Raw genomic sequence first — 72089 nt, 5'->3', positions numbered from 1 at the left:
GTGGCAAAATATTCGGGAAAATTGAAGCCTCGATCAGCCATTACATGGTCTCCTTGTTCAAGAAGGTCAATTAACCCTGAATTTTTTGTTATAACCTTGTCACTAGCACGACCACCCCAGACTTTTGATAAAAATGTAAAAGCTCCTGTTGGACTAATACCAACAAGGAACTTCACAGTATTATGTGATTTGTAGTGGGAGTATGTAACTGCCCGTGTTTGCTAGTTGGCCTCTCAATGAACACTTCAGTACAGTCTATTATACATCTAACTTGTTGGAAACCTGTAGTCTTGAAGAGGGTGGGGAGATTTCTTCTGATATCTTTCCTGGATGGCCACCGGACAAGGCATTGTAACTCTTTAGCCATCACATCGAGCCATTCATGAAAGATGTTTGAGACAGTTCCACAACTCACTCTGAAGCGAAAAGCGAGGTCTTGATGAGTTAAGCCTAGACGAAGCTTCATCAGGACCACAAGAAACTGCTCGGGAAGGGTAAGTATGGTTGATGATGCGTTCCATGTTGTTGTCAGGTAAGTGAGGAGGGTGAAGAACACAGAAGCAGATGGTAGACCAGTGTAAAAATGAGTGTGCTTGTCATCATTTAAAATAAAATCAGACGGACTGCCAAACATATGGTCTTGTAATCGTTTTTCTTGAGATTCCAGTTTCTTCTCCAGTAAAGCCATTTTTCTTTTTAATTCAATGTTTTCATTTTGTAGCTGGTCTATATCTGCCATTGACAGATCTGTACCCACAGCAGTGCATCCTTCTTCAGGGTCAGCATGGGTGACCTCTAAGGAAGGTGAATCCATAGACTCAACCACAGATGGTCTCCTCTGGTATCGCTCCAACTTCTGTGAACCATCAATGGTGTTTTTATGAGCGAAAACTGATGGAACATAATCTGGATGGCATGGGTCCACTGATGGCGCACCTAAAATAAAGACAGAAACAGTTTGTGTTGACAGTATTGCACCTTGCTAAGCATCATACATACATGCTTTGCTTAATCCATAACTTTTCTGGTTTCATGTGCATTTCTATGATATTGATTAAAACGTATTGATTAAAAAAAATATTAGTAGCCTACTAGTACAATGAAATTAGATCAAAGTCAAATTTATTTCACAATGCACATTGTTTTAAAGCAGCTTTACAGATAAAATATATCAGTGGTAATGTAGTAAATTCGTCAGTGAAAATGTAGTAAAAGTCCTTATTTAGTACTTAATTTAAAGCTTCATTAGAAGAGCTTATGCATTATTGTATTTATGTCCCCAGGGAACAAGCCAAAGGTGACTGTTAGTTAAATAATGTAGGTTATTTGTATAGCATTGATGGAAAAACATTGTGGCTTTTATGTTTGATAGATATCAGGTATCATAACGCTAGTTTAAATCATAGCTAAAGCGTATCAACTACAACATTGAGCTATTGTTACTGTGTAAAATTAATGTATACAATGTAACAGCTACGTGTGTAGTAATCAATTTATTTAAACACATAACTATTGCAGGCTTGTTACTGGTCAGCTACAGTAGCTATTATCTGTTGCTTATCATGAGTTTGTTACCTGTAACGAAGTGAGTGCTACAGATCCTTGAATTCTTGCCTGGCTGCCAAGCCTCTCTTCGCACAGCGGTGATCCATGCTCGCCGTCTCCCTTCGTTTTTAGGAAACTGAAACATTTTTATTTTCGATAAGGCATTTGTTCCAGAGGTCAGGTTGCATCCCACAGCACAACAACCTGAGCCCAACTTCAGTCTACTCATCACCTTAATTTTAACTGCGTTTGTAGTCGGCGCCATAATTATTACCAATAAACAAACACAGACCGGAAGTTAACTTCGGGCCAACGCGTAACCCTGGCAACGCGCGTGCGTCCAATGAAACCGTCTATATACACTAGATGTCGCTTGGCTACGGTTTCGTTCCAATGAACTGCAGTAGCCAAGGCGACGTCTATGTATATATCTATACCCGCCCGCGCCCTCAGATCATTTGGACGCGGCTGTGTTCAAGAACCGTGGAGAGAACTGATGTTGATGAGAATTTCTGGAGACTGATTTTTTCAAACCACATTTGTCTCTTTGCATTTTAATACTGTAATTCTGGTTAAAATGATTTCTGCACCCAAACAGGAATCCTGGTCTCTTTCATTAGTATAGTTCTTAAAATGTTCTTTATACAGTATATGTTTATGTGCACGTTTGTGATTTTACACCTCAGTTTGTGAACGGGCCTTTTATTTTGGTTTGGTGGTGTGATGTCATAAGGATGCACCGCTCTGTTGCAATTCGGCTTAAGAAAGTTTGTTTTTATGCAGTTTAATTCAGTGCAAACTGTTTAATTGATAGTTAATCTCTATTGAATGGAACGTTGTAATGGTTTATTTGACGTTTCTAAACGTTCATCCGCGCTAATCATTTATCACATCCGCGCTTGAGTAAGGTTAACAGAAAAGGTGTCTCATTTCACTCTCAATAACGCGAATACATTATAAAGACACAAATTCACGTGATAAAAAGAACTCAGTCAATTCATAAAATGATTAACTGATTCGAATCGCTCGAATCATCGCTCTCTAACGTCACTTGCTGATCAAAACTGATAACTGCTAATGTTAATTGACAACTGCTAATGTTTTCATTAAAGTTTAATCTATTAAATGTGATTTATGAACAATTAAACACCTAAATATGTACTTTCAATGCAATTCAATATATTTTTTCTATCAGGTGATTAAAGTCCATTAACTCTCTCTCTGACTGACTCTTTTACCACTGAAGCCCCAGTTGGCTTGCTATAAACACATGAGAATTCACTGGAGAGAAGCCGTTCATATGTGTTGTGTGTTTCAGATTTACATTAATTCTTGATCACCGTGTGAGAATTATAGTCCCTCTGTAGTCAATCATTTTATCCCTTAAAACTCATATTTGATCACCAAAGTGACATTTTTAAACGTTTTTTTCCTTTAAAAACAATCTTCATGCCTTAAAATAGCTTGAATGTGACTCTACACCCTCGCCTATACAGGGTTCTATGAATATGCAAATGAGCCCCGCCTCTACTCACTCACAGCAGCTCAGGCTGCATTTACACTTGGCCTTAACATGCGACCTGTATCCGGATGTTGTCCACATACACATTGAAAAGACAAGTGTAAACGCGCTTCCGATGGGAATGTTATCCGATCAGCGTGTCCAGGTTCAGAGGTAGTCGAGGACGCATTGTGACCGTGATGATATGATAACTCGTAACTTGTTATGATTAATTATTAATATTTGGGTCAGTTAATTGGATTAACTTGATATAGCTAAATTAATATTACAATCAATTAATCAGTTCGTCCAACGAACTCTTCTGATTATTCATTTATTCTAAGAAAAGTGTATCTTTCATGGCCACCGAAAAATAATTATTTCTTAGCATGTACAGCGCTTAGAGCCTGTGACAAGATCAAGATTGTAAAATAGACTTTGTTGCAAGCAAAGCAAGGCAAGTTTATTTATATAGCACATTTCATACACAATGGCAATTTAAAGTGCTTTACATAGAATAAATTAAAAATAATAAAAAGAAATAAGAATAATTAAAACAGTTTAGAAAAATAAAAAATAAAATACAGTACAGTACAGTCGGACGAACATTGGCACAGTGCTCATTCAGTAAATGCATAGCTAAACAGAAGTGTTTTGAGTCTGGATTTGAAAGTGACTATTGTAGGAGCACGTCTGATCTCTTCTGGAAGCTGGTTCCAGCTGCGGCTGGCATAATAGCTGAAAGCCGACTCGCCATGCTTAGAGTGAACCCTTGGTATTTCTAGCTGATATGATCCTAATGATCTGAGTGATCTGTTGGGTTTATATTCAGTGAGCATATCTGCAATATATTGAGGTCCTAGGCCATTGAATGATTTATATACCAGTAATAATACTTTAAAATCAATCCTAAATTTAACTGGGAGCCAGTGTAAAGACCTGAGGACTGGTGTGATATGTTCATATTTTCTGGTTCTGCTCAGAATCCTGGCGGCAGCGTTCTGTATGAGCTGCAACTGTCTTATGGTCTTTTTGGGAAGGCCAGTGAGGAGTCCATTACAATAATCCACCCTGCTGGTGATGAAAGCATGAACACGTTTCTCTAAGTCTTGTCTGGAAACAAAGCATCTTATTCTTGCAATATTTTTCAGATGATAGTATGCTGATTTACTTATTGTTTTGACATGACTACTGAAACTAAGGTCTGACTCTAGTGTCACACCAAGATTCCTGACTTGTTTTTTAGTTGTTTGACCCCTAGAGTGAAGGTATGCGTTCACCTTGAGAACTTCATCTTTGTTTCCGAACGCAATGACTTCAGTTTTGTCTTTGTTTAACTGAAGAAAGTTTTGACACATCCAACTGTTGACTTTGTCAATGCATTGGCACAGGGAGTCAATGGGGCTGTAATCGTTCGGTGATAGGGCTAAGTAAATCTGTGTGTCGTCTGCATACTGTAGCTGTGGTAAGCAATTTGGTTCTTTCTCATTATTTGGCTCATTGGGAGCATATACAGGTTGAACAGGAGTGGCGCAAGAATTGAGCCTTGAGGGACTCCACATGTCATGGATGTCTTCTTCTGCTAGAGTTCTTACTAGATCAAGAAAATATGATCATATAACACCGATTTTATCATCACTACATTGGCTACCTATAAAGTTCCGTATTAATTATAAGGTATTGCTACTGACTTATAAAGCCCTAAACGGCTTAGCTCCAGTCTATTTAACGGATCTTCTATCACCCTATAATCCATCGCGCTCTTTAAGATCAATAAATTCAAGGCTTTTGGTCATACCTAGGATATCCAGATCAACCAAAGGAGGGAGAGCATTTTCACATTTGGCTCCAAAACTCTGGAATAGCCTTCCTGATACTGTTCGTTGCTCGGACTCGCTCTCCCAGTTTAAAACTAGATTAAAGACGCATCTTTTCAGCCAGGCATTCATATAATATTGTTAATCTCACAGTTTCAAACTACAATCCGGCCTCTAGTTCATAAATGCCAGAGGAGAACTGGCCCCCGACTGAGCCTGGGTTCTCCCAAGGTTTTTTTTTCTCCATTAGGTCACCTGATGGAGTTTTAGGACACCATTAGGTCACTTGATGGAGTTTTTTCGGTTCCTTGCCACTGTTGCCTTTGGCTTGCTCAGTTGGGGATATTTTGGGGATATTTAATTTTATTCTATTAATCAATAAATTCCACTAGAAACAAACTTTGTTGTATTATTTTATTTTAATACTGTGAAGCTGCTTTGATACAATCTGTATTGTGAAAAGCGCTATACAAATACTTGATTTGATTTGATGTCCACTCAAACTTACGGTCTCCTATACTCACATAATAACCTCTCCCATCTAAGTATGACCTGAACCATTTTAGGACTATCCCAGAAAGCCACACCCAGTTTTCCAGCCTGTCAAGAAGTATGTTATGATCGACAGTGTCAAATGCAGCACTGAGGTCGAGTAATATGTCACCGGGTGAAAACCTGGCAAATCCAAAAAGATTCCTCATTGGTTCTAAATCTGGCTCTGTTGAGTGTTGGCCATAACGAGTGCCAGCTGAAGCAAATCAGCTGCGCTTCATTGAAGCATGTGCTCAGGAAAAGGAGCATAAAAAGGGAGTGCTTGAGCAGTGTGTGAGGATGGGTAGGCAGCAGTGTGTGTTCTGACAGCGGCGGTGAAATAGGAAGGCTGAAGGTTTAATGCCGGATCGGAGCTCTACTGTGAGATTCCCCGAGGCATGCTCATTTAGTGAGTTTTCTGAAGAAACCACAAACAGCAACGCAATGAAGTAAGTGAGAGAGGAAACCACTGCAGGATATTGAGTGATTCACCGAGGAAAAGTTAAGTGCACCCTTCCATTGATTCCCTGTTGAGAAAACCACATTTGAAGATTGACCATCACCAGTGTGCAACTAACCTTTGTTTGTGGGCAGTGTGTGTGATCTTGTTGACAGAACGAAGCGTAGTAACTGGAACAGCTGGGAGGATCGCTGATGTGTTCATGCTGATCTTCTGAAAACATTATTCTTTGAGCCATTCACCCTTCAGAGAGAAGAGAAACGAGTCGATTAATCACTGTGGAGATGAAGTGAGTTTGCAGTGTCTGAAAGAGTGAAATGCGCACGTGTGAGGATTTACAAGAGTGATTTATGCACAAGTGTGGTGAGATCAAACGACTGCGTTTCCTCTGAAACTTTGATGGATGAATATTGATTTATGACTGTGAAGATTCCTTCAAATTGATCTGTCTAAAGCTGTGTCCAGGTTCCCACTTGAGTGTACGGTGTGGAGGGAAAGAGCTCAACGCACCCCGAGTACCACACTCCACGAGCACTGTCTCTCACGTCCACGAAAGTCCAGTCTCACGAACTCTTCCAACGACGCCGCTCCGCTACGCACGGAACGAGAGTAAAGGCGGGTAAAATACCACAGTCCTGTCTCACTTGTTATTGCCTGATCCACCGTTACTGTCTGTCCCTCAGAAGAGGTGGGGAAGCTGCTGTTCATTCGATCGGCTGTCCTAAGAACATCTTCACGAGCCGAATACTTACCTGCTCTGTCCGTGGGGAAAGCTGAAGGCGAGAAGAAGCCTCTGTCCATCCTACAAGCACATTCTGATGAGTCGAAAAGACGAGAAGAAGCCATTGTTCCACCCACGAGCCAGTAGAGAAGAGGAATATTTCCCCCCCCCCAGTTCCTCTTCCCAAACCGGGTTCCAGCCACGAACATTCTCAGCACTGTTTTTATTGTTTTAAATGAATAAAAACTGACCTTTAAAAGTCATTCTGTTGTCCGCTTCTTGGTGTCCTCTGGTGTCTGCTCCTCCGGAGTGTGGTAATCGTCCCTCGGCCCTAACATCGGTTACAAATACCAGCACTGATAATTTGCCTGAATCAGTATTTAAGCGAATATTGTTTATTATCTTTATGAGCGCTGTCTCTGTGCTGTGGTGCGGTCGGAAACCAGATTGAAAATTGTCAAAGTATCCATTCGAGCATAAGAATTTGTTCAGCTGATTGAAGACAACTTTTTCAATGATCTTGCCTATGAAAGGAAGATTTGAGATCGGCCTATAGTTGCTTAATATGGTCTTATCCAGATTGCTCTTTTTCAGGAGGGGCTTGACAACTGCAGTTTTCAGGGAGTTTGGAAAAGTCCCAGAGAGAAGTGAGGCATTTACCACTTCTAGAAGATCTGCTTCTAAACTGTTTAACACACTTTTGAAAAATGATGTGGGAAGTGTGTCAAGAGCACAGGTTGATGTTTTAAGGTGCTGTACGGTTTCTTCCAAAATTTTGCCATCAATTTCTTTGAAGTCAGACATAGTAACTACTTTCTCAGGTGGTTTGATCTGTCTGACCCCAGGGCAACTCAAGGATGTGCTGATCACCTTTCTGATATTATTGATTTTCTCAGAGAAGAAAGAAGCAAACTCACTGCACTTGTTGTCTGAGAGCATTTCACTGGGAATCTGGCTTGGGGGGTTTGTCAGTCTCTCTACAGTAGCAAAAAGAGTGCGTGTGTTGTTTAAATTACTGTTTATAATATTTGAGAAGAAAGTCTGTCTAGCTTTGTCTAGTTCCATATTGAAAGCATGAAGGCTGTCTTTGTAGATGTTATTATGGCCTACAAGTTTTGTCTTCCGCCACATGCGCTCTGCTTTTCTGCATTGTCTTTTCATATTTTGCACAGTTGTTGAGTTTCTCCAAGGTGCTTTTTGTCTGCCACTCTTCTTCCTGACTTTAACAGGAGCAGAGAATCAGAGTCAAATACATATTGTGCACAAGTTTTATTAACTAAATCACAAACATAACTAAACTTAACACACATACATACATACATAGGTAAAATGGTGAGTGACAGAATGGAGCCGGAAGCAGGAAATGGAACTATGGAAAAGATCCATTTAATTATCAAAAGAACCATCAGGTTATAATTTTCAGAGCACCTCATTAAATGTATACTTGCATTGTGTTTGCAGTGGAAACAATTCTTGAAGTTCTTGGAAAAGGATGTTGATGGTTTGGTGAGTGTCAAACGTGGAAATTGAAATCATTTTCTTCTCTGTTGGATGAAGAAGATGTGATGAACTTTGTTTGACTCTGTTCTGGTTGAAGGTTTTCTCTCTCTCCATGAGCACATGGCTGACCACATGTAGATTGTGACCTGCCGGCCCTGGGCTGGAAGTGAGGAAGTCGAAGATTGTTGCCCATTCAGTGATGGTAAACTTGCAGTTTTCTTCTGAGTTGGATTTAAGAAAATACAGTCTGACTCTGTTGGGAGAGCGAAGGCATAGCAGGCTGTGGTCACGGCCTGCCGGGGTGAAGGCCAGAAAAAGAAGAGAGGGAGTCACTGTGAATTTGTCTCTAATAAAGCCTGAGAAAGGCCCCACCTCTCCGGGTTTGCTTGACCAATGAGAAGGGTGGAATTTCCAAGCGGGATGTATCAATTTATAGAGACCAAACATGGTATAAGTGAGGTTACATTGACCGTTGGCTCTATCATAAAATACACAGTATCAAAAAAATAATAGAATTAAAAGACACTACACAAGACAGTAAATCATTCACATAATTTTCTGGGATGCATGTTCATTTATAGATCAGTTTGTCTATAAATGAGTGTAGCAAAGTCTGTTTTAAAGTCTGTTTCTGTCTTCCCTATGGTCTCTGTCTTGACCACATGACCACATTTTTAACAGTAATAAAACCAACTTATCTGATCGTAGTCATGGTTACCAAGACCCTTCTTGCCCTTGTTGGGGGAATGGGACCATATATCCAGAGTGAGTTTTAGAGATTATTTGTTACATATAACAAATAATTGTGTCTGATTTGTCTCAGTCGCTACACACTCATTTTCAAACCTGTCTCCTTGTATCTAACAAATGTTGTGAAGAACACAGCAAGCAGTCACAATGTACATCTGGAGAACGTTGCAAACCCCCTCCACCTTCCTTTTAGCCTGCCAAACGCACACTCAACAGATACTTGTGCCTTGCTGAGCCTCTGGTTGAAGTACTTCTGTGCCCTTGTTAGGTTTCCATCGTCATGGTAAGGCTTAATGAGCCAACTCCTCAATGGGTAAGCAGGATCACCCAGTAACAGTAAGGGTGCAGCTGTTCCTGATATGTTTTTTTTTTTCACCTTAAAAATATAAAAAGAAAAAAGACAGGCTACTGTTAGAATAAATCACAACTGTTCAGCTTTTGCTGACTATGCTATATAATTGAATTCCAAAATACTGAGTAAAATGCTTAAGACTTACAGCTGGGAAAAGCTCTCCACGTTCTGCAAGATCAAATATCACAGCGCGTCATGTACGCTGCCTGGCCATCCAATGTTTATGTTATGTCCTCTTCATTTAAATAGCACTTTATAAAAATACAGATTGTTTCAAAGCAGCTTTACAGTGATGCACAGTAATGGTTATAAAGATCATTATAAAATAATGATAAATTATGCATTAATTCTGCTGCAAATCAGCTCTAAAAAGACAATGTTGTCATTCGGCTCAATTCACTTCAGTGTTGATTCAGTTCAGTTTAATAAATGTAAATTGCATCAATTATGGAAAGCGCCATAAAATAATGCTGGTCACTATACTTGACAACATGCAGTTGATAACAAAAATTCTAGAGTAACATTTTATGTCTTATTAATAAATGGTTCCAATCGTACCTGCCTCAATAATCAACAACTGCTTGTAGTGGGATGGAGTGCCAGCCTTTCCTATTGTAGTAGTCTGATGCGCTGTCTCTGGGGGATAAAATTGGGATATGGGTCCCATCTATCGCTCCAGCGCACTGAGGGAAGCCACTTCTCTCTTCAAACCTCATTCAGTCTCTCTCCTGCGGGTATACTTATGTGCTGACGAGTGAGCGATTTCTCAAGCACACATTGCCAGAGTACAGCTTTGCTGACACCGAGAGGAGCAAGTGTGTGGAAGCAGTCACCTTTAGCAAACCATGTGTAATGTTTCTTTACAAAGTTGCCATCTCCTAACCTGGCAAGCTTAATGCAGTCTTTTTAGTTGTTTTCATGATTCCATGTATACGGGGATCATTTTGACATAGTTGCACATGAAACTTCTGTATTTAGTACATTGTTGTCATGTAAATGTGTCCTAAAACTCCTTGAACACTTGTTCCAGCTGTAGACCAACAGTTCTATTTAATAAAAGTGTATTATTATTTAATAAAAACATGCAGGCTGATAAAAGAATAATGTCGGACAAAGAAACCGTGGAAATGAAACTTGCAATGTAATCATGGCAGCCAAACCAGTCGGTGAAGGAACACGTCACCACATGTTTCTATTGTACCAACACCATTTGGTATTTTAGGTACTTACCAACACTGAAAGTGAAACAACACACTGAGGTAACATCATCAGGATATGTGTCACAGTGTCTGTGTGAATAAACTGAGAAGGTTAAACAATATACAATAAATAAAAAGCTGATGACATACATTCCTTCATGTAATGTACAAGTTTTGCATCCAAAAGTTCAAAATAATTTGTTTAGTTGACTAACAGTCAGCTGTGCATGATTCTACAGATTAGCATCTAGCGTGCCTTCTTAACACAAATAAAGGCATGCAACTCATGTTCCTTTAAATCATGTGACAAACTAGAGACGATTAATATTCCTGTAAATTCCACAGCAGGAGAGACATCCTCTTCTTATCAATATATAATGCAACTCACTTCAATCTTTTCACAAATGACTCAAGACATTTGCTGTGACAACTCTACAACAATATGGTCTCGAATGGTGTAAGTATTATAAATGAATGCTCTCTTAGAGGAAAGAGTCTAAATACAACTCTTTGATTGCACTTTTAAAATAAGCAAAACATTATTTTTTTATTATATTGGTAGCACTTTACAATAAGGTTAATTAGTTAACATTAGTTAACATATTAACTATAACTAACATGAACTAACAATGAGCAATACATTTGTTACAGTATTTATTAATCTTTGTTAATGTTAGTTAATAGAAATTCAGCTGTTCATTGTTTGTTCATGTTATTTCACAGTGCATTAACTAATGTTAACAAATACAACCTTTGATTTTAATAACATATTAGTAAATGTTGAAATTAATATTAACTAAGATTAATAAATGCTGAAGAAATATTGTTCATTCTTACACTCTAAAAACTGCAGGGTTAAAAAATAACCCAACCTTAACCACACCGCTGGGTCACTATTGGACAGAACACGCTCTAGGTTGGTTAGACCCAAGTGTTGTGTTTTACTATATTTTTGGGTCATTCATTTGACCCAACCAGTGGGTGGAATTAACCCTCTTGCTGGGTTAAGTCCTACTTATATGCAGGGTTATTTCATGTCTCATTGCCTTAATAAAATTAGTAACAAATATTTGTTATATTACGAATGTAAAATAATTATTGTCTCTGTAATACAGTAAACCAGAGAGGCCACTGTAAATTTGATTTAAATCTTGTTTAAACTTTTTTAATATATGTCTTTAATATTTTTTGTATACAATTATACAATGTATACTTCTAAGGTAATAAAAACATAACGTTCATTAAGTAAGGTCTTTATACACCACTGAAAACATAGTTATGTATATGATATTGCATTTTTGCATCAAATTTTACAGAGGAGGACTCTTTTCCATTAATTTGATACAAGGCATGCTGGATAAACTCCCAGGCGGGGAAACACTGCTTTGTGTATTTAACATCAAAAATAAATAAATAGCTTTGAAACAAAGATGAACAGCCTCCAGCAAAGACTCGGTCTCGATGGCGTGGCCTGGAACAATGGCAAAGGTCTGACATGTCCCCCTTGTCTCATCCTTGAGGCACAGAATATGCAGTAATGCTCCAGTCATCTCATTTTGTGAATATTCAACCATGTTGGTCCCCACCTGTTGATTACACACAATCACTTAGAGTGTTGCAATACAACTAACATGCAAGTTAAGCTTTTTTTGTGGATGTATAAAAAAATATATATATATTGCAAACATTACCAAATATGACTAAATGTGGCAAACAAACAAAATGTCTATTTAAATTCAGTATTTGCAAACTGAATTATAGTAATAAATGAGTACTTTGGACTAATATTGTCAACATTTAGGCAATAAAAGTCAAAATATTACTGTAATGTTGATAGTGTCTTTAACATTAAAACTAACAAACCAACAAAGTTGCTCGTTAATCTCCTGACTGGCAGCACTGATGATCGCCACGCTTAGATAATGTTACACAATAAATAAAGATAAATAAAGATGACATGCATGGTAGGATATCATGTAAGTCTACATTTTTAAAGTTTTAAATATTTAAATATTTAAATATTGACGATCATTCTTAATAATTTTCTACTCAAAACTGGCGCCTGTCCATTGACAATAATCCAGGCGGAAATTCCTTTACACTACTAACCAGATCACAATGTGACGGCGCGTAGCTTACTTTGATGTTATTCCTCAGTAAAAAAAATTCTGAACGATCCTGGTTCCGACAGACATTACAGAAGACACATGCAGGAGGTATGCTGGAACTTACCCCAGTCGCTTCTTCTGACGAGTATTTCTACAATATGCCAGCAGACTTTCCACACACAACTCACTAGCTACATTAGCCTCGAGACTAATTTCCCGCAGATTTTACGTGCGAGCCCTGTGAGGGACTAAAAACATACTGCGCTTGTATGGATTTCATTCAAAACGCTTTCCTCACTTTTAAATACACAACGTCCACAATGAATACGATAATTATGTGATGAATTTACAATTTAAACTGCTTATTTCAAAAAGGCTGCTGATATGTATCGGTACTTTTACTCCACTATTTTCCTTCTGTTTGTGGTCGTTACTTGTTACATGCTTATTTTAATTTTATTTTTATCCATCAACGTGAATGGATCGAGTAATCGCCCAGCAAACATTGGTCCGACGGCAACGTTGTGTACCTGGCTAAAAATAGTTGCGGTAGGACGGCAAAAATCGGTAAAAATATGTAACACAGAACTTTGACAAAAATGCATCCAGAAACATTTGTACATGTCTACATTTCTCTGGGGTTGCATGTACAATTGTTGCTTTGACTTTTAGCTAGGCTTACGTGTAGTTCAATATACTGTTGTGAAAGGACGTCCAGTAGGTGACGCCCTTTACACGTGCATTTATAGTCCATCATGACCCTCAATGGAATCCTTATGAAATATGAAAAAGCAATTGTGCTTATGCCTTGGTTAATACAACTGCAATAATTAATTTAAGTTATTTTTTAAAGAGTATTTTTTTGCAAAAGGGGGGTCTTATATAATAATATATATATATATGTGTGTGTATATATATATACAGTCATGGTCAAAATTGATGGCACCCCTGATAAATATGATCAAAAATGGCTGTAAAAAATAAATCTGCATTTTTTGGAGAAAAACATTTATTTTATAATGTGATTTCCCCCCACTTTCAATTCTTTTACTTCAATGAAAGGTGAGATTTTTGTGAATTTTTTGAATGAAAGATCAGAAGGATAAACAATGCAGATTTATTTTTTACAGCCATTTTTTTTATCATATTTATCAGGGGTGCCATCAATTTTGACCATGACTGTATGTGTGTGTATATACACTGCTCAAAAAAATAAAGGGAACACTTTTTAATCAGAGAATAGCATCAAGTCAGTTAAACTCCTGGGATATTGATCTGGGCCCGGTTTCCCGATAACGCTCACTCTTAGCCTGCTAAGAAGACTCGAAAGATATATCTTACCAAATTTGTTTATTTTCCTAAGTGTGTTCCCCGAACTATACGTTAGAAAGCTGCTTAAGATATACCTTCTTACGTGCGACGTTACCCGGCGCTGTCCGTGGCCATGGTGCTGAATTGTTTGAAATCGATGGCTCGAGGATCAATTATTCTCTCGTGCAGGGGCTGTTTATGTGAAAAAGCGGTCATCTTTATAAAAGAAGCACTTCAGAAATAGTTGAAATTGCAATTTATTATGATTACTGGATATTATAAAAAATAATCCAAACTATAAATAGCCTATAATAGCCTATCCTACATATTTTAAAATTGTAACATAGCCTATTGCTGCCACAATAACCTTTTCAAAAATTTACATGCCGCCTTTTCTTTCCCATTTTTGTTCGCTGAGGTGGAGCTGCGATGAAATATTGTTCTTGTGTAAATACTTTCCAGCATTTCAGTAATAAAAGTTTACATCTTGCGTACGGTGCTCGGCAGTGATCAAAAAGGATTTAAACCGTGAATTTTGAATCTCTTGAGATGTGGATTCAGACGGCAATTAAATTACCACACGACCTGTTTGTCACAAAAACAGAAGGTACTAATTTGGCCAGGGATTTTTACGCGGATTGGGTGAGAAAAACACTGATATTATGGATTCGGACGGCAATAAAATCACCGACTTACCCCTGTAAATGTTTAAAATACCGGACGAGCCCATGAGAAACAATATTAGCGTCCGAGTAGGACTTAACTGACAATAGCCTATGCTTTCACTGGCCTTTAAAAGAGCGTTTTAATTCAATTCATAATATTGTATAATAATATAATTAAAAATCTAACAACAATCAGTGTAATGACAATTTTATTCTTTGCATGAAAACACTTGAATTAGCCTAATTTAATACTGTCTGGGTGTATTAAAACTTCAGAATTATATTCATTTAGACCTGCAACAACGCTAAGAGAGAGCTACGAATGGTCCAGACCAACCTTACGAAAGTGTGACTTACAGAAGATATACTTAGCGTACGAACGTTTCGGGAACCGTCCCATAAGGTTAAGAGAGAGGTTAAGGAATAGGTTAAGAACTACTTAGAGATAAGAACGCTTTGGGAAACCGGGCCCTGGTCAGTTAAGTAACAGAGGGGGTTGGTAATCAGTTTCCGCTGCTTTAGTGTTAATGACATTAACAGCAGGTGCACTAGATGGGCAACAGTGAGACAACCCCCAAAACAGGAATGGTTTTACAGGTGGAGGCCACTGACATTTTTTCCCTACTCATCTTTTCAGACTGTTTTTCACCAGTTTTGCATTTGGCTAGGGTCAGTGTCACTACCGGTAGCATGAGGCGATACCTGGACCCTACAGAGGTTGCGCAGGCAGTCCAGCTCCTTCAGGATGGCTCATCAATACGTGCCATTGCCAGAAGGTTTGCTGTGTCTCCCAGCACAGTCTCAAGAGCATGGAGGAGATTCCAGGAAGACAGACAGCTACTCTAGGAGAGCTGGACAGGGCCGTAGAAGGTCCTTAACCCATCAGCAGGACCGGTATCTGCTCCTTTGTGCGAGGATGAACATGATGAGCACTGCCAGAGCCCTACAAAATGACCTCCAGCAGGCCACTGGTGTGAATGTCTCTGACCAAACAATCAGAAACAGACTTCATGAGGGTGGTCTGAGGGCCCGACGTCCTCTAGTGGGCCCTGTGCTCACTGCCCAGCACCAGGGAGCTCGATTGGCATTTCCCATTGAACACCAGAATTGGCAGGTCCGCCACTGGTGCCCTGTGGTTTTCACAAATGAGAGCAGGTTCACCCTGAGCACGTGACAGACAGGAAAGGGTCTGGAGAAGCCGTGGAGAATGTTATGCTGCCTGTAACATCGTTCAGCATGACCGGTTTGGTGGTGGGTCAGTGAGGGTCTGGGGAGGCATATCCATGGAGGGACGCACAGACCTCTGCAGGCTAGACAATGGCACCCTGACTGCCATTAGGTATTGGGATGAAATCCTTGGATCCATTGTCAGACCCTATGCTGGTGCAGTGGGTCCTGGGTTCCTCCTGGTGCACAACAATGCCCGGCCTCATGTGGCGAGAGCATGCAGGCAGTTCCTGGAGGATGAAGGAATGATACCAGTGAAGGGCCACCACGCTCAACTGACCTCCATCCAATAGAACACCTCTGGGACATTGTGTTTCGGTCCATCTGACATCACCTGGTTGCACCTTAGACTGTCCAGGAGCTCAGTGATGCACTGGTCCAGATCTGGGAGGAAATACCGCAGGACACCATCCGTTGTCTCAGTAGGAGCATGTCCCGACGTTGTCAGGCATGCATACAAGCACGTGGGGGCCATACAAACTACTGAGTACCATTTTGAGTTGCTGCAATGAAATTTCAGCAAAATTGACAAGCCTGCTGCATCATTTTTTCACTTAGATTTCCAGGGTGTCTTTGAATTCAATCATCTGTAGGTTGAACATTTTCATTTCCATCAAACGATGTGGCATCCTTTCGTTCATAACACATTACCCAGTCCATATTAGTATAGATATCCAGCATGATATTTTTCCCCATTGAGATCTGATGTGTTTTCAAAGTGTTCCTTTAATTTTTTTGAGCAGTGTATATATATACACACACACACACACACACACACACACACATACATACATACATATATATATATATATATATATATATATATATATATATATATATATATATATATATATGTATATGTGTGTGTGTGTGTGTGTGTGTGTTCTTACTGACTGTTTTACCACAAAGCATAAATTCTTAGAGGACTCTGGCTTTTCGAACTTGGAAAATAACATAGCTGGCAATGAAGAATTATTCACCGAGTTGGCCTCCATCTTAAGCCACAAAGGGGTTGTAAGCGTCTGACTATCCAGGGATCCCTGCTGCCAGAACATTAATGCCCTAACATTGGCAGCCCAGTAATAGTGTTTAAAAACAGGCAAGTCCAACCCTCCCTCTGATCTAGACTTCTGAAAATGTGCCTTTGAAATTCTGGCATTTTTGCCATTCCAAATATAAGACAGGATAATTGAGTCCAAGTCTTTAAAAAAGGCTGCGGTGAGATAAATGGGGAGATTTTGACATAAGTATAAAAATTTGGAAAGGGAGATCATTTTAATTGAGTTTATGCGTCCAATCATTGATAAGGGAAGAATTTTCCAACATTCAATATTTTGTTTTAATTTTGAAAAAAATGTCGAAATTTTATTTAAATATTAGTTTTGGATCCTTAGGTATAGTCAAACCAAGGTAGGTGAAATGATCATTAACTATTTTGAATGGAATACTTTGTAAGAAACCTGGTGAATAAGTACTGGAAAGAGGCACAAACTCACTCTTTGACCAGTTGATGGTGTACCCTGATATTTTACCAAAAGACTCGATCAACTCGAGAAGAGGGGGAACTGATTTTTCAGCATTGTATAAATACAATATTACGTCGTCAGCATATAAACTGATAAGCGTTAAAACACCTCCAACCTGAAGCCCCTTCACCTGTGGGTGCTCTCTTATTGTTACAGCAAGAGGCTCCAGTGCAATAGCAAAGAGCGCCGGAGACAATGGACAGCCTTGCTGAACCGAGCGTTGCAAAAAAAAAAGGGGCTGACCGATCACCATTCGTCAAAACAGAACAGCACGGTTTAGCATATATCAGTTTCACCCAAGAGATAAAAGTTTCCCCGAATCCAAACCTGCGTAGTGACTCAAACATATAAGGCCACTCGACCTGATCAAAAGCTTTATGTGCGTCAAGGGACAAAATAGAAGCTCCTTTAGTACCACTAAAATCAGAGTAAATAGTATTGAGCAGCCGCCTGACATTAGAAAAAGAGAGTCTGCCGGGAATAAACCCTGTCTGGTCTAGATGGATGATAGAAGCCAAATATTTGTTCAATCTAGTAGCCAAGATTTTAGTTATTACTTTGCGATCAAAATTTTGAAGCGCAATTGGCCTAAAGCTTGCAGGGTCGGTTTCGTCTCTGCCCTTTTTTAAAATTAGAGAAATGTTTGCTTCATAAAGAGTTTTTGGCAGTTTTCCATTATTTTTACAATTATGCATCATTCTGAGCATAAGTGGTGCAAGAATATCACAAAATCTCTTATAGAATTCTGCGCAGTAACCATCGGGCCCAGCAGCCTTGCCTGATGGAAATGACTTTATGGCATTGATGACTTCCTGCAGTGTAAAGTCTGAATCAAGACATTTCTTAGCAGCATCACTCAATTTGGGCAATGATATAGAGTCAAAGATTAGATCATTCAGATTAGATTGTGAAACATTGTGTTTGGAAGAGAAAAGCTCAGAATAGAATTCCTTGAAACGATGGTTTATGTCAGCAGGATTGGTTAAAAGAATGCCTGTTTTAGACTTAACACCACGAATTGCTCTTGAAGCCTGGGCACCTTTAAGCTGTTGTGATAATAGTTTACCGGGTTTATCCCCAAGCTCAAAGTGTTTCTGCCTTAATTTCAAAAGTAAGTTCTTAACTTGGCCACTCATAATATCATTGTATTCATATTTAAGCTTCAATATCTCTTTATAGTGATCCGGTGATTTAGAATTTTGGTAAATTCTTTCCAAACTAGGAAGAGTGTTGTTAATTTCAAGCAGTCTCATCTCTCTCTCCTTTTTAATGGCTGAGGTGTAGGAGATTATATCACCACGCAAGATGACTTTTAATGTTTCCCATAGGGTCAAGTCAGACACTTCACCATTATCATTTAATTCTATAAAATCTTTCAATTTAGAGGTTATATTCTTAACAAAGTTGTCATCACTTAGAAGGTTTGGGTTAAAACGCCAAGAATAAGTTTGTTTTGGGAGGGAAATATTTAATGATATTGCTAAGGGGCTGTGGTCAGAGATCAAAATATTATGGTATTTGGAATTGGTGATTTGAGAAATAAGGTTAGAGCTAGTCAAAAAATAATCAATCCTACTGTAGGATTTGTGAACATTTGAGTAGAATGAATACTCTTTGTTGACTTCATTTTCCATCAGGATTTGCACCTGCCCACACTGCCAAAATAACCAAAACCTGGTTCAATGACCATGGTATCACTGTGTAATTACTGTGTGATTTCATGTAATATTCTAATTTTCTGGGATTTTGATTTCGTGGGTTTCATAAGCTGTAAGCCATAATCACCAAAATTATAACAAACAAAGGCTTGAAATATCTCACTTTGCATGTAATGAGTCTATATAATATATTAGTTTCACCTGTTAAGTTGAATTCTTGAAATAAATCAACTTTTTGATGATATTCTAATTTTATGACCAGCACCTGTATATTAAGCAGGGTTAATGAGAACGAGTTTATAGTACCAGAGACCAATACATATCTACCAAGAGGGTCATTGTTAACAGAAGTTACCTGAAATGGGATATTTTTTCGAAACAATATTGCCACACCACGGGCATGCGAGGTAAATGGTAATTGATATATTTGAGATACCCAATTACATTTCAACCTATGTTGCATAGCTGTTTTGATATGGGTCTCTTGTAAAAAAATTATATCCGCAGAAAGAGATTTCAGGTGTTTAAAAACTTTCCCCCTTTTGACTGCACTACCAAGCCCTTTCACGTTCCATGAAATCAGTTGTAAATCTCTGCCTCCTACATGCATTTTACCTTGTACTTGAGTCATTTTGAAAAAATGCGAAAAAATACAATTGCTGTTGCTATACCGAATACAAGTGAGTAAAACATGTGCATTTGAGCCGAACAAGAACAACAACACAGTACCACAATCACCCCCCCTCCCTCACTTCCGCGTCCCCCAAACCTGACGTGTATCTTCCCCTCTTGGCCAAAACAGGAGCTGCTGGACAAATAGTAGGCCCGACCCAAGTAGCGCCCTCCACCACAACGTAAATATAAGTCTGAAAATTGAAAGCTAGAAACACATTTGTTAACAAAGTAAAATACGCCTTTAAAGGAAATTGTCCTGCGCCCTGGTGTATCAATAATTGTCATGTGTCTGGACAGTCACTTATTGACACGCAGTTCGGAAAAGTGGTCAACAGTGTGGCGCATTTAGCACGGAAGAACAAACACGCTCACCTTGAATAGAAAGTAAAAATGACCATCACATTATTTAACCATCTGCTGAAGCGCTACGTTCCTTCAATGAAAACCTTCAGAGTATTCTCCTCATCCCAGTACACATGAAGCCTGGCCGGGTAGCGCAGGTGATGTTTAACTACTCCTACGTCTCGGAAGGCATGGCGCTGGCTCATCACTTCGTTGGTATAATCAGGGAAGATCAAAACTTTGTTTCCCTTGTACTCCATTGATAGCGTCCTGCTGAGGCGTAGAATCTGCTCCTTCACCTGAAAATGATGAATGCGAGCCATGATGGTGCGCGGCTTGCCACCCGCCGCTGATTTGGGTTGCAGAGAGCGATGCGCACGATCAACTTTCACTGGATGCGGAAAGTGCTGTTTACCCAGCAGTTCAGGTATAAGTTTGGAAACAAAATCAGTTGGTTTTCCTTCTTCTGAATCTTCTTTTATATCAACAATCTTGATGTTGTGTCTGCATGTGGGTTCTGTCTGTAGACGTAATATCTGAAGTGGTAGCCGGAGTTTTAGCAGAGGGCTCGTTGGAACGGCTATCGCTAGCCCCGCTAGCATTAGCACTGCTGATGTACCCATCGATGGTCTTGGGCTTCCCAGGAGGGTTTCTTTGTCGCGACATTTTCAAATTAGCAAAGTTCAACGGATGAGATAGGCGAGCGAGCCAAAAATATCAACTCTTGAACAGTTTTATCGTGATGTTCAGTAATTTTGCATAAGTTGCGGTGGAGAGCACAAACTCTGCACGTCTACATCCTACGCGTGCGCACTAGCGCCCCCCATTACTTCCTCTTTAAGCAGGAAGTCACACTCAGACCAGGAAATACATTTGCAAGACTTGCTCAGCTCACAACTTTACAATGGTGCTATTCAAATTAATCCTGCTTTCTTTCCAAGTACAGTTTTTACTTTTGGGAGTAAGAAGCAATGAACATGAAATCAGACAATTTTTTATTAATGTACTGGAATGTATTGACCAAATGCAAAGAGAAGCAGATTCTTTTGTGCATGATAGGCTGCATAGAGAACTCAGTGATCACATTCAAACCCTGTGTGGATTTCTGTCAGTCTCAAGATTTGTTGAGGATTCAAGAAATAGAGCAGCAGTAAATACATTGGAGTCCTTATATGGTTGTCTGAATTTAGTGCAGACTGCTTATGAATCCAGACAAAGAGTCAGGTCTGAGGACAGATATGTCCTGTTGCCCCCACCTGTCATTACTGGACATCAGGGCAGACCTCGATACAGCATTTCAGGAGAGCAAATTTCTCATTTGGTATCCCTGGGAATGAACTGGCTAAGCATTTCAATGTGCTTAGGCGTAAGCTCTCAGACTCTGTACAGGCACAGACAGCAGCTGGGTGTTCAGCCACTGGTGTATGCAACACTATCAAGTGACAACCTGAACAACAACCTGAGTTGTTGGTGAAATTCTTCAGTCGACAACAAACGCAGGAGAACGGTATGTGCATGGAAGCAGTGGCGTGCACAGACCTCCTCCAGGGCAGGGGCGGAAGGACCAAAAAGGGCACTTTTTAAAAAAAACTTTTATTTTTAAAATAAATCACCTGTATTTAAAGCAGTATCCGTCTGTTTGTTGTGTTTTATATTTGAATGACTTCCTCACAATTATTTGGAATATCTCACTCGATGGAGAGCAGCAGTAGGTCAGAGAGCCTCTCTCGGAAATCATGATTATATAACTAAATATAATTTACTTTACCAAACAAAACAGAGAATCAAGTCGGTAATTATGAGGAATTCATGTTTAGTTATGTTGATGTTATAAATTGTAGGCCTATGTACTGTATGTATTCAATAAAGTGTTAGCAATCATGAAATCAGTAACTGTCACGGATTGGCCAGGTTCATCCACCACAATCACCCAGCGATCACAGTCACCTGAATACTAACTAGTCACACCTGCACCCCATCAATCACCACTGCTTCATAAGCACACCTCACGCACTCCTCATTGTCCGGGCTCGTTAATCGAAGCGGACACTAGTGCTTCTCTCTGCGAGTTTCACTACTAAACTTACCTGTGTTTACTTACCAGTTCTCTACGAAGTTTCCAGTCTGTTCCAGTCTGTCCAGATCTCATCTCGAGTGGTGTACTAGCCGTAAGCCCGACTGTGTCATCCCGTGGTGCGTGAGTGTGTGCTGTCACCTGCCATCGTCCTCAGCCAAAGTTCATCTCCACTCTGAAGTCTCATCCTGCCGTTCCTGCAAAGATACTACTATCAGTCATCACGAATTCCTGCTATCTACTCATCTTTCCAAGACAACTTCTGCCCCAAGAGAGCTTCCCAGCTACCACCTCATCGGCCATGGGACTGCGCCATAGACCTGTTCCCTGATGCTTCTTTGCCCAGAGGTAAGATCTACCCGTTGTCACTACCAGAGACCAAGGCCATGGAGGAGTACATCCAGGAAGCTCTCGATCAAGGGTACATCCGGCATTCGACATCTCCCGCAGCATCCAGCTTCTTTTTCGTGGCTAAAAAGGATGGAGGGCTGCGGCCATGTATCGATTACCGGACACTTAACCAAGGCACCGTCAAGTTCAAGTATCCCCTTCCTCTCGTCCCTGCGGCCCTCGAACAACTCCGTACCGCTACCATCTTCACGAAGTTGGACCTCCGCAGCGCTTACAACCTGGTGAGAATACGAGAAGGGGATGAATGGAAGACCGCCTTTGTGACCCCTACTGGCCACTATGAATATCTGGTTATGCCCTATGGTCTGGTCAACGCCCCTTCCGTGTTTCAAAACTTCATCCATGAGGTCCTCCGGGAGTTCCTGCATCGCTTCGTGGTCGTCTATATAGATGACATCCTCATCTACTCCCGGAGCGAAGCCGAACATCGTCACCACGTTGCGGAGGTCCTTCATACACTCAGAGCTCATCATCTCTTCCTGAAGGCCGAGAAATGTTCCTTCCATCTCCCATCAGTCCAGTTCCTAGGATACCTCATTGACCGTCAGGGGGTCCGCATGGACGAGAGGAAAGTCACTGCAGTTACCACCTGGCCAGAACCCACCACTATCAAAGAGCTCCAGAGATTCCTTGGATTTGCCAACTTTTACAGACGTTTCATACGAGGTTACAGCATCATCACCACTCCACTCATCCACCTTGCTCAAAGGAAAACCCAAAAGTCTCCTCTGGACTCCTGAAGCGGCCGCAGCCTTCCAATCCCTCAAGTCTGCCTTCACTCAAGCACCTCTCCTGACTCACCCTGATCCTGAGCTTCCTTTCGTCGTGGAGGTGGATGCCTCAACCTCCGGAGTTGGAGCCGTCCTTTCTCAACTTCATGGGACACCGAAATTACTCCATCCATGTGCCTACTTTTCTCGGAAGCTCAGCCCGGCGGAGAGGAATTACGACATCGGCAACCGTGAACTCCTAGCCATTAAGCTCGCCCTGGAGGAGTGGCGACATTGGCTGGAGGGTGCCATCCACCCATTCCAAGTCATTACAGACCATAAGAATCTCCAGTACCTCCGTGATGCAAAACGTCTCTGTCCCCGTCAGGCCCGATGGTCACTATTCTTCTCGAGATTCCACTTCACCATTACCTACCGTCCTGGTCCTAAGAATGTTCGTGCCGATGCTTTGTCCAGACTACATGATGCTCCAGAGACTCCCGAGACAACCACCAACATTCTTCCCAAAGATATCATCATCAGTCCCATTGAATGGTCTGCTCCTCCAGCCGTCGCCACTCCTGATCCTCGTCCTCCGCCGGGCTGTCCGCCTGATCGCCGATTCATCCCCAGGACACAACGGGTAGATCTCATCCACACCACACATACCTCACTGGGCACTGGACATCCCGGGGCCAACAACACTCTCTCGCTGCTATCCGAACGCTTCTGGTGGCCGGGTATGGCAAGGGATGTGAAGAGGTATGTCCAAGCCTGTAAGGAGTGTGCCATGTCCAAGAGTCCCAGACATCTTCCTGCAGGAAAGCTCCATCCCTTGCCAATTCCTAACCGCCCCTGGTCACACCTAGGAGTTGACTTCATGACCGACTTACCATCATCGGATGGAAACACCTGCATCTTCGTCATCGTCGATCGATTCTCCAAGTTCTGTAGATTATTACCACTAAGAGGTCTTCCCACTGCCCTGGAAACCGCTGAACTCCTCTTCAACCATGTCTTTCGCTATTATGGGATCCCAGAAGACATTGTGTCCGACAGGGGACCCCAGTTCATTTCCCGAGTATGGAGATCGTTTTTTAAGCTCCTAGGTGTGACCGTCAGCCTCTCCTCTGGCTACCACCCTCAGACCAACGGCCAGACGGAGAGGAAGATCCAGGAAGTGGGGCGGTTCCTCAGGACCTTCTGCAGCGGCCACCAGAACTCCTGGAACCAGTTCCTGGGATGGGCAGAGTATGCCCAAAATTCACTGCGGCAAACCACGACAGGCCTCACACCATTCCAGTGTGTTCTCGGATTCCAGCCTCCTCTGTTTCCCTGGGATGGTGAACCATCTGAGGTCCCCGCAGTGGATTACTGGTTCCGGGAGAGCGAGAGAGTCTGGGACGAAGCTCACCATCACCTGCAGAGGGCAGTTCGCAGATCCAAGACAGTCGCTGATCGGAGGAGGATTTCGGGTCTAGTCTACGTTCCAGGAGACAAGGTTTGGCTCTCCACTCGCGATATTCGTCTGCGACTGCCCTCCAGAAAGCTGAGTCCCAGGTTTGTTGGCCCCTTCACCATCTTGGAACAGGTCAATCCCGTCACGTACAAACTCCAGTTGCCACCTCAGTATCGAATCCATCCCACATTTCACGTCTCACTACTCAAACCCTTTCACGAACCTCTTGTTCCCTCCACAGAACCTGGCCATGAAGAGGAACCTCCTCCCCCCTTGATGATGGAAGAAGGGTCCATCTACTCCGTTCGTGAAATCCTGCAGTCCCGACGTCGTGGTGGTCAGTTGGAATATCTGGTCGATTGGGAAGGATACGGACCAGAGGAGAGATCATGGGTCCCAAGAGTCGACATCCTTGATCCCACGCTCATGGAAGAGTTCCATTCCAGTCATCCGCAGTACCCTGGACCTCGTGGACGAGGAAGACCACCACGGCGTCGGAGATCTCGGCCCTCAGGAGCGGGCCCTGGGGAGGGGGGTAGTGTCACGGATTGGCCAGGTTCATCCACCACAATCACCCAGCGATCACAGTCACCTGAATACTAACTAGTCACACCTGCACCCCATCAATCACCACTGCTTCGTAAGCACACCTCACGCACTCCTCATTGTCCGGGCTCGTTAATCGAAGCGGACACTAGTGCTTCTCTCTGCGAGTTTCACTACTAAACTTACCTGTGTTTACTTACCAGTTCTCTACGAAGTTTCCAGTCTGTTCCAGTCTGTCCAGATCTCATCTCGAGTGGTGTACTAGCCGTAAGCCCGACTGTGTCATCCCGTGGTGCGTGAGTGTGTGCTGTCACCTGCCATCGTCCTCAGCCAAAGTTCATCTCCACTCTGAAGTCTCATCCTGCCGTTCCTGCAAAGATACTACTATCAGTCATCACGAATTACATTCCAGAACTCTCAACCTCTGAACTCTGATACTCACCTATATCCAGCTCGTTGATCCTTCTTGACATTCAGTTGTTCAAATAAACATTACAGCTTCACTTACCTTGTTGTCCGTCTGCTTCCGTAACAGTAACGCTTTACAATAAGGTTTAGTTAAATTTGTTAACATGAACTAATAATGAACTACACTTCTACAGCATTTATTAATCTTAGTTAATATTAATTTCAGCATTTACTAAAACATTATTAAAATCAAAAGTTGTATTTGTTAACATTAGTTAATGCACTGACTGTGACATAACATGAACAAACAATTAAAAGTTGTATTATTATTAACTAAGATTAACAAATAGGCCTACAGTAGCCTAACAAATGTTTAGTTCAGTTTATTTTCAGACAACTTAATTTCAACACAGTTGAGCTAACAAACAAAAGCATATTTACAGCAGTCTGAAACAGGTGTAGGCTGAAGCTTTTGCTTATAATGCCTACCTTTTTAAAACATCTGATATTTTAATAAAAAATAAACATAATTATTGTCTTACATCATTATAATGTTGACAAACAAATATAAACAGAATACAAAAACATTAGTATTTCCTATGCAATACCGTTGCACAATCCAAATACAACAAAAACAGCTTGTTCATTTATCATTCTTTAAATGGTTTTCGTATAGTTTCAGTGCATTATTCTTAAATAGTTTCTTTAACTTATTAAGTGTCCCACATATTTTTAGTTCCTCATGACAGCTAGCCTATTCCATAGATTTACATCTCTTTCTGTGAACAACCCTTGAACGCTTCCTGGCAATTGCTGATTTTTTACTTTGTACATAATCTGTAATGTTTTTAGTTCTACTAATTCTTTAAACTTTAGAGCCTTTAGTTCAATAAAAAGGGAGATTGTTGGCTCCCTATGTTTTGCTCATGATTAGTTAATGTTAGTTAATATGAATAATAAACAAATGAACCTTATTGTAAAGTGTACTATGAAATCAAAGATATAAATTCCTTACAATTTAGAGCTGGACATGGACTTAAAATTTCCTTTCACTAGATGTATTTCCCCAAGCTAATAACACTTGCTATGGCCTTGGACAAAAACGAATGACATTGTCAGACTCAGAATGCGGCTGAAATTGAGTTATACTTTTATGATTGTTAACACTAGAACTGCCATGGCGGTCATTTTGACCGTTTTGAATTTTATATCTGCAATAACTTTGTTGAAAAAATAAATAAAATCCTGCTGGTACCTGACTTTTCCTAAAAGTGTCTGTATTTTCATTTAAAATGTTTTTCATATAAATTACACATAATGTACTTAATGTACATAAATGTATAATGTACGCTTTGTACTTCACTCACGTTCCAATATCGACGGAAAAAATCATCCTCTTCACATGCGCAAAATGGTACAAATTGCACTATATACTGACTATATAAACAGAGCAGTGGAATTTTTATATGTTAGGTTGACTATTTTATTGTTATATTTTATTATGGCTATAATGAACAGGCTGCAATGTCAAGATTGCAATGCTGAAATATGATGCGTGTTTTGATGTGGCAGGAATGAAGCGGAGAGAGAATCCATATGCAAGCATACTTTAATAGAACAAACAGAACACGGAACTCAGGACAGGAAACAGCAACAACGGCCGACAAACAACAACTGAAGCACAGAGGTATATATACACAGGCAAACAAGCTAAACAAGATAACAAGGGGGTGTGGTTAATCAGAAACACCTGGGGAGACTAATAAACAAGAACAACTACAAAGGACTACAAAACATGGCACAGGACAGGAAATAACAACAGTCCACACAAGACAAGGGAAACACAGGACAGGAATCATGACATAGCCCCCCACTTAAGGAGCAGATTCCAGACGCTTCTCAGGAAATAGTTCAGGAGGGTGGTGGAGCGGTGGCGGACCCGGGGGGCGGGATGGAGGGCCAGGCCCGTGTAGCGGAAGAGGGCCTGGAGACTGCAGTGGTAGAGGAGGCCAGGGTGGAGCAGGCAGTGCAGACGACCAGGGCAGAGCAGGCAGTGCAGGCGACCAGGGCGGAGCAGGCAGTGCAGACGACCAGAGCGGAGCAGGCAGTGGAGACGACCAGGGCGGAGAAGACCCTTCAGACGAAGACAACCATTCAGGCGGCCAGGGCGGAGACGACCCTTCAGGCGGCCAGGGTGGAGACGACCCTTCAGGCGGCCATGGCGGAGACGACCCTTCGGGTGGCCATGGCGGAGACGACCGTTCGGGTGGCCATGGCGGAGCTGGCTGAAGAGGCGACCATGGCAGCGCGGCCTCCACGGTCCAATCGCGGGACCTACTGCCCGCCCCCCCCCCCGTGAACAGTCTCTGGATCGGCAGAAGTGACGTGAACAGTCTCTGGATCGGCAGAAGTGACGTGAACAATCTCTGCAGACGTGACGTGAAGAGACCCAGGCTTTGCTGGCATGACCCAAAGAGACTCAAACTTTGCTGGCATGACGCAAAGAGACTCAGGCTTTGCAGGCATGACACGAAGAGACTCAGGCTTTGCAGATGTGGCGGCAGGCATCCTGGGGATAAGAATCAGGTAGGGATGGCTGACACGAAACAGTCGTTCCGAAGCTTTGCGAGATCCCGAAGCGCAGATGTTTCGAAACACTGATCCGAAGCGTGATTCAAAACACCCATGTCACGTGACTTTGGCCATTCGAAGCCTCGAAGTGTTTCACTAAGTGTTTCATCAGGTGTGGTCCGCCGAATCAGCGTTTGATTGGCACGGTCGGGAACAGACCACACAATCGCACATGTGTATACGTGAACGCATATTGACTTCGTGGGTTTTTGTGAGAGGAGTTTGATTTTGAGATAGCGGATTTTTTATTATATAGTGTGATTTGATTAGTTATAGGCTATGTAGGCTTACATTTAAATTTACACAACACATTGACTGATAGGCTAGAGACAGACAGAGTATACATAGTGACACATTAATAGATACATACATATAAATATATATATAGACAGCTTAATCTAGACAGATGATACATAGATAGATAGATTAGATATATATATAGAGTATAGATAGATACATATATAGACACATAGATAGATTATATCTAGTACATATGTAGGTACATATCTAGATACAATTATAGATTATATAGATACATAGATAGATTATATCTAGATACATATCTAGATACCTAGATAGATAGATTTATATAGATTGATCAAATGGAGGCTCCCCAGAAGAGATGCCGTACATCTGTGGTGTGGGAGCATTTCCGTTTAGAAACCCCAAATAAAGTGAGATGTGTGTATTGTGATCGGCAGCTAGCCTACTGCAACAATACATCATCCATGATGCGCCATTTGAGGAGCACTCATCCTGCCATTTTGTAGGGTGCAGAGAATGGCATTCCCCCTGTACCTAGGCCTGCTACTGACACTGCTGGGCCATCTAAGTAAGGTATGCATTGTTTGAAATATAATTATAATTGAAATATAATTACAAACTGTTGGGACACTTTTTAGAAAGTCCATAGGCCTGTGTCAACCTAAGCCCCACAACCTAACGTCCCAATCACAACTGCTAATCATGTTAAAACAGCTTCATTGTGAATATAATATAATATGATTTATACTTCATATATGCAATCAGTTTAGGATTTGTTACTAACAGCTGTTTTCATTTTCATTCCGAGCCACAAATGTCAACATCAGGCCCATCATCATCATCATCAACATCAATACAGGGCAGTTTATGGGAACTTTTTGACAATTGTATCCGTGAAACCCAGATGATACACAATGCTACAGCTGATGCCACAGTGGAAGTGAAAAAATACTTCAACGATGCATTTTTGCCCAGAACTCATAATCCCTTAACTTACTGGAAAGAGAGAGCAGTATTCTGTCCTCATTTATATGTCCTTGCTAAAATATATCTTTGCATGCCAGCAACAAGTGTCCCTTGTGAGAGGTTTTTTTTTTCAAAGGCTGGAGAAATTATCTGTAAAAAAAAAAGTAGTAGGCTAAGTCCTTACACAGCAGAGAAATTAATATGTTAGAATAAATGGTAAAAAAGTGAAACATTGTGGCTTGATTTCTTTTATTAATATTCATTTTTCATGACCAAAATAGCATGCACAGGGAGGAGCCTATAGGTTACAAGCTTCACATATTAAAAAAATACAATAATACAAAAACAACACATTTTTAATGTCTCGTTGTCAAGGTTGTTTCAGATCAACACCTGCAAGTGACCACTAGGTGTCACCGTTGAGACGGGTGTCAGATTGTTTCGAAGCCTCGACACAATATGGCACATTTGCTTCAACTGTTTCATTGTTTCACGAAGCCTCGATCTGCCCATCACTAGAATCAGGCGTGGCCGCCTACTTGGCTGGAGATTCCCTTCTAATGCTGCTGGATTCATCTTTGGTCGGTCATTCTGTTATGTTGTGGCAGGAATGAAGCGGAGAGAGAATCCATATGCAAGCATACTTTAACCCTTTAAGACCTAAGGGTATTTTTACAATTAATTTTCCATCTGGTTTTATTTACTAAAAAGCTTGTAAAACATCAACCCTGTTGTGCACAGACAATTGACACACCTCTTTTTTTTCAAGACAAATAGCACTATCAGCATATTTGTGTTGCATTGATGTCACCTGAATGTAAAATAAGTTATGGGACCATAAAGACAAATGAAAAAATAAAACGAAAATTTAATTACTCAAATATTTATTGAAATCACACACAAATAAATAAAAGCTATGCATATTTCCTCTGGAAAACAGTTTGTTCATGTCTTTGGATTCCTGGAACTCAGGAATAAACATGAGAACTTATACAGAACCAAAACTATTTACATTTTTCCAAAAAAAGTCCAGGCGTTTTTGGCCTGATATTTACTGGTGCCAAGCCTCAAAACAGTTCCTATCAGCAATCACACAGAGGGCCACATCACAGGCTTTGCATTTCCAGGGGGTGGCCTGTTTGACCTGCCTTGTCTGCCTGCAGTTCACACATTGCCTTCTACCATAGGAGGCCTTCTTGCTGGTTTCAGTTTGGTCTGATGTTGGCACAGGTACATGGTCACTTTGTTGCTGGGTGGGGGGAACAGCAACGGTAACACCACAGAGTTGGGCTGTCAGCTCCTCCAGAAAAGCCCTGTGGGTCATGGGCTGTTGCTGCTTCTCTGCACAAATATCCTTGTGAAGTAAGTAGCTGTTGGTCGCAGCAATGTCCAAAAAATGGTAAAACAATGTCCTGTACCATCTCATCGTTTTTTGGTAAACTGAGTAGTATTGGATGAGTTGATCAGAAAGATCAACACCTCCCATATTCTTGTTGTACTCAGTGACAGGGGTTGGGCATGGAATAGATTTGGTGTTCCAGCCTCCATCCTGAGTTCTTGCCCTTCTCTGAACTGTGTTGCCAGAGAAGGCCGGGTGAACTGTGGAGCAGACAGAGACTTCCCGAGTGTCCATCCACTTTACAAAAACCAGAGGGCCGTCACGGATCCACCTGATGGTGCCCCTAGGATCCTTTTTGGTCATGGCATTTGTGGTTGTGCGGGGGCATCCTCGTCTGTTGTCCCTGTAGGTGCCACATGCTCCAAAGTTCATGCTGTAGAGATCCATGAATAGCTTTGGACTTGTGTAGAAGTTGTCTACATACACATTGTAGCCACTCCCTAGGGATGATTTGTTCATGAGGGACATAACCGAGTCGTATGCCAGTCCTACACCAGAAGCAAACACAGACTTCCCCGTGTATACAGCAAAGTCTAAAGTGTACCCAATGCTGCTGTCTGCCAGCACAAAAAGTTTGAAGCCCCACTTAGTTGGCTTCGCCTTCATATATTGCGTCATGCCAGTGTGAGCCTTTGTTGCCACCATCCTCTCGTCCACTGAAAGGTTCTGCCGTGGGTGATAAAATGCTCTGCACGCATGTTTGATGTCATCTAAAAGGGGCTTCAGACGAAACAGCCGGTCATAAGCTGGTGTCCCTCTCTTCCGGTCGTTGTGGACATCTTCATCAGGGTCGCTCATGTGGATGTTCCAGGAAATGACCTGATACCTGTCACGTGTCATCACTGAGTGGGGAAACTGTTGGCTGAAAAGGGTATTTGTCCTCCAGTAGTCTCGGATATTTGTCAGTCTCACTAGTGCAAAAAAGAAAGTCAGTCCTAAATATTTGAAAAATTCTTCAACAGTGAAGTTTGTCCAGGAATATTTTTTGCCACTGGCAATGTTTTTTGCAGCGTTTGTGTTTGTGTTATTACACAAAGTGGTTGCTGCACTGTCACTGACAAAAAGTTTGAAAAGGTCCAATGGTGTGTATATGGATGTGGGGCTGAGCTGATGTCCTGGCTTTCTTGTTGGGACGAACCTTTTGGGCACTGGAGGGATGTCTGGCTGACTCTCACTGTTCCATGATGGAGTTGGGGCTGCTGGCTGTGGTCTAGATCTCGACCTAGTGGATTCAGGACTCTGTCGACCCCTCAAGCTGCCGGATCTGGATCTTGACCGCGCTCTCCCTCGTGACCGTGACTGCAGCCGTCCATGACCTATTCCTGACAGCTGCTGGGGTGCTGCAGCAGAAGTGGAAGGGCCCTCCACAGCGGAAGAATGGGAGCTTTCCTGTCTGGCTTGGGTGGCTGGGCTGGTGTCTTCTTCATTATCACGACTGTAAAACAAATAAATAAAGCAAAATATTAGATCATACATATCAGATCAATGAGTGTTTTTGTATTTTATTTCTCACATAAGATAACAATGGCTGAGATTGCTACTGTACCCCCAACCCACCACAGCTAAAAGGTGAGTAGTGTTGAAAGCCCTACCCCCACTACAACATCCTTGAGACATTCTCTCCACAGCTAAAAGGTGTGACCTAAAACATCCTTTGTGTGTTGTAAACACACTAAACTCCTTTGTGTGTTGTAAACACCTAGGTAAGCTCACTAAACCTCAGACAAAAAAATGTCTGAGACAAAGTGTAATCCACAACTCTTACTACTCTGTAACCAACAGAAAAACAAAATACTACGTTTACAGAATTTATTTTTACATATTTAGAAATGCTACTGTGCACATTTCTATTTTATCATATTACTTTTTTTATTTTTATACTTTTACAGCAAATAAATAAATGGCACTTACTCTTCAGCGGGGTCTAGACCATCCTGGTAATCTAGTTCCTCATCTGTCAAAAAGCTCTCTTCTCCTGAATATTCATCATCCTGCATGGCATCAAAAAAGGTCTGCGCTTGATTTGCTCATTTTCCTCAAACTCTCTCCTCAAAACTACTCAAAACTGCCACGCATCTCTCTCTCTCCACTCAAAACTGCCGCGCATCTCTCTCAGAGAAAGATGCGCGGCAGTTTTGAGTGGAGAGAGAGAGAGTCTCTCAAAACTGCTGCGCTTCTCTCTCTCTCCACAATAACAGAGCTGTGGTTCTTGCGTAATGACGCACACCAACGTGGATGACGGAACAGCCTGTCATTGGTCAAACCCTCACCCAAAGCATCATGGGATATCCAAAATGGCAGCTAGCATCGAGCTAGCGGCAAAAATTACGGAAAATTTATAAATTATGGACATCAAGTGGATAAATCTTGGATGTAAGCGTTTGGATTTATTGCTGAACAACTCCGAAAAGAGGCACATGTTCCAGGCCGGATAGAAAACCTTCTGTAAAGGCTACAAAGACACCAAATACACCCCCGTGATGGCTAGCTCGTTAGCTTTCTGCTGGAAAAAACGGTAAGAAAATCGCTAAAACTTTCATTAAATAATATAAATATTTATCGGAGGTGCCGTGTGACGTCGTGGACGATGCCGTCGGGCTCTGAGGGTTAATAGAACAAACAGAACACGGAACTCAGGACAGGAAACAGCAACAACGGCCGACAAACAACAACTGAAGCACAGAGGTATATATACACAGGCAAACAAGCTAAACAAGATAACAAGGGGGTGTGGTTAATCAGAAACACCTGGGGAGACTAATAAACAAGAACAACTACAAAGGACTACAAAACATGGCACAGGACAGGAAATAACAACAGTCCACACAAGACAAGGGAAACACAGGACAGGAATCATGACAGATATGATGGTGTGTATTATGCTCAGCGGTTACCTAATGTAGACCAAATTCAGAAGGACTGTCAATAAACACCAGTGCACTGAAGTGCTATTGTGACTGAGACATCATTTATTGTACAGGTAATACATGATGTATTACCATCATACCTCATCACAGACATGCCTGTTTTGCACACGACACTCAAACACAGAACCAGGAAACAGGAAACACGTGAGTTCAGGGAAACTGAAACTGAAGTGTAGTTGAGCTGTTGTGTGTTTGTATCTCTGTATTTTTGCAGTAAAAATGGCCGAAGCCAGAATTACTCAGGATGAGTTCCTGTGTTCAGTGAGTCTGGACCTCCTGAAGGATCCAGTGACCATTCCCTGTGGACACAGTTACTGTAAGATCTGTATTACAGGTCGCTGGGATCAGGAGGATCAGATGAGAGTCTACAGCTGTCCTCAGTGCAGACAGACCTTCAGTCCAAGACCTGCTTTAGCTAAAAACACCATTCTGGCTGAAGTGCTGGAGAAACTGAAGACTAAACTTTCTGCTGACTGTTACGCTGGAGCTGGAGATGTGCAGTGTGACGTCTGTAATGGAAGAAAACGCAAAGCCGTCAAGTCCTGTCTGGGGTGTCTGGAGTCTTACTGTCAGAATCACCTTGAACAACATGAGAGTTTCTTTAAAAGAAAGAGACACAATCTGACAGATGCCACTGGACGACTGCAGGAGATGATCTGCCAGAAACACGACAAGCTCCTCGAGGTTTTCTGCCGCACTGATCAGAAGTGTATATGCGTGCTGTGTATGATGGATGAACATAAAAACCACGACACTGTATCAGCTGCAGCTCAGAGAACAGAGAAACAGGTATGCACTTAAAGAGTCCCATAATACTCATTTACAGGTTCATAATGTTGTTTACGGGGTTTACTAGAATACGTTTACAGCATTTAATGTTTGTTTGAACACATTTTTTAGAACACAGTTTTAGATTCTTTAAAACCTGCCTTCTGAAAATCGCTGTCTGTCTGATTGGTCAGCTGGTCCAGTCTGTTGTGATTGGTGTACTGCTTAACGTTTGTGTCTGAAATGTAACGCACCTTAAAATAAAGAAAACATAAACGGCGATGGGGAGGTCGAGGGATGCCGGAAGAACTGTCACTGTGACGGTTCAATGACTGCTGCCTAAATACGCTCTCAACGATGATTGACAGGACTGAATGATTAGGCTCCTCATGAACCTACGTTTGCAACATCATTTATAACATCTGATTAGCATCGATCTGTATTGTTCAGAAAACAGTTGATATAGAAGAAAACTCAAGACTACAATGGAGGCGTTTCAGGAAGTTCAGACACTGATATAGTGAATAACTCCTGCTGGAGGGACTTTGTAACTTTGCAGAGCCTTTTCATGCTCAAACAGCAACATTACACAATAAAGAAAGAAGAAAAAAGCATAATATGACCCCTTTTATACCAGTAGTTCAGTAGTAAAAAAAAAAATATATTTTCATTGTTTACTCATGTTATTAACCCTCTGGGGACCAAAAACGCGCCCGCGCGTTTTGCTCGTTTTTTTTGTTTTTAGCAATGAAAATAAACACTAAATGCTCTGTTAATTTTGATCTTTCATTTTCGTGTAATACATCAATCGATCCTGTTCAGTTTCTATTTTTTTTCTGTATACTCACAATAAAAATAAAGTGTTTTGCTTTTTGACAAATAAAGAAAAATTAACATGATGCGATTTCTGCCTTCTCTCTGTCAGTAAACTCCCATTTGAAACGCGTTCGAAAATGATCTATAACTCCGCGAAAATTCAGTCAAACAGGCAAACAGACCCACGGGCATAAAGCTTGAGATCACATCTTTTAAATGAAGTAATTTATATAAAAAACAAATATTCTCAGCTTCTGTAATCTGTATAAAAAGAGAGCGACTCCAGTCGAGCTCATTACGAGCTAATTCACAAGTAATGTGACCACTCCCCGGAGAGCGCGTGCTATTCAAACGCAAATTCTGAGAACTATTGAAGATCTGTGAAACGCCCACATCAGCTGTAAACAAAGCGCGTCGCGATCGAGTGAGGCATAATATAGCCTACCTTATGGAGAAAAGATTCCTCAGAACAGTGCTGATATGAGGAGCAATATCTCCTGATATGAGGAGCAGATCCCGCTGAGGAGTGAGGTAGGCTGTTTTCTTTTCTCAAGTGTGGAATAACGTTAGTGTAGGCCTATGCAAACCACAAAAAGATGAATCGCATTTTTATAATATGACAATCGATTTCTTCTGTGTTGAATGAAGAAATGGTGATGAACTTGCATGGTTATTTTGACTCTGTTCGCATGGCTGGAGTGCAGATTGTGGCCCTGGGCCGGAGAGGCCACGCAGAGCAACCAGGAGAAGGGAGTCGGAAGAGTTGATGGTTGGATTTGCGATGGACTTCTTCTGCATTGAATGAAGAAATTGTGCCAAACTCCTTGATTCTTTTGTAGTTGAGAGAGTCCTCTCTCTCCTGAATGAGCACATCACTGGTTGTGAGTCAAGGCCTGCTGTCCTGGGGCATGGTGAGGCCACGCAGGACAGCTACGTGAATGTACCGAGAAGGCCAAGACAGGGAAGGGCTTGTGTAAAGGCAATTTAAAGCTTGAGAAAGGTCCCGCAATTGAGGCCTTTTCTGCTCTCTTGTTTCTTTTGAGGGGATATTTCGTTACTAAGAGTGGGCTTTAAAGCTTATTTTGTTAAATGTAACAAATATGTGTCTGATTGTCTCAGTCGTTACATCTGGGTGAACTATCGTATTAAAACTAGGCACTGATGAAGTAATGCTGGCACTTATGATTGAATCTATAATAACTTTATAATAACCTTAGGGGGGCAGTCGAGGACTAATGTTTAGAGAGTCAGACGATAACCTGAAGTTTGGGGGTTTGATTCCAGTACCGGCAGGAAATGACTGAGGCCCCAATCGCTTCCACAGAGAATGGTGTCCACAGCTTGTAGTGTGTGTGTGTTCACAACTCGCTGCTCCTAATGTGTATGCACTAACTTGGATGGTTTAAATGCAAAGGACAAATTCATGTATGGGTTACCAAACTCGGCCTTCACAAGTCATGTCATTTCACTTCACTTTACTTTACTTTTTTCACCTCACTTACCATGTGTAAAAGTTTATACGATGAAATACCGTTCCAAATTATTTTACATCCTATCAGGACATATAAATAATCCCGCGGTATCTAAAGAGCCTAACCTTTAGTCGTACTTTTAAGAGTTAGGTGATCAGTCTCTACAAATTCGTATTTTATTATAAAGATAATAAGGATTATAAATATAATAAATGTCCCCTTCGTAGTATAAGTCTACCTGTTTAGGTACTCTTCAACCGTGTTTGCTATACAACAATAACCCTGTTATAAGTTGTTTCTTTAGCCAGGCGTGTCAATCAATCAAACAGTGCATACTGATTATTCACATATCAGAATTCATGCTCACCCTCTGTAGTTTTCCCCCGGTTCGGATCGTCCTGATCCAGGAAAGAAAAGGTGAAGCGTACTCAAAAATTCCAAGTTCCAGTCAGATGATTTTGAATAAATGTTTAACAATATTTATTAAAAGAAACAAAAATGAAAAGAATACTTGTTACAGAATATAATAGAGTACTTAGACTAACAGAGTAATATTAGCTATGCTTAAACAGCTTCTTGCATTCAGGAACTGCTGGGGTCCTGAATTGGAGATTGCAAGGATGAGCCCTTATCCGTCTCCAGTTCCTTTCTTTTATAATCCAGATTCGAATACCTTTCGTCATATTTACTGTAAGGCAAATCACATGTGCAGATGCTGATCCCAGCAAATGTCTTAACACTCTTATCCGTAGTTGCTTGACTGTCCAGTCGACGGAAATCCCCCCAGAAGATACAATAGCTTCTCTGTATGTGTGGACAAAGACCCATGTCACTGCTCTCTCATGTGACTTTGAGAGTAGCAGCGATGGACAGAAAAACTTTTCATACAAAACAATTATCATTGAACAGTCATGTGTTCTAAAAGACCAAGAATTGCATCTGCCGCAGTATTGGGTACAGGCTTCTTATTATGGCCCTTTCTGCGTTGTCGGCGAGTTTGAGGTATGGGTGAAGTGAATGAAATGCCGCTCTCAGGTGGATCCTCGTGACTTGACATCACACATGTAAGATCTTTAACCCCTCAGTCTCACCACTTCACAGATATTGGATTCATATCTGTTTACCTGATGATTAATGTGATGTTTCTCCTGTCACTGGTTTGTCCTTTAGCACCAGCTGAAGGAGACACAGAGGTCGTTCCAGCAGAGGATCCAGCAGAGAGAGAAAGATCTTCAGCAGCTGAGAGAGGCTGTCACGTCTCATAAGGTGAGTGTGGAGAAGAAGAGAAGTTTGAGAAGTCTCAGTCAGGACTCACTGAAGCTCACTGTGTGATTGTGATGTGTGTGTAACAGCGCTCTGCACAGACAGCAGTGGAGGACAGTGAGAGGATCTTCACTGAGCTCATCCGCTCCATTAAGAGAAGCCGCTCTGAGGCGACACAGCGGATCAGAGATCAGGAAAAGACTGCAGTGAGTCGAGCTGAAGGACGACTGGAGCGACTGGAGCAGGAGATCAATGATCTGAGGAGGAGAGACGCTGAGCTGGAGCAGCTTTCACACACACAGGATCACATCCATTTCCTGCAGGTAACAGAGATCTAGAAGTACAGGATCATAGTGGACTTGAGCAAGAGACTCACAGAGAAACATTTCATGAGAGCAGAATGAGCCGTTGACTGAAGTGTTGATCTGTGTGTTCGGTTATTATATCATCATCAGTCAGACTCAATCTCAATCTCTTAGGAAACAACAATGTGAAATACATCTTGATGGTGCCAGCTTCACCCAGCTAGATTTCCCATCATCTCTTTACTTTCTTTTTACATTCTTTGACTTGTACTTTACCAAAATCAGATACTCCTTTTATAATCATTTTCATAATTTTTTGCTGGTAACAGATCATTGAATTTGGCAGTGAAGTCCTCAAACAGGAAGTGAGGCTGTATATTAGCTGTATATATTGGCTGTTTATTATATCTGATGCTGTGAAAGTGCCTTTGAACTGCTTTTCCTGATCAAATCTACTCAACCCTCCAATGTGACTCCATTGATGCACTTGATCTGTTAGATTAATGTTATTGCCAGTTGTTTGATCATCCAAGAGTTTTCCAAAAAAGTTCACATATAGTCTAAGTGTCAAAAACAAGAACTTGTAGCTGTAACATGATATAATGAATATGAGAAGAATGAAGCTGATGATGTGAAAGTGCTTTGAGGAGATTTACTAAAGATCAACAAGAGCTGCACAAATCTGACTGTAGGTTTCCACTGAATGAAGCCCTAGCGTGACACTTTGTCCACTCCCTTCGTCCGAATCCACATCAATAAATTCACAGGACCACTCGTGAAAAAATGTATCCGTTTACTCAGTTAGCAACAAAAACATCAGCACAGGATTATTACAGAAAATGAAAAGATTAACTAACGACAAAAGAAAAGGAGATAGAAAAAAGGTCAAAAAACTGTGTGGCTCCACTCTCTGATTGCCTGACTGTTCACTCAGAAAACTTTTCAATTCTTGCGTGAGTATTCCAAACAATTAAAGGTACATGCAGTTAAAGGTAAAAATGCGATAACAGTCCTCTATTCCCAAAATTTCACTAATGTAATATAAATGCACTTTAAATTATCCACACACGTTTTAGATAATTACAAAATTAACTCCTTGCATTACTGTAAATATTAAATGCATCAACCTGTAAATACTGTAAATATTCCCTTAAATTTCCTCCACATAAATGAATCATGTAAATTACTATTTAACGCATAAATTAAAATTATTTATTAGTTAACTGCATTTAGGCTCCTACACTGACAGTAGTGCAGGTCATTGATGAAGTGTGGAAGTGATGAGCTTTGATTTCTGTTTTCTGTAGAGTTTCCAGTCTCTCTCAGCTCCTCCTGAATCTACAGACGTAAATGACAATCCCTTCAGTTCTCTCTCCGCTTTTGATGGCATGAGAGAATCTGTCCTTCAGCTGAGAGACAAACTGGAGGATTTCCTCAAAGAGGAGCTGAAGAAGATCTCTGACAGAGGTAAAGTCCTGGAGATTCTGCTCTCAGACAGATCATGTAGAAGATCATATTAGAAATGTCTTAGGAACGAATGCAGGGATCAATTTCTATTGACATGATAACCACACTCTTCATGTCTTGTGATTTCCACAGTCACTTTCACCAGCATTGTTCCCAGGACCAGGACCGACTTCCTACAATGTAAGTCAATAATGCCTGTCTCACACTACAGGAGTTTTAAAATCCTAACCGATTGTAAAATCTTGTTGCAGCACACACTTTTCAGATTTTGCTCACGCTACAAGATTTGAACATCGTGGCACAGCTCACACACTACACAATGTTATTAAGATTATCATGCCAGAGGAAGTGCCTCACGTGATCTCACGCAGCAGATCAGAAAAGCAGAGCCGAAAAATATCGTCATATTCGTTAAAAGGTTGCAGTGTCCAAGGAAAGCAAAATCTTTCAAAAATCATCCTTTTAACATTTAAGGATGTTTCCATGAATGGCGTCAGTGCTGGTCAATTTAATGAATCAATGCCTTTGATCTCTATGAAGTGACTCATCAGCTTCAGTGTTGCCCATGCGGCGCATTGCTGCTCAGCTGAGCCTTGTAAAGTGGAACTCAAAGTTCAAATTAAATATTAAAATAATTTACTCCTTGTTTCATTACATCTATCTTTGAATGAATACGCGCTTTTTTTTTTTTTTTTTTTCATTTTCGTTGAATGAACGGTTTAATGACTCACTCAAAGACAGTCCCTTGCCAACACCTACTGTAGTGATGTAACAATGTAACTGGACTGAGTGTCAGCCTGTCTAAAATATGCAGAGATGAGCAATGTCGATACTGATGAAATCAGCAGAAAGCCTCTCGTAAAGTGAGATTCGAGGATCGGAACTAACTGTTATATTGGCAAATGGCAACTGCAGGGTGGCACAGCGCAAAACCACTTTCGGTCAGTCATCTTTCTCTGTAAAAGGGATACATTTTTGGAATGTCCTACCAACAGAAATAAAAACACAAACCAATCTGAAACCATTTAATGAAAAGGTGAAACACTGGTTGAAACAAAACCAAATCTGTGATCACTGATTATGTCACTGTGCAGACGCACTTATAAATGGACATGTACATACGGATAGAGAAATAGACGCACACACACACACACACACACACACAGATATATGTATATAATGTTGTGTTTTTGTTATTTTTTATTGTTGTTTCTGTTGTTTGTTTCTGTTCTCTTGGTAATGGTGGTGTATGTAGCCTAACCAGGGACAGGGGTTGCAAATTAGCTTCAGCTAGAAACCCTATATGCAACACATCTGTTCAAGTTATTGTAACATGTTACAATGTGTCTCTTTTGCATTGTCCCTGACAAATAAACAAATATAACAATAGCCCAACAAGCTTATTGTCAGGTTTCTATTCTGTTATTATGTGGACCCTTATTTTGACATTATCTTCTGTTTCACTTTGTTTTGTTTAGTTTCGGTTTCTTTGCGTAACATTTCCTTTATAGCAATAAATAAATAAATAAATGGCGATAATACTGCATATCGTGCTGTTAAGTCACTCAAAACTACCTGAAGGGAAATTACCTTCCTCACATTACCAGATAATCTGCGCCGAACATCGTAACTGATCGAGGTCCTCAACAAGAATTTTTCTCCGATTTGCGGGAGGGGTGTTCCAACAACAACAAAAATGGTCTGCAACATTCTAACAACATTCTACACAACATGAACATTACAGTTATTATTTCAGTTATTTAAAATATGAAAATGCAAGATGGTCTGCACTTTAAAAATACATTTATTAGGTTCAAGCAGGAGATTAAAAAAAGTACAAACGTTTCAGTTATTTGCCTTTGTCAGTTAAAATATAAATGTTTATTAACTTAATGTCTTTACTGGCTTTTATAAACATGGACATGGATGTAAAACAGGACAGAATTAAAATGAGGATTCAATATATTCTTCAAAAACAGGATATCTAAATAAAAGAATCATAATTCCTGATTCTGATGTGTTTTCTCTCCATCAGATTCCCATCAGCTCACTCTGGATCTGAACACAGTGAATAAACGCCTCCGTCTGTCTGAGGAGAACAGAGTGATTACTAACACTTACCCAAAGCATCAGCCGTATCCTGATCATCCAGACAGATTTGATGATGTATATCAGGTGTTGTGTAGAGAGAGTGTGTGTGGACGCTGTTACTGGGAGATTGAGTGGAGTGGACGTGTGTTAATATCAGTGTCATATAAGAGCATCAGCAGGAAGGGATTGGGTAAAGAGTGTTGGTTTGGATCTAATGATCAGTCCTGGAGTTTGATCTGCTCTTCCTCTAGTTACTCATTCAAACACAATAACATAAAGACTGATCTCCCTGTAGAGTCAATCAGCAGTAGAATAGGAGTGTATGTGGATCACAGTGCAGGAACTCTGTCCTTCTACAGGGTCTCTGACACACTGAGCCTCATACACACAGTCCAGACCACATTCACTCATCCGCTCTATCCTGGGTTTAGGCTTGATCCTGGATTGTTATCTCTTTGTAATACATCATCAGTGAAACTGTTGATGAATCAGAACAGACTGTAGAGATTCTACCCATAATGCTTTGAGCTGCATGATAAATCAGTAACAGTGAGATGTTATAGAGTCTCTTATTTTCTCTTTTTATTACATTAATACTTAAAGGTCCCCTATTATGCAAAATTCACTTTTGCATGCTGTTTGGACATAAATGTGTGTTGGCAGTGTGTGTACACAACCAGCCAATAGTGATAAAAATCCACTCACTCCTTTTTTATTAATCCCCATAAATCATCAGCAGTGTCTCCCAACGACCTGTTTTCAGAATGCTGTTTTAGTGACGTCACTAATACAGGCCCCGCCCACGAGTGTTGACGGACACTGCCTTAGACCCGCCCTGATCGAGGTCACAGCCATAGATGGGAATGTCTCCCAAGCGGTGTAGGTGTTGTGTGGCTGGATGTATTAATCCACATAGCTCTCTCTATTTACTCCCGAAATCTGAGGCAGCCGCTGAAGACGAGGTGGAATTATTTAGTTTTTAAAGAAAATACACCCTAAACTCTACCGAAATTCATTTATGTACTTGCACACTTCTTATAACTTACTGTGTTTACTCAGCTCTTACGGTGATTTTCTGAAGTAAAACTGACACTTCATCTTTTGTGTGATGTACAATAAACTTAATTAAACCCATCAGTTTGATCATCATTCGGACCTGGTCTGAAACAGCAGACTTGTAGGCTATTAATAATGGATACATACAAGCAGATGACAAATACGATATAATAACCGTAATTAAACTACTAAACTATACCTGTTTCATCTCTATACAGCACTCTGACTCTGTAGGCATTATTGTCCGACTCGAAATTAACACAATTACTGAGAGTTCCTGATATTATCATCATTCCATGAGATGAAATTGTCCTGAGAGACTGAGCGCGAGCTCATGAAGCTCCGCCCCCTGTGCCGTCCAGCAGCAGCTTATTTGCATTTAAAGGGATACACACTAAAACTGCGCGTTTTTCTGAGCCCCAAAAAATGACAATTTAAACATGCTGTAAAAAATGATCTGTTAGGTATTTTGAGCTGAAAATTAACATACACACTCTGGGGACATCAGAGACTTATTTTACATCTTGTGAAAAGGGGCATAATACGGGACCTTTAAGCTGAACTTCTGTCAGTGAAATAACATGTCAGAATAAATGTGTGTAATGAATCCTCATATAGACAGTAAGATCAGTGTGTGTTTGTGAGTCATGATGAGTGATGGTGTGTGTCTGTGCTTTTCTCAAACTTTATTTGTGTTGATATCAAACATATCAAACATACGTTTCAACTGAAATGATCGCACACAGGATTAATTTAAAGTTATTCAATCAAAGAAATTGCCATGTTAAATTGCTAAATGTCAGGTTGTTAAAGTCTGCTAAATTGGAACAACTAATTTAGTACTTACTGCACTTTAATTACATGGAAGTAGTGCTGAGGTCCAACCATAGATATACTGAAATGTGCAAAATTCCCCCGCCTCACGCATGCGCGAGTCAAACTTGTTCAGACTTGTTTGATGTATGCGCAAAAAGTTTTCATTCGGCAGTGTCCAGTACACAGAGTTTTCCTGGCATTGTTTAATTTCTAAAGGTCTTTTTCCTTGTGTGGTATTGCTGTGCGTTCATAACTATCTAAGTAAAAAATATTTAATGTCATTGTAGATGTGTGTCAGAGCGTGATTCAGTTTATTTGACCTCAGAAATATTATTGTGTCAATATAGCTACATACAATCAGCGCAATGCTCACGTAGCCTATTTGACCAATCATCCTGTTATATTTTGTCAACGATGTTTATTCATTTGTGAAAGGGAGTTGCTTGTCTTTTCGGCATATTAGTAATGTTACAAAGAGCGCACTGGAGTGCTAGAGCAGCACACACACTTTTGTAATCAGTAGGGGTGTCCCCGACTATGGATTTTCATAGTCGAATCAGAATCGTCAAGTCTTGCCTATAGTCGACTAATAGTCGAATCATGTGTATGGGGGCGGGGCTTTAACATTTCAAAGCTGCGATGTAAAGAAAATCACACAAAGATATAGAAGAAAATGTATAAATACATTTGGCATCAATAAAACTAAGAAATAACATAAATAACTCCAGAAAGGCCACACTGCAGACAGGATTTACATTTCACATGCAAATCAAATTAAATCGGCTAAATTACCGGCTGTGCGAGCAGGCTCTAAGTACAGCACAACATCGATGCACCGAAAAAATAAAAAATTAATTTACTAAGTTAAATTAGAACAGAATATACCTTTCTAATAAATAAAAATACAAAACGAAATAAATCAGAATCAAGTCACAAGATGAGGAGCAAATGTGTGCAAAATGCCTAAAGTGCAGGGGAACATATATTCAAAACACAAGCCACAAATAGTTAGATTAGATAACCCTGACAGATCAATAAATAAAATAAAAATAAAGAAATTATTAAAATAACGATAGTAGCCAGAATTTTCAACTTTGTATTTTTAACTGCAGAAACAACAGTAAATTCTAAACTGGAGTGGCAGTCTTTTTAGCTAAAAATGTTCACAGCATCCAAAAATCAAATTAGAACCGTCTGAAAAGTTTTGAAATCACTTGTACCTGATCGAGAGAACAAATCCAGTCTTTCACTCTGTCTGTGTCCGTTGGAGTCTTTTGTGCGCGCGGATAAAATACATTCTAAAACGCGTTTTTCAGGTTCAAAAACGCGAGGTGCAGCAGGCGGTAAAACGCGAGGCGCAGAAGGCGCATAAACAGCGCGCAGAACGCTCGCTGCCATTGGAAACCAATTGAAAATATAGGCGCCTCTCACTGCAAAAAAACAAACAAAAAAACGCGTCAGGTGTGATCGGCCCCTAAAAGTGCATTTTAAGCGTTTTAAAAGCTTTTTTCACGTTAAGCATTTTAGAATGTCCTGTGGAAAACCAACTTGTTAACGTTGGCCGGCAGAAGTGCGATCATGGTTTTCCTGATGCTAAATCCAGCCTTGGAGAATATCCTTTCTGATGGTGTACATCCACACTTTAGATTTTCTTATCCCAGACATTGTTAAAGATTTAAATCCTTGCCGCCAAGACGCTCCTCTGTCGGTCACGGATTGAAAGTGAAACTTAAATCTGTCACGTGGTATTTTGATTTATTCACGCACGTTAAAAAATATTTATTAAAAGCTTCTCTCTTTGCACATTTTTATATACAGCATTATCACAATAGGCTGAATATTAACGTATTGACACAAAACCGGTAGTTCTATGTGAAATCAGACATTGAGCGCCCTCATATAGCCAAAGTGGCATGATCCTCGTTTCATAACACCTCTGCGAAGATTCGACCGTGAGATCGGTAGTCGAATCAGGCTCCTCCAATCGAAGCATCGAATCTTCGACTATTCGGGGTCACCCCTAGTAATCAGACACCTCTTGTTAGCAGCAGTAACAGAAGCCCGGTCTGTTTAAAAGACTGATATTATACAGAGATCATACAATCCTTATTAATAGTGATATTAGAACACATTTAGGCATATTAGGAAATATAAAGTGATAAATGTATACATTTTATATCAATAAGTCTTATGTGATATGTCAAAAAATATGTTAATGCATTTGAAGTATACTTAGCATAAAATAAATGTTTTTTTTTACTAGTGTATTGTCTTTATTATTTTACTTATTTCTGGGAAAAGCCTTTACATAGCCATTTATACAATGAATAAGGAATTTGTATGATGTGTTGTAATATTCACCAATAATTATTGTGAGTGACAGTGGAAAGGGCAGCAATAGTGGCGCTTTATTAAGGATCCCAATTTAGTCAGTTTAGTTCTGACGTAACGTCGAACGGGACTGACTGAAAGGGAACATATATGTTCTGTATGTATGTAGCCCTCATTCCCTAAAGGAGGTGTAGACAAAATAAATATTAATAAATCAGCCTGTTTGTCCCATGAACACTCAGTGTTAATTGATTATTAATTCTAAGAAATGTTCATTTCCCGGGGAGGGAAACGTCTTTCTTACTGTACAGTACTTCGAAGAGCCTGAAAGAGTTTATTCCCTTTGCGATGCAGAATCTTATTCTTGCAACATTTTAAATTGTAAGGTGGATTACAACTCCCAGAATTTTTGCTTTATTTCTGGGCAGCACAAAAGAGAGTGGTATGGTTTTGGCAGATGAATAGCTCATCTCCGCCTGCATGGATGCAAATTGAAAAATATGCAAGAGAAATACCTCTAGACAAGGCTTTATTCATGCCCCTGACTTGTGTTAAGAAGGAGGTCAATAACCCATTTATTAGACACACTTGTAAATTGGGGTTTGAGATAAACTGTAAATGTAAATGGCTACTACCAGTTTACAATAATACTCCATTTCATTGCAGCCCAGCTCTTCCTGAGGCACTAAGAGATGGGGTAACGCAATATTGGTACAAAAAGGGCATTCACGTGTTTGGAGATCTATATGAGGAGGACATACTCATGACATTTGAACAACTGAGAGCAAAGTTCTCTCTTCCTGTAAAACATTTTTTTTAATATTTCCAGGTGAGACATTATATAACTACATTACAAGGAGGTCATTTGAGGCCCCTCTCCTCACTCGTATTAGACAATATTATAAGAGAGAAAAAAGGGTCTAAACGTTTTGTGTCTTATATGTATACCAACTTAAGTGACTTATATGGGGAAGATGTATCATCTTCTAGACTTAAATGGGAAAAAGATCTAGAATGTACTTTTGAACGAGATACTTGGGAATTTGTATGTAAAAATACTTTAACATTTTCATATAACAGACATAGATTAATAGTTTAATATTATACATTGGGTATATTATACACCTGAAAGATTACACAAGATAAGTGAGTCACATTCAGAATGTTGTCCTAGATGTAAAACAGAGGTTGGTACATTATTGCATATGTTTTGGACCTGTTCGGAATTTGAAAACTATTGGAGAAAAATAATGCAAATTATCAACAAGATTATTAAGGTTAAGCATATGACCCGAGATTTATGTTACTGGGGGATGAATCGGCCCTCCAACTTGATCAAAGGAAGAATTTACGTTTTGTTTAGATGGCTCTTATAGCAGCAAATAAATGTATAGCTACACAATGGAAATCAGAAGAACCACCCAGTCATGTTGTGTGGCTTAGAGAACTTTCGTCCTAAGTACCTGTTGAAAAGATAATGTTTAATATTAAAAAAAATGGTAACACTTTAGAATACTGTATCTTACTTACTGCATAACTAATAAGGAATTTTTGAATAACTAATAGGTAATTCTTCATTAACTACTTCTTCACTACTGTTAACTACTAAGGAAGATGTGTTAACTAATCAGTATGTAATAGAATTTTATGATTGTGTTAAGTATCAGTTAGTTAATCAATAACTAATGAATTATGTCATATATCCTGAAGAACTATTAATTATCTACTAATTAAGGTTCAAGAAAAATAACTTTGAAGTAACTACTAATGAACAGTCATATACAGTAGCCTAGTTACCGGTACTACAATAATCCAGGTTTTTTTCAGTGGAGTGGTGGATGAAGTACACAAATCAAGAACTTGAGTAAAAGTACAGATACCCCAATAAAATATGACTTCAGTAAAATTATAATTAGGCCTATTCATTTTCAAATTAACCTTAAAAGAACAAATGTAATTAATTTTTAAAGTACTTAAAAATTAAAAAGCACTGATCAATGTTTTTTTGTTTTTTAGACAGTTTTAGTCATTCAGCACTAATAAGAAAGATAAGTGCAGACATTTACCTATAGGCTATATATTGATCAGCAAATAAGCAAACTTTTTATTTCATTAGCAAGACTACATTTTACAGAGATTTGGTGATCAAGAGCGTGGGGCGGGCATTTGCATCCTCTTTTGGAGAGTTCATTTCTTCGGCGAAATGCAGGTTTGTGTACATTTAATCTATAAAATCAATATGTCACGAGGTGACAAGTGCCAGCTTTAGTCTCCGTGCAAGGCGGAACTACTGTCCGCCGAGATTGCCTCCCGCCGGACCCAAAACAACTGAACACCGGCTTAGTTCCGGACAAGCGCAAAACCCCCGTGAACGCGGTAATCAGCCAAAGTCACCGCCAGCTGTGCACGATGAGACACGTCATCATCAGGGTGAGATATAAGGAGAGAGTACGGTCTGAAGGAGGGAGTTGTTTTTGGGACTGAAAATCTTGGAGGAAGCGCGAGCGGTGGAGAAGAGGAAGTGGGGCTGGCAATGGACGCGAGACTGTGAGTGTGGGAGGATGAGCACGCTGATTTAACTGGAGGAAGGAAATCGTTGTACAGCAAGATCGCTGGTGAGAGACTGTGAGTAGTCCAATTGATCTCCATCTGCTCTCTCTTGTTTATGGGACTTCTTGATGAGAATGCCAGGTCAGGAAATGGGTGACAGCCATATGTATTTCCCATGGAGTGTTGAATTGCAGTGATGAAGTATTATAATGCACTTATGCACTTATAATGCGTTTTGATGTGTGAAGTGTGAACTTAACCCCGCTGGATGTCCATCACTCGCCTGTGTGTTCTATCATGTTCTAAGACGTGAGAAGAAGTTAATACTGTTGTACTCCACAGAGACTTGAGTGTATTATCTGTCAGCCCATTGGGAAGAGAGACATGTAAGTGAATGCTTAACTGACTACTTTGCAGTAAAATCCTCCAGCCGTAAGTTCTCTGTCTGTCATTACTGAAGAAGAGGATTACGTGCTTGTATACTCACCTGTCTGTGTTGCACTAACGTCTCTCTGTCATAAGCTCTGCGTCTGCCAGCCCTTTAAGAGGAGTGCATACCCGAATGTTCGTCTGACTGCTTTGCAGTGAAGTTCCTCCAGCCGTAAGTTCTCTGTCTGTCATTACTGAAGAAGAGGATTACGTGCTTGTATACTCACCTGTCTGTGTTGCACTAACGTCTCTCTGTCATAAGCTCTGTGTCTGCCAGCCCTTTAAGAGGAGTGCATACCCGAATGTTCGTCTGACTGCTTTGCAGTGAAGTTCCTCCAGCCGTAAGTTCTCTGTCTGTCATTACTGAAGAAGAGGATTACGTGCTTGTATACTCACCTGTCTGTGTTGCACTAACGTCTCTCTGTCATAAGCTCTGTGTCTGCCAGCCCTTTAAGAGGAGTGCATACCCGAATGTTCGTCTGACTGCTTTGCAGTGAAATTCCTCCAGCCATAAGTTCTCTGTCCGCCACCTGTAGAAGAAGAGGATTACGTGCCCGTATACTCACCTGTCTGCTTCGCAGTGAAGCTCCTCAGCCGTAAGTTCTGTTTGTCACCTGTAGAAGAAGAGGATTGCGTGCCTGCATACTCGCCTGTCTGCTTCGCAGTGAAGCTCCTCAGCCGTAAGTTCTGTTTGTCACCTGTAGAAGAAGAGGATTACGTGCCCGTATACTCACCTGTCTGCTTCGCAGTGAAGCTCCTCAGCCGTAAGTTCTCTGTCCGCCACCTGTAGAAGAAGAGGATTATGTGCCTGTATATTCACCTGTCTGCTTTGCAGTGAAGCTCCTCAGCCGTAAGTTCTGTCCGCCACCTGTAGAAGAAGAGGATTACGTGCACGTATACTCACCTGTCTGCTTCGCAGTGAAGCTCCTCAGCCGTAAGTTCTGTTTGTCACCTGTAGAAGAAGAGGATTACGTTCTTGTATACTCACCTGTCTGCTTTGCAGTGAAGCTCCCCAGCCGTAAGTTCTCTGTCCGCCACCTGTAGAAGAAGAGGATTACGTGCCTGTATACTCACCTGTCTGCTTTGCAGTGAAGCTCCCCAGCCGTAAGTTCTCTGTCTGCTTCCCGTTGTGAAGAAGAGTACGTACCCGAAACACACACCTGAGCCGTCCGGCAGCAGCCTCCTCCCAGTCGTGAGCCTCGACTCGTCCCTTCCACTGGAAGACAGTGAAGCCACTCACCAGAGCACTTCCCTTTACGGAATCCTGTGAGCCTTTGGGGGATTCATAGGACGGAAAGACCCTGCCCAGAAAAGCTCACCCATCTGAACTCTCTGATACACTTTTATACTTAATAAAATATTGATTCTTTGAAGTCCTGTTTGTCTGTCGTCCTGTTTGCCTGTCCTCTGTCCGACTCCCCAAGGGTGGTAACGGGTCTCGAGGGGTGGGTGCAGTCCGATTGGCCCGCCCTGACCTGTGACAAATACTGTGCTGTAAATCATTTTATTTTTTGCAAGCAACATACAAGGACGTGATGTCATTTAGCCTACCTAGCTAACGAGTTGGTCTTTTTTGCGTGATGGAAACGCCTGATCCCTTGCATAAAACAAATAATTTTATTTCTAAAGATACTAAATCTATTTACATCAGATGTTAAAATATGTTCTTAGAGCTGTGCACTGTTTGTTTATGGGCAGGTTATGGAATCAGTCACAGCATCTTTCGGCGGCGGTCTGAAGTTAGCAGTTTCCCCGCCGAACACGAGCCCAGCTCCCGCAAGAGATCCAGCACTACTACAGTGGAAATGGGAGAACAGAGACCGGTTGATTACACTTGGAATAGTTTTTATCTGAGTTCCAAGAGTTTTCAGATACGCAAAATGAACACACGGATCGATTAACCGTGACAAAAACAAAATAAAATAAGCTGTATTAATAAATGTCCTCATCTGAAATAAAGGAAGATATCATGTACCCTAAACGAGTCATTGTCGTGTATTTTACAAAGGTTAAGATGATTATGTTAATAGTGTTTTTTTTTAACAGTAAGTTTGATTTGAGTGGGAAGTATGTGGTAATTCTTTATTAATTACTAATAAGTCCCCTATATTTTCACATTTAGAATCCTGTTTCAGGTTCTAAGTAATTCCTGAAGAATTATCTAATAATTATTTATTAATTACTAATAAGTTCCCTATATTTTCACATTTAGAATCCTGTTTCAGGTTATAAGTAGGCTAATTCCTGGATAATTATTTGGTAATTCTTTATTAATTACTAATGGGTTTCCTATATTTTCACTTTAGAATACTGTTTCAGGTTCTAAGTAATTCATGAAGAATTATCTAACAATTATTTATTAATTACTAATAAGTTCCCTATATGTTCAGTTTCCCTCAGTTGTTGCCTCAAATATATGAATTTACTCTATGGCATTCTATGCTGAGGAATACAGACACACACAGTGCTGTATATACAATATAAAAACTAATCTGAGGTTCGTTAAGGCAAGGCACTTGAGTGGGGTTCCTTTCTGAAGTTGATTTCTTACAGAACACACTCACAAGACCACATAGGCCAAAACCTCTTTAACATTTATATGCATTTGTTAAAATTGTATTTTCTTCTATTAATAACATTAGTAAATAAGGAAGGTCACAGCTCAATGTAGTTTTGTATGACTGTTCATTAGTTACTTCTTAGTTATTTTTCTTGAACCTTAATTAGTAGATAATTAATAGTAGTTCTTCAGGAGATATGACATAATTCACTAGTTATTGATTAACTAACTGATACTTAACACAATCATAAAATTCTATTGCATACTGATTAGTTAACACAACTTCCTTAGTAGTTAACAGTAGTGAAGAAGTAGTTAATGAAAAATTACCTATTAGTTCTTCAATAATTCCTTATTAGTTATGCAGTAAGTAAGATACAGTATTCTAAAGTGTTACCAAAAAAATCATTGATGTTCGAAAAGATATGGGGCAGTTTTATTGAATATATTAATAATTTAGGTGTCACATTGATTGAAAATGCTGATACATGTGATAATGTAACCCTTCTCTACTTTAACTTATGAAAACCTCTCTCTTACATACCAGCTGAGTGCCTTGTAATACTGTCCATTTGAGTGTCCTGTCTATTTGGGGGTGGGATGGGGGTGGGAGGGTGTTTAGAAAAGATTGTTCACTTGTATACTGTGAATTGTTCATGTGAAAAATAATAAATATATTGATTAAAAAAATAATAATAAAAAGACATTTTTGTAATATGTGCATTTGCTTGTTGATGTTTATTTATTTATTTTGTTTACGTTTGTTTTGTTGATGTTTATTTGGTTATTTATAATTGTACTGCTTATATTATTTAATTATCTCTCTTAAATTCTGGATAAATTAAATTTTTTTTGTAATTTAAGTACTTATCTCTATTAATGAGAGTGGAATATTTAATCTAATAGTGTATATCAAAACAAAAAGCTGATTTTAAAGGCACTTAATAAAATAAAGCGTATTATTATGAAAGTAAACAGGATTAGATCAGAATAATTGTGCTCATACCTTTACTGATGAAGGGTTTACAGTATGAACAGATGATTTGGGTCTATGTGTTTTACATTGATTAAAGTTTCTGAAATAAGGCCACAAAACACATACTAAATATGTGTCAATAAGACTTTTGACTAATGGATGTCGTTGCCTAGAGTTTTTCTTCAAAATGATGTGAAAATCATCCTGCCTAATCATTCACATAAAACGATACATTGATTTAAGTTTTGTGAAACACTTTTAGTTTGGAAAGCCAATATGTGGATGGGGCGTAAACGATCATGCATATTTAGTAGTTCACACCTGATGAGACAATGCCCCTGCATACTTAATGAGCCATTCATTCAGGTGTGTCACCTATAGCTAACTTAAATATACAAGCTTCATAAAAATGATCATTGTAGAAGAAAATTTCAGATGGCATTTAGAGGCTTTATATATACAGGTGCTGGTCATAAAATTAGAATATCATCAAAAAGTTGATTTATTTCAAGAATTCAACTTAACAGGTGAAATTAATATATTATATAGACTCATTACATGCAAACTGAGATATTTCAAGCCTTTATTTGTTATAATTTTGATGATTATGGCTTACAGCTTATGAAACCACAAAATCAAAATCCCAGAAAATTAGAATATTACATGAAATTACACAGTAATTACACAATAATATCATGGTTATTGTACCAGGTTTTGGTTCTTTTGGCAGTGTGGGCAGGTGCAAATCCTGCTCCAAAATGAAGTCAGCATGAAGTGCTCTGAAAATGTCCTGGTAGACGGCTGCGTTGACTCTGGATGTGATAAAGCACAGTGGACCAAAGTCCTCTTTTCTGATGAGAGCAAATTTTGCATCTCATTTGGAAACCAAGGTCCCAGAGTCTGGAGGAAGAATGGGGAGGCACACAATCCAAGATGCTTGAAGTCCAGTGTGAAGTTTCCACAGTCAGTGATGGTTTGGGGTGCCATGTCATCTGCTGGTGTTGGTCCACTGTGTTTTCTGAGGTCCAAGGTCAACACAGCCGTCTACCAGGAAGTTTTAGAGCACTTCATGCTTCTTGCTGCTGACCAACTTTATGGAGATGCAGATTTCATTTTCCAACAGGACTTGGCACCTTCACACAGTGCCAAAGCTACCAGTACCTGGTTTAAGGACCATGGTATCCCTGTTCTAAATTGGCCAGCAAACTCGCCTGACCTTAACCGTATAGCAAATCTATGGGGTATTGTGAAGAGGAAGATGCAATACGCCAGACCCAACAATGCAGAAGAGCTGAAGGCCACTATCAGAGCAACCTGGGCTCTCATAACACCTGAGCAGTGCCACAGACTGATCGACTCCATGCCACGCCGCATTTCTGCAGTAATTCAGGCAAAAGGAGCCCCAACTAAGTATTGAATGCTGTACATGCTCATACTTTTCATGTTCATACTTTTCAGTTGGCCAGCATTTCTAAAACTCCTTTTTTTTGTATTGGTCTTAAGTAATATTCTAATTTTCTGAGATTTTGATTTCATGGTTTCATAAGCTGCAAAATTATAACAAATAAAGGCTTGAAATATCTCAGTTTGCATGTAATGAGTCTATATAATATATTAGTTTCACCTGTTAAGTTGAATTCTTGAAATAAATCAACTTTTTGAAGATATTCTAATTTTATGACCAGCACCTGTATATATATATATATATATATATATATATATATATATATATATATATATATATATATATATATACACACACTACCAAATTGGTTCACAGTTGGAAGCATCGCAATTTTTTTTATTTTTCCACAAATTGTGCTTTCAAATTGTATAATATCCAAGGTAAACATGTCTAGTAATTGTGCATTTAATTCTCTATTGTACAGTAAAAACTTTATAATCTATTCAAAACTAGTCAACGTCTTTCAAAACTAAAGTATACATTTTATCATACGTATTTCAAAGTAAAAGATTCATTAGTTAGTTGATGACTTTATTTTTGACAAAACACATACAGTATATCGTCGCTGCCCGATGAAACTCACGTATGTCCAAAACGGTTACTTTTCAGGAAGTGAAAAAAACACCGTAATTTCAAAAGCAGTTGAACGTAGGGTTGTCATACTTGGTATGGCATCTTTAAATGTAACCATATTCTTGCCAGTGTAATGATATAATCCACATTTGACCAAAATCGAGTTTAAATGGACATACGCATATTTTACAGTAACGGTGGTTGATACGCGTTCTTCCGATCATTAATTAGAATGGCCAAGTCGCGTTTCATATTGACAGATGAATAGGCTACGCTCAATTTATTAAATAGCCTACGTCTCAGTTTATTAAATACGCTCAGTTTATTAAATGTCTCTTGCATACTATGAAGGGACAATGAATCAATACACTCATTGCGGACGGCGCGTCCATATAGGCGAACTAGGCAATTGCCTAGAGCGGCACTTTTGTAAGGGCAGCAAAATGTGTGCCAACCGGGAATGAACAATTCACAAAAGGCTAGGCTATATGATCATATAATCATACATAATCAGAGAGTAGCCTTTTTCTTTTCGTTTTGAATTAGGCCTATTTCGTTTAAAGACTTTTCAAGCTTTGTGTATTTGATGTCTTTCTCATGTCTGTGTGAGGCATACACTGAGTTTCGTTAAGTTAGGATGAGATGCTCCAGTTAACGTGCAATGCAAGTCTCCATGATTATATTTTCTGCTATATATTTGCTTCTTATTTATTAAATCCACTCCAGGCAATTGGTTGATGAAAAATTGATTAAAATTAAGATACAATTTATACAAAACGAAATTCACTTTAAAGAAAGGTTTTCTACAAAACAAAACTTAATGAAGTGGTCAGAATCATGTCTGACCCGTCTCAAATTGTGCATCCTATTACTCGTGCTGTTCACTTTTCATACTTTCAACAGTAGCCTATAGTAGACCTACAGACTCTATTTGTACAAATTGCTGCACATTCATTTAATTCTGAATTTTGCACACACAAATTGAAAGGCTTCAAATCAAGTTCACGGATAATTGTGCGTGCATTTATTAATAATTATGATACTAAAATCATAACAAAGTAGGCTATGCTATGTACAAAAAAAATACAGCTATTTCTGTTTTTTTTTCTTTTAAACAAAAAAAAACAAGCTGCACCCTTTTTTTTTACATCTGCCCTTTTTCATCTTTCATTCCGAAATAGAATAATGAATGAACGAAAAAGTACACGGACCCAACATGTAGGCTATTGGCCTTTTTACCCGTTATCAATCTAAATTAATCTCATTTTTAATTTAAATTAATTTCGTTTTTCTTTATTTCATTTTCGTTTTTTCTTTATTTAAATGTAATTTTTCTTTATTTAAATTTCTATTTTCTTTATTTAAATTTAATTTTTTCTTTTTATAAATTTAGTTTTTTTCTTTATTTAAATTTTGTTATTCTTTATTTAAAATTCGTTATTCTTTATTTAAATCTACCCTTTACTGTGTCAGTAATTTATTAGTCAGAAAAATATTAGACTACTACCTTAAAAGTATTGCTTAAGTTAACAGACCCGTGCGTTAACATCTCCACAATAAACAGTGACAATTACTTCGTCTAGACCATTTACCGGTAAATAACAGTTGTGAATATACTGCGAGTGCGAATATATAATAAACTTGAACAGTTGTCAAAAACAAACGTTTACTGATACTTTACCTCACAGGTAAAGCTTGTGCTAAGCTTCAAGAGACGCTTTAGACCAGAGAGATGCCTCCACAGGGCGGGAGATACGCAGCGTGATTGACAGCTTTGACACCAAATGGATATACGTGAAAATCAGATGACATGATTTCACAACTTTTCATTGGTCATTTAGATATGTGAAGCATACTGTATACGGAAATGAACCTGGACATTCTATCTGTCGAAAAATCTCAAAATCGGCAAAATGGACATACGCGGTTTTCATCGGACAGCGACAATATATTCCTCATCTCAGTATAGCAATAGAGTTTGCTAAAAGCTGTTCATTCAATACAGCAGTATTTGAAAATCGATAATATTTTGTAAAATTACATTTATATTTGCATTTATGTCAAAACCTAGACACTTTTAAACATCAAAATGACATTTATTAATATGTATTCGTGTCAAAATGACATATAAACAGATTTTCCTATTCAATTTTGCATGAAAACGCTTCCAAGACGCTTGCGTGTCGCGTGAAAAATAGGCGTCGGTTCTATTTCTAGCATGCACGCGTTTTCCGCGTGGCTCACGCAGGCAGTGTGCAAGCTCTAAACTGTTAACATGGGAGCCGAAATAAAAACACGCCACGCAGCTGAGACGCTTTACACTGCACACGTGTGCGGTGCATTACGTCTGCGACAAGGTTTTTTTCGGTCCTCCACGCGGTGCCAACTCACACCAGGAGCATTTCAGAAGCGGAGTGACTGGATGCGCGAGACCACGTGATTTGCCTGTCCGACGTAGTTTTTCTTGATTTTTGGGTTTCTACCATACAGTCTATGGTTTCTACCAAGGATATTGGTGTGTAATACGTTAGGGAGTTTGCACAGGGTGTTTATTTTGAATTTGACAATGTTTTTTTTTACTTTTATTTTGTATTTCCGGTGCGACTTGGACGCGCGTCCATCAGAAATAGACTAGGCGCCTATATTTAGCGAAGCGGCGCGGAGAGCCGCTTCTGGGAAGCTTCTGAAACGCGCCGCGTCGCGGCCGGTGTAAACACAAGCATTGAGAATGGGCGCGATCAGCTCCGGTAGCCGTGTCGCAGCCGTAATGCGCCGCAGACGTGTGCGGTTTAAATGAGGGATAACGGCACGCATCCAGTGTGTCACCAGCACGCATCCAGTGTGTCACCGGCCTTATCCAGCTGATGTGGGCGTTTCACAGGTTTGTATGGATCGCCTCACATTTGCGTTTAAATAGCGCGCGGTCTCCGTGGGCGGAGTCACATTAAAACTTAATTAGCTGAGATGAGAACGACTGACATCTCTCTCTTTACATACATATTACATAAACTGTGAATATTTGTTTTTTATAAAAATTACTTCATTTAAAAGAAGAGAATTCAAGCTTCATGCCTGTGTGTCTGTATGCCTGTTTGACTGAGTATTCGCTGAGTTATAGTTCATTTTCGGACGCGTTTCAGAATTGACTTCACTGACGGAGAGTAGGCAGAACTCGCATCATGTTTATTTTTCTTTATTTGGCGAAAAGCACAACACTTTGTTTTTATTATGAGTATACACAAAAAAAGTACACACTAAACAGGATCGATTGATGTATAACACAAGCATATAAGATAAAATTTTTATTTATTTTTTTATTTTTTTTGCACTGATAAGGATAGCCGGCGCGATAGCCGACCCCAGGGGGTTAAGGATCAAATTGATGATATGCTTTCACGAGACATTATTCAGCCATCTCATTCTCCTTGGGCATCTCTTATTGTACTGGTTCCTAAAAAAGATGGAGGCCAGCGGTTTTGTGTCGATTATCGACGATTAAATGCTGTGAGTGAAAGTGATGCATTCCCTCTCCCTACTGTGGGGGAAATCCTGGAGTCACTTGCTGGAGCCAAGGTGTTCAGTATTCTGGATCTTAACAGCGGGTACTGGCAAGTGGCAATGGACCCAGACAGTATGGCTAAGACTGCCTTTGTGTCCCCTTTTGGGTTGTATGAATTCAAGGTTTTACCTTTTGGTTTGAAGAATGCCCCAGCCACATTTCAACGGCTCATGAATAGGGTGTTGGCTGAATGTTTAGGACAGTGTTGTTTGGTTTATCTAGATGACATAGTCATTTATTCATCAAATTTCAGTCAGCATATACAAGATCTCCAGAGGGTTTTGGGGTGTTTACAAAAGGCAGGATTAACTCTGAAACTTCAGAAATGTCATTTCTGTTTAACAGAAATTAAGTTTCTTGGCCATGTGGTGACCACCGAAGGGGTGAAAGCAGATCCTGCTAAAACAGAGGCGATCCCGAACTTCCCTGTACCAAAAAATCTAAAAGAACTTCAGGGGTTCTTGGGGATGAGTGGATGGTATCATAGGTATGTCCCTAATTTTTCAGCTATTGCCAAACCCTTAAACGCCTTGAAACGAAAAGGAGTCCGTTTCCAGTGGTCAGCTGACTGTCAGGCTGCTTTTGAGAATTTAAAAATGCACCTTTCTTCTTCGCCAATACTGGGACACCCTAACCATGCTTGCACATTTATACAGTTTATACAGATGCTAGTTCAACAGGTTTGGGTGCTGTTCTTGGTCAACGACCATCTACATTTGGTACGACTGAAGAAGTACTAGCATATGCAAGCTGTACACTTACTGGTGCAGAAAGGAATTATTCCACCACAGAGAGGGAGTGTTTGGCTGTAGTTTGGGCGGTCGAGAGGTGGCGGCATTATTTGGAGGGCAAGTCTTTTATTGTTGTGACTGATCATGCGTCTCTCATGTTTAACACTACCAAGGCAAACTCTCGCCTGATTCGTTGGGCTTTGAAATTACAAGAGTTTGAATTTACTCTTGAATACCGCAAAGGAAAACTTAACAGTGCTCCTGATGCTTTGTCCCATATCAGTAACCCTGACTCTACTCCAATAGTCGCTGCTTATGCTAAGCAAACCCCAGATAGTCTGGTCTTGCAGTTTCCTCTCTCTGACGAGGATATCTGGACAGCACAGCAGCAAGATGTAGAGGTCCAAAGAGTATATCAGAGTATAGTTGATAATATGCAGAGTCCTGATGAGTCTGGTTCTGGATTTGTTATCTTAGAGGACAAGGTTTATCGGAAGGTGACTCATCCTGCCAAGGGAACCTATTTTCAAGTGTATGTCCCACAGATCCTTCGCCAGACTATGTTGGAAGCATATCATTCCAACCCGTTAAGCGGGCATTTTGGTCGTTATAAGACACAAAAAAGGTTAATGGAAGTTGCTTTTTGGCCAAATATGTGGGGGGATGTTTCAAAGTTTGTTAAAAATTGTGTCGTAAACCAGCGGGCCTGTTACAGCAGACTGAAGCACATGAACCTTGGGAATAGTCAGTTATGAGTCAATAGGTCGCACTCCCCTGCAGCCCCTGCATAATTATATTTTTAACAATAACTTCTACATAAAAAGAGTTTTTCTTGCAAGCTGGATTTGCTGAAGGTTTGTTGATACTCATCAGCTACAAGATGACAGCTCTTGAAAGACGCCTTGTCACTTGAGGATTGCCCGCTAGTGGATCGTGCTCACAGGGCTTTGCGTAAACGTCCGAATGGCACCGAGCCACCGCGGTCACTTATAGTGCGGCTGCATTATTTTCGGGATGTGACAACGATCCTTAGGAAAGCTGTTGAACGAAAGGATCTTACTTTTAATGGTCAGAAGATCCATGTTTTCCCTGACTTCATGCCTGAGGTGGCAAAGCGCAGAGCTGCGTTTAACAGAGACAGAGCAATACTTCGAGGCAAGCCAGGGGTGCGGTATGGGACAGTATTTCCAGCAAAATTGAGAGTGACTTTTAATGGAACAGAGACCGTGTTCACAGATGCGAAGAAAGCCGAAGCGTTTGCCGAGCTTCACTTTGGTATGGGCCGTGAGGATGCTGAAGACGGAGATTGCTCATAATGGCATTGTCGTGCTGGGTAATGAATAACTGTAGAGCGTTCAAATGTTTACATTTACGGATTGCCTTTAATTGAAGCATATGTCCATCTTTATTGAAGCTGGCTTCTAGTTTATTTTGAAACAAATAGGGTAGGATGGATTGTCCTCCCAGATTTATATTTATCTCTTTTCATATTTTTAATTTGTCAATAAGTATAGTTTCTCAAATCTTTATTATTATTATTTTTACTTCAAAATATATGCCTTTTGTGGGGCTGTTCTAAACTTCTATTATTAGAAGGGTTTAGTGAGGGAAGTTAGTATGGTACATGTTTATTTTTTGGTATCACTTGGTATTTTTTGAAGTATTTGAAATGAACATGATTTCTTAATGTCTAGTGACATATCAGGGCCATTTATGATTAACTGAAATACATTTCGTACATACAGTTCCTTTAATGATATACTGTTATTGATTTATATTCACACAATAGGGAGTCTAATATTTTTATAATACAAATATGTGTCCTATCCTATAATTCTATCTTACAATCATCACCAATAACCCTAAACCTTCTTTAAAAAAAAAGAAAAAAAAAAAAGGCCTACATCAGTTTATCTGATGGCTAATCAAATAGCCTAAATCAAACATGTACAGCCTATACCTTTTTTGAATTTACATTGAAAAAACAAAAAAACTTAAATTAGAATTATTCTTGAACTAATATAATCTGTGAAAATTGTATCCATTTTTTATTTTAATTTTGCTACATGCTACATTCAAACCAACACAGTTAATGTGATAGGCTACCTTTTGTTTACAAAAAATATGAACTGGATTTCATTTCAGCGAATCAGAAACCAGCAGTTGAATACGCCCATCTGAATTTGAAAAATACGAATATAAAACCCGCTCTTTTCAAATACGCTCCAGCATTACAGCTTCAGATTTGCTCAAAACAGCAGCCCGCCAAGGCAACAATTAAAGAAATAAATTTGCAGAATGGACAAATCAGATGACACCCCAATAACTGGTTGCCTTCATTCGGTTTCTCCGATAAAAACGTAAAAAAAAAAAAAATAGATATTTTAATGCAACTGTCCAGACATCGAGAGAAGAATACCACCAGGCTGTATTTTTTACACCAGAAAAACAGCAGCATACTGATGGCAGAAAAAAACAAGACTCCGGTCAAGTTGAACAACGGCAGAAAAACAATTGGTAAGTACGTGTTCTATTTTACAATAGAAAAATATTTTTTATAGGCTATTTATCAACATTATATAATAATTTATTCTATGCAAACTATTATGTATAATTTAATTGTTTGTTAACCGAATACACATAGGCTAGGTTAGAAGAAATTCATATTTTATAAACCTATTAAAAAGTTACATAATGTAATATAGGAATACGTTAATTTCTGTATTTTTTATCTAGGTAAACAGCTTTCTCTCCAGGGCAGCTCTTGTCACAAAGTACATGACAAAGGCAGGTTGGTATGACACATTACAAACCATACGCTATGATGAGGTATTTCTGACTTCTAAAATGTAATTTTCCTGTTCTCCTTGCACTAAAGCAGGGGTCTTCAAATAAAATTGCTTGAGGTCCAGTAAATCAGTGGTTCCCAATTCCAGTCCTCGTGACCCACTGCTCTGCACATTTTGTATGTCTCTCTTATCTGACACACTCAGTTCAGTTCATGGAGTCTCTCCTAATGAGCTGATGATCTGGTTCAGGTGTGTTAAATAAGGGAGACATACAAAATGTGCAGAGCAGTGGGTCACGAGGACTGGAATTGGGAACCACTACAGTAAATGAACCTTCCTCACCAGCCGAGGTCCGGACAATTATATACCTAAAAATATGAATTGATGGGTTTTACCAGACTAAAGAAATTAGTGTAGATAACATTTTTTTTTATTGTTGAACAAAATATAATGTTATGGATAAACATGTCTTTTCATATGTATAAGCAGCCATAAGTAATCCTTCACAAAACTGATCTAATTTTAATGCTGTTCTGTTATGTCCTTTAAGTTGATTTGGTACAAAATATCTGAATTCATCCAGTAACAATGTCTGACAAAAATATGATAAAGGAAACTGTGCAAAATGCCTTCATCTCTAAATTTGCACTAAACATACATTCATTTCAACATTAACAACTTAAAAGGAAAACTAAAGTGCTTTTTTCGGCTGAACTGAGATTAACAATCACAATCAATGCAAACCTCCTTGTATTGTCTCTACTTAACTAAATGCATTTAATGTTGAACACTGCTCTCTTCTGTGCTTCAAGTTGCATTGGTAAAGATAATCAGCAATATCATTCAGAAACACATGCAAAAAATAGTGCCACCAGTGTTGGAAAAATGAAAAAGTGCAAGAAACCCTTTATCTCTTATTTTGTGCAGTCCGTAAAAATGTAAATAACCTCTTATGAAATTTAAATAAAATTGTCTAAAATTCACTGTATTCTCAGTGAACACTCATATGCTCGATGCTGGGCGGCGAATGAGTGAGAGAGGACGACCCGTGTAGATCGCTTATACTGGGCTTTGAGCTCATTTATTTTCTGCCCTTACCTCGGACTGCTGAGGATACGTTTCTTCTAAGTGTCTATGTTTAGCTTCGTAATGACATTTAATGTTTCCACTTTGGACAACCGCGACAGACTCAGAGCAAATGAGACACACGGGCTTTGTAACAGTTACAGCTCAATTCAGGAAGAATAAATGCGTATTTTTCACCAATTATCTCGGAAAACTCGGTTTTCAGCGTCAACTTTACTAATTTTTGAAAATGCCATTGTTTTTCACTCACTGAAAGTTTCATCTGTCTGCGCGCTCTCTGCTCTCTTCATTGCACGCATGACTGCGCGTCTGAACGTAGCAACAGTGAGCATAGTAACTGTAGTAGCAACCATAGCAACCCGTTGCGCTGTACTGAACCCAATCGGATCTACTGAGCTGACTTTGATGTGCCTGATATAAATGTGTTTTTATTAGAAAATAGCGGCATTTATTTATTTCATTATGCCAAAAGGCTTTGCGGTCCGTATGGACGCATTTTGCGGTCCAGATTCGGACCGGAGTCCGCCAGTTGGTGACCCCTGCACTAAAGTAATTGTTGTGTTAGGTTGTGTCTAACTGCAATGGTCTTTCCCATGTAAATTGATCCAATCACACATGTAGATTTATTTTTTTAATCAGGGAGAGAGAATATGCTCACTCAACAGGCCATGGGGTGGAACAGAAAAAAGACAGAGAACCTTCACAAAGTCTTGGCCCGCAGATACATCAAAGTAAGGACATTTCCCAATGGTCATACATACATTTTAACAACATACAGCAGAGCTGGAGTCCATCCATCTGTAATAAGCTCATTCATCCATTGATTTATAAACTGTAGATGAAGGAATTTCTTGCTCCCAGTATTGGCTGAAAGCTTGCATGATTTATTTTTATTTTTGTGTGATTTAAAGATCTCAGAGAGGGCAAAGCTGGAAGCTTCAGTGATTTCCGCCAGAAGAATGACATCACTGAACAAACAGCACAGCAGTGGGTGTGTGATGTTCAGCAGTGGGCAGTCACAGGTAAATCAAGCGTAGCGCTCTGACTTTTCACAAATACAACTGGGTAACACTTTATATTACGACCCGCAAACAACTGCGTAAGTAAACCGAAATTACGGTGTACATTTCTGTAATTATAGTGTACTTCCGTGTAGATATAAGGGAACAATATGTTAAGTTTTGAGTAATAAAGGGGTAACAAGCAGATATACAACCTGCAAAGAACTTCGTAAGTAAACCGAAATTACGGTGTACGTTTCTGTAATTATAGTGTACCTACGTGTAGGTATAAGGGAACAATATGTTAAGTTTTGGGTAATAAAGGGGTACAACCAGATATACAAGCAAATTATTTATAATGTAATTATTTTAAAACTAACAGGTACCTATTCTGTTAATATATTCCAGGCAAAAATTGTACGTCTGTTGTATATAAAAGTTTTTATCACATTTCTGGCAAAATATGCTCTTGTGCTTTGTCTCGTAATCGGTCCTCATTTATGTCCAAGAGACTCAATAATAATCTTTTACATTTTAATCCTTTAATTTTTCATATTATAAAAAGGGTTGTGTGCTGCTGCGCATCCATGTGTGATAAGCAAACGCGCATTGTCGTCCCGTATGGTCCCGTATTACTAATGCGCTCATTAAATAACAAAAACAATATTGCGCCATTTACTTTAGACTTTAGAGCAGGTTTTAGTTGGTCAATGGCGTAGTCTATTTTAGTTGCCTCAAAATAGCAACACGCCAACAATGTGCCTGAACACACCTCATTTTCAGACCAGAACGCCCATGGGCGCAAAATTGGGCGCAAATGCATTTGCTGTTTAAACAACATGGCGCTAAACGTGAAAATGTTCATTGCGCCCAACTTCGGAAGAAAATTGAGGACATGAAAAAAGAAAATAAGCTGCTACCTATAAAAAATAAGTTTCGGCATTGATTTTATTTTATTTTTTTGTACAATTTGTTTAAACCAATTCTCTGTTCAACTGTTGGCGATTATTGTTATTTATACACTTTGTACAGTGTGATTTCAACATTATTTCTGTTCTGTTTACAGTTTGTACAGTGTTGATGTCATTTCAACATTGTGATTGTTTATTGTTAAACTTGTTTTAATAAATGTTTTTGGTTTAATTGTGCTACTGTTCTTTTACAAGTAGCCTACTAATTTAGAAATTTGTTGATAATGCTAATGGTAAAGCTAGGTTTGTCTGTTTCAGCATACTGGTTTAATGTTGTATTTACCCTGTAACTACACAGAACAAGGGGGGTAACAAGCGCCACTTTAATTTACAGCCCGCAGGAGTTACACTTACCCTGTAACTACACAGAAAAAGGGGATAACAAACACTACTTACTATGTAACAATACGAAACAACACTATTTGCACAGTAATTACAGAGAAAGGTACTCTTATTAAGAAAAAAAAACAAAAAACAAAACGTTTTAATTACACAGTATATTTGCCCTGACATTTAAGTGTCATTGCAATACAATGTGATAAGGTAAGTAAGTACTACATGGTACGTTCTAAATTAAAATCATAGCAGAAACTAATTTTTTTGGCTTAACGTTAAGTAGTTTAGTAAGAAAAGCCAATAAATTCAATAAATTTGATCATACTGTGCTTACATGCAGCCATATATATAAGTTTAATTTACAACCCACAGATGTCAAAATTACCCTGTAACTACATTGCACAAGAACATATTTTGCCAGAAATGTGATAAAAACTTTTATATACAACAGACGTACAATTTTTGCCTGGAATATATTAACAGAATATATTCCTGTTATAGGTACCTGTATATATAGGTACCTGTTAGTTTTAAAATAATTACATTATAAATAATTTGCTTGTATATCTGGTTGTACCCCTTTATTACCCAAAACTTAACATATTGTTCCCTTATACCTACACGTAGGTACACTATAATTACAGAAACGTACACCGTAATTTCGGTTTACTTACGAAGTTCTTTGCAGGTTGTATATCTGCTTGTTACCCCTTTACCCAAAACTTAACATATTGTTCCCTTATACCTACACGGAAGTACACTATAATTACAGATACGTACACCGTAATTTCGGTTTACTTACGCAGTTGTTTGCGGGTCGTAATATAAAGTGTTACCCAACTGTTAAAGGTCCCATGACATGCTACTTTTTGTAGGCTTTAATATAGGCCTTAGTGGTCCTTAGTACTGTATCTGAAATCTCTTTCCAAAAATTCAGCCTCGGTGCAGAATTGTAGCCACTACAAGCCAGTCCCAGAATGAGCTTCCTTCAGACAGGCCGTTTCAGTGTCTGTAGCTTTAAATACTAATGAGGAGGAGAAAGGCGGCGCAAGGTGGAGGGTGGGTGTGGCCTTGACCATCTTGCGCAACGGTACCATGCGTGTTTGTTTATGTTGGATATATTGCAATGGCACAAAGACACGCAGTCATTCAAGCATTTCAGTTTGACCCAGAATCTGATCCAGATGGAGAAGCAACGGATGAAGAAGTTGCAACTCAGCGGCTCCAGCAGGATACACTGCTCTACAGTAATTTGAAAGTGATTGCAGTACCAGTTTTGGCCACAATCTTACATACAGTTCCTTTAAAACATTTATTTTTTTAAAGAGCCATTTGTGAGTCAAATGAGCCAGCTCACGAAAAAGAGCCGAAATGCCCATCACTACTCACCACTGAGCTCTTAAATTAATATTTTAACATTTACAAAAGGATTGCAATGCATAGTTGCAGTCATACGTTTACCTACTGTACATCTTTCAGAATCTGCAAGGTAATGCTCAAGAATGCAACAAGAGCCAGGGGTAAACTTTTGAGCAAGATCATTGTGATGTTTAAATTTTTCTTATTTTGTTTTACTTGGTAATATCTTATTTAGCCTCCTAAAGGGCAGGACTAAATTAATGAATGAATTTTTAAACAAAATAAGATCAATTTACACAAATGATCCAGTTCAAAAGTTTACAATTGTAAATTCTTCCTTCTTGAGCATCACTAAATGTTTGCAGGGTTTGTAATAGTTGTGTATGAGTCCCAGTTTGAAAAGATGGATCTCAAATGGATCATACAATCACTGCTAGTAAGGAGTCAAATATGCAGAAGATGCTGGGAAAGCAAAGAATGTGCAGGAGCTGGAGGATTTTTCTGAACACTATTGGGTTTGGGACAAACAAGGGACTCATGAACAAACATTACCAAAAAAAAAAAACAAAAAAAAACAAACAGTTGTGGATACTTCAGTTAATGACACACAATATTAAAAATTAAGCCTATGTAATGTGTAATTTAAGCCATCACTAACCGCGTTCTGCACTCTCCCTAAAACTCTCCTCTTAAACTCTGACTGAAGTTGCCTGCATTGCACATTTGCCATTATTCTATATCCCTTTCCCCAATACTTAAGAAAAAACTGCCAATAAAACGCCTGCACCAGCAAAATAAGAAAAAAAGACCTATACATTCCATAGGACGAACTTGTTACCATAACGTGTCCCAATTCATTACGATAGGACGAGCCCCCATTTGTTACATAAAAAATCATTCAATAAAGAAAGGGCTTGACATGAACTTTTACAGTTTTTAGAGTTTCAGCCCCAGCCGACAGATCACCAAAGACACAAATCATAAGTTCCACAAAAAATATATCATTTATTAAGGTGAAACAAGTAATTAAATTAAGGAGCCATGTCTTCAGGATGCCCCAACGCCCAAATAATAAACAAAATAGACTTATAAATAAAACATGTATAAATTACCTAATCAGGAAAAAACTAAACAACAAAGAAACGTCCCTATTAATAAACAAATCACAAACAAAGTCAAAATAAATGTCAGGACACCCCTACACTCCTTAAACAAAAGACAGAACCTAATTAAATCATCACAAACAAAGCTCTTATCATGGAATAAAATAACTTGTTTTACTCTTTTTAAATTATTAATTTTTTTTTTTACATTTACATTTAGTCATTTAGCAGACGCTTTTATCCAAAGCGACTTACAAATTAGGACTAAAATAAGCGAGTCATCATGAAGAGGCAAAAAAAAATGCAAGAAGTGCTCAAAATACAAAGTGCAGGCATTGCTCAGAGTAGCATAAGCCAGACAAGGGAGGATTAAGGGAAAAGGAAAGGAATTATTATTTAATTTTTTTATTTTTTTTATTTAAGAGGTTAAGTGCTCACGGAGGAGATGAGTTTTCAGTTGACTTTTGAATGTTGTCAGGGGTTCTGCATTCTACCAGCATGGAACCGTGAATGAGAAATGATTTTTTGGCTCTCTGTGATTTTTTCAAACCACATTTGTCTCTTTGCATTTTAATACTGTAATATCTGGTTAAAATGATTTCTGCACCCAAACAGGAATCCTGGTCATTAGTATAGTTCTTAAAATGTTCTTTATACAGTATATGTTTATGTGCTCTTTTGTGATTTTACCTTCCTTTTAGCCTGCCAAACGCACACTCAACAGATACTTGTGCCTTGCTGAGCCTCTGGTTGAAGTACTTCTGTGCCCTTGTTAGGTTTCCATTGTCATGGTAAGGCTTAATGAGCCAACTCCTCAATGGGTAAGCAGTATCACCCAGGAACAGTAAGGGTGCAGCTGTTCCTGATATGTTTTTTTCACCTAAAAAATTAAAAAAAAAGAAATACAGGTACTGTTAGAATAAATTACAACTGTGCAGCTTTTGCTGACTATGGCATATAATTGAATTCCAAAATACTGAGTAAAATGCATAAGACTTACAGCTGGGAAAAGCTCTCCACGTTGTGCGCGATCAAATATCACAACGCATCATGTACGCTGCCTGGCCATCCAATGTTTATGTTTGTGAAACTGAAAGTAGGAAGTGAAAGTACTCACCTTCATTTAAATAGCACTTTATACAATACAGATTGTGTGGTGGTGTGGCCAAGAACAGGCATGACAGGTAGTGTACAGATGAGAAGATTTATTTCTTCCAAAAATTATATACAGGGGCAGATGTAATGAAAATAATTTCCAAAATAAAGTCCATATAAAAATCAAAGACTTAAGATGGAAGTTAGCTTAGAAAATAAATAAATCTCCTCACAACAAACCAAAAACAGGTCAGCAGATCATGATGTTACTATGACTGGGCAAATCTGACCCCCTCTGATATTCACCACTGCTAGATATACTCATTTAGCCTCTACCAAACAAAAATAAAAGTAAATATCAAATAAAACCTTCCCCAATTAACAATAATATTTACAACAAAATATCCACTGTCTCGTACCTAACATAATACAATCAAATACTTTAAGCACAATACAAAAACTACTCCAAACAAACAAACAAACAAACCAAAAATGAAACTAAATGAAATGAAATGAAATAAAATATCCCCCTCCGATCGGATCATGATGGTACAGTCCAACTTCCTCTGGAACAGCATAAGTTTGGAGGCTGGATCCCCACCTCTACCTTTGTTTGCTGACACATGGAATGCCGTTCAATCCATGGACCAGAGGTATCCAGGACTCAGGTAGAGTTAAACAGCAAAGAAGAATCTAAGAAGTGTGCACCCTTCTGTACATTCAAACTTTAATAAACATAACTTGTTAATGTATCCTGTGTTTGTTTCTTATACAAAGGGGATTTAAATAAAGTAACAAACCATGTTAAAATTAAACTTCAAAATAACCAATTTAAATCATGGTAGACTTAAATATGTGAAGTCAGCTACAGTACGCACCCGTTACAGATTGTTTCAAAGCAGCTTTACAGTGATGCACAGTAATGGTTATAAAGATCATTATAAAATAATGATAAATGATGCATTTGTGACACTCACAAAACTAGGTTTTGTTGAGATTATTATCTTTTTGTTTTCTTTTATTTTATTACAAATTAAATACTGTTGAGGGAATGCACAGAAGAGCGCTATGACATGCTGTTTCACAGAACAGACACAAGGTGGCAGTACCTTTCAGTCGCGTCACTCTGGGACCCTTAGCGAGGCGCAGCGGAAGAGAAGCTCATATTCCGGTTGAATGGAAAGAGAGCAACAGTTGTCCCGCGTCTCTTATAACTTTGTTATATTTCCAACATTTCCAGGTTTGTTGTACATCTTTTATATGACTTGCAAAGAGTTATAAGCTAATATGAATCCCCAGTGATGTGTGTTTAATAAGCTACAGTTATACTAAGTGTGTAAATAGTCAAGTTCAATGATAACGTTGTGAAGTTGAGAGGAAATGGCGGCCGACGCTCGCACTAATGTTTTCTTTTATCTATTCCTAACTGCTCAGGGATATTTCTGAGTTTATTACTGTGTATGTGTAAAGTAACTGTGTGTGGAAGACTATGCATTACGGGTAATAAATGATGTTTACAGATAAATAAATAGCAGTTTACAGATGTAGTTATGGGTGAAACGCACATGGTAGTATTAAACGCACGTGGTAATATTAAACTATCATTTTATTTCGGTTCATAGGAATTAAGTGTAAAAGTTATGAGACAAATATGTTTAATATTGAAGTTTGTACTCATGTAATGTAAATACAATTTAATTTAACTGCAAATGGGATTTAGTCTGTTACATTAAGTGAACACTTACAAAAGGTATAATGAATACAGAAATACTTGGTTAATGATAGATACCAGAGAATATGGTTAGAGAAAAAATGTGTTTACGGTAAGATAAAACTGTGATAAGTGTATGTTGTGGAAATATGTGGAGATACATTTATGTGGAAATGTACTTTTGAAGAGAATGTGACTTCATGTTATCCAATTGTGGATATTACCTGTGTTTCAATACAGAGCAACAAAAGATAACAGTAATAATTCTTGAATGCAGATATAAAGTTGAAATGAAGTTGTTAATAAAAGAGATATATTCCGGTTGAATGGAAAGAGAGCAACAGTTGTCCCGCGTCTCTTATAACTTTGTTATATTTCCAACATTTCCAGAGCACTTCGACCAGGAGTATCAATATACATCTGCTAGCGGACCCCTGGCCGGGACCCGTTACACATTAATTCTGCTGCAAATCAGCTCTAAAAAGACAATGTTGTCATTCGGCTCAATTCAGTTCAGTGTTGATTCAGTTCAGTTCAATAACTGTGAAGTGCATCAATTATGGAAAGCGCCATACAATAATGTTGGTCACTATACTTGACAACATTTTATGTTTTATTAATAAATGGTTCCAACCGTACCTGCCTCAATAATCGACAACTGCTTGTAGTGGGATGGAGTGCCAGCCTTTCCTATTGTAGTAGTCTGATGCGTTGTCTCTGGGGGATAAAATTGGGATATGGGTCCCATCTATCGCTCCAGCGCACTGAGGGAAGTCACTTCTCTCTTCAAACCCGCGCATCACCTCATTCAGTCTCTCTCCTGCGGGTATACTTATGTGCTGACGAGCGAGCGATTTCTTTAACACACATTGCCAAACTACAGCTTTGCTTAAACCGAGAGGAGCAATTGTGCGGAAGCAGTCACCTTTAGGGTGACCAAACTTCCTGTTTTCCCAGGACATGTCCTGTTTTCACGTCCTGTCCTGGCCGTCCTGTCTGTTTTTTATAAAGTGATGAAAATGTCCTGGTTTTCTTTATTTTTCATTGGGCCATAAGCGTGTACTTTAAATGCATGATTGCCTTTGCACACAAAACGAAACCGGCTTCAGCTTGTTATAATCAGCACGTTGTCACAGGTGGTTGAAGCAGACGAGGAAGTAGGATCCATTTGCAGTATTCCTTTATTATACAAACTCAGACTACACAAACGTAAACTCAGACTCAGGAAACAAGGCAGGAAACAAGGCACAGGAACAGAACAACCAGCAAACAAACATTAAGGATTGACAAAGACTGAACTAGACACACAGGCTTAAATACAAGGGCAAACAAGATAACAAGGGGGTGTGGCTAATAGGAAGCACCTGGGAAGACTAATAGACATAACTGGGAGCTGCTAAACATGAAACAAGACAGAAACACAGACTAGACTTATGACATAACCCCCCCCCCCCCCTTAAGGAGCGGATTCCAGACGCTTCTCAGAATATAGTCCAGGGTGGTGGTGAAACTGAGGCGTTCTTGGGGGAGGTGGGAGGGCCAGGTCAATGGAGCAAACTGTGTGGGCGACCAGGGTGGAGCAGGCTGTGCAGGTGACCGGGACGGGACGGGCCCTTGACGACCAGGGCAGAGACGAGCCTTCAGGTGGCCATGGTGGAGACGACCAGGGTGGCTCAGACTGTGCAGGCGACCATGGCGGAGACGATCCTTCGGACGGCCATGGTGGA

General features: G+C 39.6%; 2 protein-coding genes across 2 annotated transcripts; one reads left to right on the top strand and one right to left on the bottom strand.

The window, feature by feature from the left end:
- Nucleotides 1–30408: 30408 nt before the first annotated feature.
- LOC311082074 (piggyBac transposable element-derived protein 4-like) lies at nucleotides 30409–32753 on the bottom strand (the record flags this gene model as incomplete). The annotated part of the gene is made up of 2 exons (XM_084112818.1): nucleotides 30409–32191; nucleotides 32668–32753. The coding sequence occupies 2 exons, from the start codon at nucleotides 32751–32753 to the stop codon at nucleotides 30409–30411; spliced, it is 1869 nt and encodes a 622-aa protein (XP_083968944.1).
- A 1044-nt stretch (nucleotides 32754–33797) lies between these two features.
- On the top strand, nucleotides 33798–46002 carry LOC311081659 (tripartite motif-containing protein 16-like). Its single transcript, XM_084112269.1, has 6 exons — nucleotides 33798–34472; nucleotides 37910–38005; nucleotides 38092–38325; nucleotides 39615–39774; nucleotides 39907–39954; nucleotides 41810–46002. The coding sequence occupies exons 1-6, from the start codon at nucleotides 33903–33905 to the stop codon at nucleotides 42367–42369; spliced, it is 1668 nt and encodes a 555-aa protein (XP_083968395.1). The 5' UTR covers nucleotides 33798–33902; the 3' UTR covers nucleotides 42370–46002.
- Nucleotides 46003–72089: the final 26087 nt, after the last annotated feature.

Source organism: Abramis brama (assembly GCF_963993115.1).
Source record: "Abramis brama genome assembly, chromosome: 4".
Classification (NCBI taxonomy): Eukaryota; Metazoa; Chordata; class Actinopteri; order Cypriniformes; family Leuciscidae; genus Abramis; species Abramis brama.
Note: the sequence above shows the minus strand (reverse complement) of the source record. Positions and strands in the feature narration are given on the sequence as shown.

Excerpts from the sequence above, each read along its gene's own strand:
- LOC311081659 (XM_084112269.1), top strand. The coding sequence starts at position 33,903 with ATGGCCGAAGCCAGAATTACTCAGGATGAGTTCCTGTGTTCAGTGAGT. Across the intron at positions 34,473-37,909 it reads CTCAGAGAACAGAGAAACAG|CACCAGCTGAAGGAGACACA; the intron begins GTATGCACTTAA and ends TTTGTCCTTTAG. Across the intron at positions 38,326-39,614 it reads ATCACATCCATTTCCTGCAG|AGTTTCCAGTCTCTCTCAGC; the intron begins GTAACAGAGATC and ends TGTTTTCTGTAG.